This window comes from Peromyscus leucopus, chromosome 14 (genome assembly GCF_004664715.2).
Source record: "Peromyscus leucopus breed LL Stock chromosome 14, UCI_PerLeu_2.1, whole genome shotgun sequence".
NCBI lineage: Eukaryota > Metazoa > Chordata > Mammalia > Rodentia > Cricetidae > Peromyscus > Peromyscus leucopus.
The window spans coordinates 81,637,563-81,709,651 of record NC_051075.1 but is presented as its reverse complement, the minus strand read 5'-3'; the positions used below and the strand labels follow the sequence as shown (position 1 = coordinate 81,709,651).

The 72,089-nt window shown below is 39.2% G+C and overlaps 3 pseudogenes and 3 gene segments (V, D, J or C); all 6 read left to right on the top strand.

Annotated features, from left to right (window-relative positions):
• Positions 1–3,410: 3,410 nt before the first annotated feature.
• LOC119089077 lies at positions 3,411–4,462 on the top strand. The segment is given in 3 exon segments: positions 3,411–3,515; positions 3,622–3,972; positions 4,419–4,462. Coding segments are annotated over 3 exon segments (441 nt in total).
• A 6,372-nt stretch (positions 4,463–10,834) lies between these two features.
• Positions 10,835–11,422, top strand: LOC114685225. The segment is given in 2 exon segments: positions 10,835–10,942; positions 11,049–11,422. Coding segments are annotated over 2 exon segments (420 nt in total).
• A 4,588-nt stretch (positions 11,423–16,010) lies between these two features.
• LOC114685224 lies at positions 16,011–16,543 on the top strand (annotated as a pseudogene).
• A 21,090-nt stretch (positions 16,544–37,633) lies between these two features.
• LOC114685223 lies at positions 37,634–38,075 on the top strand (annotated as a pseudogene).
• Positions 38,076–55,395: 17,320 nt separating this feature from the next.
• Positions 55,396–55,887, top strand: LOC114685222 (annotated as a pseudogene).
• A 3,384-nt stretch (positions 55,888–59,271) lies between these two features.
• LOC114685221 lies at positions 59,272–59,916 on the top strand. The segment is given in 2 exon segments: positions 59,272–59,375; positions 59,480–59,916. Coding segments are annotated over 2 exon segments (483 nt in total).
• Positions 59,917–72,089: the final 12,173 nt, after the last annotated feature.

The window sequence follows — 72,089 nt, the reverse complement described above, 5'->3', positions numbered from 1 at the left end:
TTCTTTCTCTTCTCCTCTCTCTTCGTCCCGCCTATACTTCCTGCCTAGCCACTGGCCAATCAGTGTTTTATTTATTGACCAATCAGAGTAATTTGACATACAGACCATCCCACGGCAAACTATGACTACTATAAGGTAGGTTTCCAGTACCAGACATCCAGGCAGGTTTTCCCTCTTATTGATAGGGCTTTAAGGCAAATAATTATTTCAATAACATTTCCTAATATAAGTATTACTAACATTGTTTCCAATATCTTTTCTAGATTTTGGTTTCATGATATTTCCTTGTTGTATTATTAATCTCTTCTACTATAAAGTATTTATTTTGAATAATTTTATTTTTAAAGAAGTGTGTGAGAGCCAAGGGGTGATGGCAAACACCTTTAATCCCAGCATACTGGAGGCATAGGCAGGCAGATCTCTATGAGTTTGAGGCCAGCCTGGTCTACAGAGTGAGATCCAGGAAAGGCACAAAGTTGCACAGAGAAACCCTATGTCAAAAACAAACAAACAAACAAAAACAACAAAAAAGTGTGAGAGAAACATCTGGTCACACAAATCTCCAAGTGTGCCCTGTGCTCCCTTCTCAATAAATGCACATGGCGTATGCCATGTACATTTGGTTCACTGCCTCTATCTTTAATATACTGCAGACTTTATTTAAATTTACCAGTTCCTTTTACATTCTGTCTCCTACAGACAGTGGGCTTATTGCCCCCATGTCCTATTGCATTAGATGAGAGTCCTACCCCTAGTACACCTTCCTGTTTTGTGGCCATATTCTAATTCATGGCCTCCTAATTGATCTCTGCCTGACTGTCTGTTACCTCTGCATGGTGCAGATACCCCGAGGTCTGAGGGTGTTTGACTCATTTCCTGCCTGAGAACCATTGTAAGATGTTTTGCTCTTTGGCACAGCAGATGTCTGTATAATATGAAATAATCCATGTAGCTTGCTAATGATTTTCCCTAATGATATTATCTTTAACTGAAATCAGTATGGACACTAAAATCTCTTTTTTGCTTTGCATTTTCACTATAATATTTATCTTCCTAATATTTTATTCTTACTTTTTATTACTTAAATAAAATTTTCTTTGGAAAAATACATACTTGAGTTTTTATATTTTTCATACAATCAATTTGATAACTTTTTACCTGTTGTCCAATCCAGAAAATTAGATGGATGTAACCTTGCAAGAAAATAAAGCCTCTAGCTGTTTATTTCCATTTTCTTTCTTCTTTTTACACTTTTTTCCACCAACACTTGTTATAGTTTAGATTGCTACAATGCATGTCCTTTAATCAATTGTTTAATGATTCCTTATTTAGCAATTTCACTGTGTCCTGATGTTTACAGAGTTATATTAAGCTATCTGATTTTATCTTAAGTCCTCTCACCTCTCCTAAGATATTGCTTACATTACAGATGTAACAGTACTTCCTCCTAATTAAATTTTATCTATTTACTTTTGATAGTATAAAATATAAGATATATAAGATGTGGTTATTGATAATGTTTTCTCTTTTCTACATTAATGTGTTTGTGTGTGTGCTTGTGTGTGTGTGTGTGTGTGTGTGTGTGTGTGTGTGTGTGTGTGTGTGTGTGACCTGTTTGTGTCCTTCTTCGATTCCTGTATTTGATATTAGGTACTTATTATCAAGTTGACTTCTTTTCAGATACTTAGGCCTGAAATTTTCATATGCACCTGTTTTTTTCATTTACATAATGGTTTTCAAATGCATCAACTTTGACACCTAGTCTTCCCTCTCTGCCCTCAAATCTCTCCTCTTTGTTTCTTTCACTCTTTTTCTATTTGTATTATAAAGATGTGGAATTACATATTGAACGATCTTGAGTTTATATCCCAGATTAGCATGGACTAATGCTGATGAATGGTGCCCATTGTGGATGAAATCTTCCTGAACCTTCTCTTTGACTCTGTCTTCCAGCTGGATTTCCTTCCATAGGGTTCAGTTGCTCCATGATACAAAGTTTCATGATGCTGCGTACAGAAATTTTCTAAACTAAAATTCCCCCTCAGTCCCTGCCCTGTGCAGAATTAGATGAGCTGACCTGCAGTCTGGTCTATTTTGCTCTTCTTTTTTAAGAGTGAGACCAACACTGTTTGCAATGATATCCCAAAGCTCAGCTGGTTTATCTACAATGCTGGAAACTGAAGTACATTCAAATGGAATAAGTAAACTAAGAGATAAAACCTATTGTTCAATTGTCCGGTCCTCATATCAGTAAACATTAAAAAGTGAAGAATGGACACAAAGCAACCTGGTATTGGTGTCATTCATGGTTGTGTTATGTGAGAAACCAAACAGAAGTCCATCCCATGTGTCTAAATTCCATGGCCTCTAAATAGTGACAATCAAGCTGAGGGACTACAAGAAAGATCAAGAATGATAAGTGCCTGAGTTAGGACATGAAATAAGATGAATCATAATGACCAAGATCAGGGGTGGTGGGAGTGAGGCCACCTTTCTGGGATGCTTGTGTGGACACATGTGGGGGACATGTAGAAATCAAATGCTGAACTATACACTGAAGTTCAGTTTATAAGTCACTCCGTTTCTAGTGAACAAATAGGTATATGTGCAGGGAGAAGAGAACTTACATAGGTAATAACACAAGAATTTCACACTCCTAGACACACACAAATCTGGACAAGCCCCTTAAATTTCTTAGATGAACAATGGAATTTAGTCATGTCACATGATTTCAACACAGAAAGGGAGTTCTCACATCCCCCATGCTGGGATTACTTGCCCAGCTTTGATGCAGGGAGAGGAGACTAGCCCTGCCTCAACTGTTTAGGACAGAAATTGTTGACTCTCATGGGTAGCCAGCACCTTTCTGTATGGAGAAGTGGATGATGGTAGAAGGGAGTCTGTGGAAGAAAAGGGAAGAGAGGAGAGAGGGGAGACTGTGGTTGGTTTGTATAATAAATGAAAAAAAATAAATCAAAAGAAGGGAGTTCCCAAAATTAATGACACTTAGCACTGGAGCTGACTAAGGCAGTGCTAAGTACATCAGTGTTGAAGTCCAGACAGTAAACAGAAGAGCTCCAGAGCATGTCACAAAGCAATGTCTATTACCATTTATAAATGGACTTGAAGAATTGGGATAAAATTAACCATAAAATGCATCTTTTGTTTGTGAGTATTAAATGAAATATATGATACTATTTGTGTGTCACAAAAAATAGCTTGGTATCATATACAACATTTTCCTACCATTATCTTTATTATCAGACTTCCCCAGGACATTTAGAAAAAAAAATGCCATCTCTCAGCGCTAGCTACAAAACTTGTTATATAGCAAGAAGACATGCAAATAAGGCCTCTCTCTTCTCTTGAAAACCAGGCCAACACTGACCCTAAAACTCAGGCAAAAGCAATCAGCCCTGGATTCCCAGGTCTCCCGACTCTGTGAGCAGCACTGAACACAGATCACACCATGGATTTGGGGCTGATGTGGGTTTTCCTTGTTGCTCTTTTAAAAGGTAATTTATGGAGAAACAGTGATACTGAGTGTGTTAGTGCACATAATCAGAAATTACAGTGAATCTTTATGGCAGTTTACTGACAGGATTCTCTGTTTTTTTGCAGGAGTGCAGTGCGAAGTGCAGCTGGTGGAGTCTGGGGGTGGCCTGATACAGCCTGGGGGATCCCTGAGACTCTCCTGTGCAGCCTCTGGATTCACATTCAGTAACTCCTGGATGAGCTGGATCAGACAAGCTCCTGGGAAGGGGCTGGAGTGGGTTGGAGACATTAGTCCAAGTAGTGGTACAATCAACTATTCACCATCCCTGAAGGACCGATTCATCATCTCCAGAGACAATGCCAAGAACACATTGTACCTGCAAATGAGCAGTGTGAGATCTGAGGACACTGCCACTTATTACTGTGCTAGATACACAGTGAAGGAACTTCAGTATAACCCCAGACTTAAACCTCACTGTGAGGCTGCTCAGGGCCACCAGGGGGCGCACAACACACAGAAAAGAAGGTTCACACCAGGAGTTTATGCAGACAAGATTAGATTGAGCAATCCTCTCAGGTGGCTGGGCTGCACTTTTCTTACAGTTTCCCTGAAATTTTCTCTACATACATGTTCTGAAGGGATCCAATGTCCTCAAAACATTACATGTTCTCCTTGTATTATTTTAAAAATTTGAGGCACAAATCCCATGAACAAAATGCCAACTGACAGCTTTGAGAACATAAAATACCCTACTTTTCTCACTAGAATTCCATGGAAAGGAAATCCATAGACATTCTGAGTCTTTTCATATTCCACGCAGAACATTGGTCACATTTTTTATTAGAATAGAAGGTAGATTTAAGTAAAAAACAAGAGAAAGATAGGGTGAACATTATGATCCTTAGATCATAAATCCTTGCAGGTCTAGAACCTCCCCCTCTTCTTCCTGACGACTGTGCACTTTAAGGTCAGATGAGACACAGCTGTGCTTCTAGCTAATTCAGCTTTTTATTCCACAGATTTCATCTCTGTTGATCATAGAAATTTGTAGAAACTGATGCTTTCCATCAAACATCATGAGAACTGAGATCTCCTGACACAGCCATATCTGGTGGGAAAGGCAGAATTCATACATCCACCAAAGCTGCTTGACAAAGATCCAGCAAAGTGAGCTTCATGATGCCCTCTGTGCCTCCTGTGGTTTTCATCACCACCTTTTGCAAACTTGGGAAACTTTTAATATTTGTACAGTTTGGGGATATTGGATTGATGGAAAATTTCTTATGAATCATTTATGCCTTCTCCCATGAGTACTGCTTCTATGCTTCCCCAGGACAGTCCTGAACATACTACCCTCCTGCTTTAGGGGAGATACCCTTATCTACTTTAAGGTCTTCCTCATGCATTGGAGGTCGTGACACATGAAGACATTTGTCCCTATTTTTACTCATGAACACAATATTCAAAACAAATAAAATTTGAAAAGGAAACAAGATTCAGTGGGCTAGAGAACTTGGCAAGAGATCAGATTGCAAATCTCTTCCTGCATGCACTCAGACAATCATGTGGCATACACAGCAACAGGTCAGATTAGCTGGAGTTACCTCAACTCTACACAGAGAAGTATGTTGATGAGTAAAGAATCAAGTGGAACAACAATAAAAAATGAAATATCAGGACCTCATTTTTTTAGAAAAGTTAGCACATACAGAGCCACTGTGGTGAGATATGACCAACGAATTACAGAATGCTAGGAATAACATTGTATTATGTCAGAATTTGGGAAACAACTGCAACAGCTTTAGCCTGCGCATTTTTCTTGGGCACTCTTACCATTAAGAATTAATAATGCACTGACTGGGACTTGGCATTATGCCTAGGTTGGCTAGAAAATTTTGTTTTGTTCTAGTGTCCTTGTAGTTACAAAAGGTATCAACTTGAAAACAGACGATCATTTTCTTCTTGAGTCTTAAAACTTGGATTATATGGCTGATGAGTAAAAATGATAAGTCTTTATCGATGTTAAATCTTGAGGGAAATGATTTGAAATGATAACTCTGTTCTGTCATAGCTTATTAATGATGACTAAAAGATGAGCAAAATGAAGTGAAATAGAGGTCCCAAAAGAAAAATGATATGATCTATATTTTGGAACATCACGAATGTGTCTTTGCTTACTAAATTCTGTATGAATAAGGAAGTACTCTGACTGTTGGTCAGTGAGGATGAACAATTCTCAGGTCCACAGTGGTATGACTTACCTCCTTCACTCACCAACTCCTTACATCCTCTGCTAAAGCTGGTCCCACCAAGGATGGCTCCTGTCAGAGTAGGACAGCCATGCGAGATGCACTTTCTTTCTGTCCATCTCTCCTAAAAATGAAACTAAGAAGTGACATATGTCTGATTTCTCTTGTTGGAACTCTTGCATCCACCCATCTTCAGACCCTACCCTCATCCAGACCTGGACTATTGTAATCACCCTACCTAGAAAATCAAAATCAAACAATTATCCACTGTTATCTGAATCCATCATGGATCACATTGGGTCTATGAGTGAAATCTCATCACTGACAGAGCAAGCTCATTTCTCTAAGAGCCAAATACATTCCAACATTATATTTTGCAGAGTTCCCCTTACCCTGAAATATAATAAGCATATCTGTCTTATTTACTCTTCTATTTCTCTGTTAAAACACTATGATCACAGCAAATTAAAGAGAAATAATTTAATTAGGCTTGTAGCCTCAGAGCTTTAAAGTAGATGATGGCTGAATAAAGACAGGTGGCAGGAGAAGTTGCTGAGGGCTTACATCTTGATTGATAATCAGCAAGCAGAAGTCCCTAAAATAGCATGAGTCTTCAGAACAACATGTCCACAGGACCTCACGCTGTTATTGAGCATAGCTCTGCTTATAGCTCTCATGGCTACCACATCCCTCTTAATCTATGAGTTGTATGAAAACTCAAAGTGGGTTTCTAGGACCTCATTGTGCAGTGTGACTTGTACTTAGAATGACAGTGATTGACTTTTTCCAACCATTGCTACTGGAGCAGATTAATGATTTAACTACCACCCTTAGAAAGTATGTAGACATGTGGATTGCTTGTAAAGTTAGGTTAAGATGTTTTTGTTAATGGCTTTCTTGTAGAAAATCTTGGCTTTACAGGTTAGAAAGTCAGACTTTTAAGAGTTGAGTGAGATAATTGCTGAGGACAAGAAACAAGAACAAAGGCAGTCGATTATTAATATCTGATATGCCTTTTTTGCTAGGATAGGTTGGGGATCAAAGGAGATTTTTAATTCCTTGTACCCATTTATTCCCTAAGCATTCTAATAGGATTTAATAACAAAAACTGTTGATTAGTGGGTATACACTAGGAGGATTTAAAGTAGAAATGAATGATTGTCTTCATATGTAAGATTTTTATTTGTGATTCTAAGATTATTATGTAAGATTCCCTTTTGTAATGAAAAATAAAATGATCAATCCATTCTTGTAATTTCAAAGTGTAGAGTGGAGGTAAAAGAACTAGCTGAAAAACATATCTTGCTGACTTAAGCGTTATTAATATATAACAAGTTGCTTGGATGTGGATGTATGTGGATTCTTTAGGAAAATTTGATTTTCACCTGTTATATATGAAAGGTTAAATCATATAAGGAAAATGAGAAATATATTGCTTTTTACCTGTATTCATTATAATCATTCACTTAAAAAATATAAAGAAGTCATGTTGTAATATTTATAAGCTCTGATAGATTGTGCTGAGGCATATAAGCAGGAAAGGAAAAAATAAAGACAGAATAATATAGAGGGGCCCTGAAGATGTGTCCCTCTGTGTGTTTTTCCCTCTTTCATTGGCCCAGAGAGTTAAGTTTTAGTCCTTTATTTAAAAATTCAAAACAGCTCTGAGATACCATCTTAGGCTTGTCAGAATGGCTAAGTTAAAAAACTCTGCAGATAGCTTAAGTTGGAGAGGATGTTGAGCAAGGGGAGCACTCCTCAAATGTTGGTGGGAGAGCAAACTTATACAGCCACTTTGGAAATCAGTGTGGAGGTTTCCCAGAAAATTGGGAATCAGTATTCTGTAAGACACAGCTATATCACTCTTGGGCAGATACCAGATGAATGCTCAATCATACCACAGGGACACATGCTCATCTATGTTCATAGCAGCATTATTCATAATAGCCAGAACCTGGAAAAAAACCTAGATGCCATTCAACTGAAGAACTGATTAAGAAAATGTGATATGTATACACAATGGAGTACTACTCAGCAGACAAAACTATGTCATCATGAAATTCTCAGGTAAATGAATGGAAAGAAGAAATATCATCTTGAGAGAAGTAAAACAGACACAGAAGTACAAACAGGGTATGTACCCACTCATAAGTGGGTATTAGATGTATAGCAAAGGATAACCAGATAACAATTCACAACGCCAGAGGAGCTAGCTACCAAGGAAGACCCAAAGAGGGATGCATGGATTGCATTGGGAGAGGGAAATAGATGAGATCTACATGAGTAAACTTGGAATGAGGGGTGGACAGTGGAGTGTAGAGGATGCAAGTTGAGAACATAGGAAAATGGGATTTGCAACCTGGAACAGGGATAGAGTTGGAGGGCAATGAAAGAGATACCATGATAGAGGGAGATATCATGGGGATAGAGTGAAATCCGGTGCTAGGGAGGTTGCAAGGAATCACCAAGGATGGCCCCAGGTTGAACTAATAGAAATAGTGGAGAGGTTGCTCGAACTGAACTCTCTTACCCCAGTGGTCAGATCAGTGAATACATGAACTGTCATCACAGAGCCTCTTTCAAATGACTGATGAAAACAGATGAAGAGATCTACAGCCAAGCACCAGGCAGAGCTTCAGGAGTACAGTCAAAGAGAGAGAAGAGGAATTCTATGAGCTGGTGCATCAAGATCATGATGACAAAACCTGTACAGACAACCAAACCAAACTAGTAGGAACTCATGAAATTTGGATCAATGGCTGTAGAGCCAGCATGGGACTATACTAGGCCCTCTGCATGGTGAGACAATTGTATAGCTTGATCTTCTAGGGAGGCTCCCTGGCATTAGGATCAGAATCTATCCCTGGTGCATGAGCGGGATTATTGGACACTATACCTATGATGGGACTCCTTGTGCAGACATGAGGCAGGTGGAAGTGCATAGACTTGCCTCTACTGGATGTGCCTTCCCATGAGAGGCCTTGCCTTTTTGTGGAGGTGAGTGGGGGTTGGGTTGGGAGGGGAAAGCTGGGGGAGAAGGATGAGGAAACAGGGGGACTCTTTGATTAGTGCGTAAAATGAAAGAAAAAAATTCTTAATTAAGAAAATTAAAAAGTTGGGCTGGAGAGATGGCTCAGTGGTTAAGAGCCCCAACTGCTCTTCCAGAGGTCCTGAGTTCAATTCCCAGCAACCACATGGCAGCTCACAACCACTTGTAATGAGATCTAATGCCCTCTTCTGGCCTGCATGGACATATACAGGCGGAATACTGTATACATAATAAATAAATAAATCTTTAAAAAAATTAAAAAGTCAATTGAGTAATTAGTTTGCCAATTCCACTCCTCTTCTTTACTTCCTGAACTTTTGAAAGATGGTCTTCACAGCAGCAATAACAAGACCTATAGATGTGAAAGCGAGACCAAACCCAAACATGGAGGAGGGGAAGTGGGCACAAGCCTCACTGTAAGCAAGGAAGCCATACACTATTGACAGCACTGGGAGAAAGTCAGTTTTCTATAGTGGAGTGACACCAGGTATGTCAACCGCACTACAGGCAAAGCCCCACAATCAGGAGTTTGACAAAACATCATGGACTGCATTGGATGATTTTGTGGTTTTTCCTATTTCTGTTTTTACTGCTAAGTGAGAGAAAGAACATGAAAGTGGAAAGATGGAGAAGTAGTGAAAATCGGTAAAGTGTTAAGAGAGAAAAACTTTAACAAATTAATTTAAACTAACAAAACAAGAAAACCAACATGGTCATGTGCTCAGGACACATGTACTATCAATTCAGTAGTCATATTCATGTATTCTGTTCAAGTATAATCATGAGAAGATACAGTAGATATCAACAAGGACTTTCCACACTATCACTTTTTTAAAATATTTGATTTTAAAAGTCATTAACTAGCAAATAATTATTTCATATATCAATTAGTTATCTTCTGTTTAATTTATGAACACAGTGTGGAAACAGAAATGCAACCAATTAACATGTAGTCTCACCACTATTTCTGGTTCAAAAATGTAGTATGTACAATTAAACATGTTTGACATACTAATCCCACCTTTATCATCAGTACTGCAAAACTGGGACCTGTGCTCTTCCATATCACCTCCCTTCCCCTCCTCAGCCTCTGTGAAACAGAACAATGCTCTCCATTGAGGGATGTCCAGCTTTTCAAACTCCATGGTACTCAAGACAGGCAGCATTTGTCTACCTGTGCCTGAGTTATCTCACTTGGTGTAACTTACTGAGGTTCAATCTGTTCTCTCACATGTGGAGGGCATGTGGAAATCAAAGGCTGAGCTATACACAGAAGTTCAGTGTATCGGTCTCTCCATTACTAGTGAACACATTGGTAAATGTGCAGGGAGACAGGAACTTACAAAGCTAATAACACAAGAATTTCTCACACCTACACACACACAAATCTGGACAAGCATCTCAAGTTTCCTAGATGAACACAGAAATTAAGTCCTGTCGTATGAATTCAACACTGAAAGGGAGTTCTCCCACCCTCCATGCTGGGATTACTTGCCCAGCCTTGATGTGGGGAGAAGAGACTAGCCCTGCCTCAACGTGATATGTCAGGCATTGTTGACTCCCATGGGTAGCCAGACCCTTCTGTATGGTGAAGTGGATGATAGTAGACACGAGGCTGGGGAGGGAAAGGGAAGAGAGGAGTGAAGAGAGACTGTGGTGGGTTTGTATAATATGTGGAAAAATAATAAATTAATAAATAAAATGAAAGGGAATTCCCTAAATCATGAGGCATTGACACTTAGCACTGGAGCTGACTAAGGCAGTGCTAAGTACATCAGTGTTGAAGTCAACACAGTAAACAGAAGAGCTCCAGAGCATGTCCCAAAGCAGTGTCTACTAACATTTATAACTTAGTATCATATAAAAAATTTTCCTACCATTATCTTTATTATCAGACTTCCCCAGGACATTTAGAAAATAGAGCATGCCATCTCTCAGGTCCAGCTACAAAATTTGTTATATAGCAAGAAGACATGCAAATAAGGCCTCTCTCTTCTCTTGAAAACCAGGCCAGCACTGAACCTGAAACTCAGGCAAAAGCAATCAGCCCTGGATTCCCAGGTCTCCCCAATCATTGATCAGCACTGAACACAGATCACACCATGGATTTGGGGCTGATGTGGCTTTTCCTTGTTGCTCTTTTAAAGGGTAATTTATGGAGAAGCAGTTATACTGAGTGTTTTAGTGTACATGAGCAGAAATCACAGTGAATCTTTATGGCAGTTTACTGACAGGATTCTCTGTTTTTTTGCAGGTGTCCAGTGTGAAGTGCAGCTGGTGGAGTCTGGGGGTGACCTGATGCAGCCTGGGGGATCCCTGAGACTCTCCTGTGCAGCCTCTGGATTCACATTCAGTGAATCCTGGATGGGCTGGACCAGACAATCTCCTGGGAAGGGGCTGGAGTGGATTGGAGAAATTAAAAAAGATAGCAGTACAATCAACTATGCACCATCCCTGAAGGACCGATTCACCATCTCCAGAGACAATGCCAAGAGCACACTGTACCTGCAAATGAGCAGTGTGAGATCTGAGGACACTGCCATTTATTACTGTGGTAGATACACAGTGAAAGAACTTCAGTATAAACCCAGACATAAACCTCACTGTGAGGCTGCTCAGGGCCACTAGGGGGTGCACAGCACACAGAAAACAGGTTCACCTCAGGAGTTTATGCATACAAGTTAGATTAGGCACTCTTCTCAGGTATCTGGCTGCAATTTTTATTACAGTTTCCCTGAAATTCTCTCTACATACATGTTCTGAAGGGATCGAATGTCCTCACACATTACATATTCTCCTTCTATTATTTTAAAAAAAAAATTTAAGCATAATATCCCATGAACAAAATGCCAACTGACAGCTTTGAGAAGATGAAGTGCCCTAATTTGCTCACTAGAATTCCATAGAAAGGGAATCCATGGCCATTCTGGAGTCTTTAGGTATTGCAGGCATAGCATTTGTCAGATTTTTTGATTAGAAAAGAATGTAGGTTTAGAGAAAACCAAGAGGAAATTGAGGTGAACATTATGATCCTTAGATCATAAATCCTAGCAGGTCTGGAACCTCCCCTCTTCTTCCTGAGGACTGTGCACTTCAAGTTCAGAAGAGACACAGCTGTGCTTTTAGCTAATTTAGTTTATTATTCCACAGATTTCATCTCTGCTCATCATTGAAATTTGTAGAAACTGATCCTCTCAATCAAACATCATGAGAAGTGAAATCTCCTGACACAGCCATATCTGGTGTGAAAGGCAGAAGTCATACAGCCATCACAGCTGCTTGACAAAGATCTGGCAAAGTTGAGCCACATGATGCCCTTTGTGCCTCCTGTGGTTTTCATCATCACCTTTTGCAAACATTGCAATCATTTAATATTTGTACATTTTGGGGATATTGGATTGATGGAAATTTTCTTATGAATCATTTATGCCTTCTCTCAAAAGTACTCCTTCTTACCTTCCCCAGGACAGTCCTGAACATACTACCCATCCTACTTTTTGGGAGATACCTTTATCTACTTGAAGGTCTTCCTCATGCAAGGGAGTTTGTGACACATAAGACCCCTGTCCATATTTTTACTCATGAACAAAATATTCAAAACAAAGTAAACTTTAGAAAGTTAACCAGATTCAGTGGACTGGAGACTTGGCCAGACATCAGATTGCAAGTCTCTTCCTATATAAACTCAGACAATAATGTGGCATATACATTAACAAGTTAGAATATCTGAAGTTACCTCAGCCTACACAGAGAGTTACAATGATGAATAAAGAATGAAGTCAAACAAGATAAAAAATGAAATGTCAGGACCTCCCTCTCTTAGAAAATTTAGCACATACAGAGCTACTGTGGTGTCATATGACCAAGAAACAACAGAATGTTAGGAATAACATTGTATTATGGCAGAATTTGAAAAACAACTGCTGCAACTTTAACCTGAGGGCTTGTCTTGGGTACTCTTACCATTAACAGTTAATAATACACTGACTGGGACATGGCACTATGCCTGAGTTGGCTAGAATATTTTGTTTTGGTCTAGTGTCCTTGCAGCTACAAAAGATATCAGCTTGAAAGTAGACTGTCATTTGCCTCTAGATTCTTAAAACTTGGGTTATATGGCTAATGAGTAAAAATGATAACTCTTTATCAATAATGTCAAAACTTGAGGGACAATGATTGGAAATGTTAACTCTGTTCTGTCATAGTTTATTAATGATGACTAGAAGAGCAAAATCAAGTGAAACACATGTCCCAAAACAAATTTATATGATCTATATATTGGAACATCATGAATGTATCCCTGCTTACTAAATTCTGTATGAATAAAGAAGTACTTTGGCTGTTAGTCAGTCAGGCTGAATGATTCTCAGGACCACCGTGGTCTGGCTCACTTCCTTTCCTCACCAACTAGCCTACATCCTCTGCTAAGACTGGTCCCATCATGGATGGCTCCTGTCAGAGTAGGACAGCCATGCGGAGATGCACTTCCTCTCTGTTGTTCTCTCCTAAAAGGAAACTAAGAAGTGGCCTGTGTCTGAATTCTCTTGCCACCACTGTTGCATCCACCCATCTTCAGACCCTGTCCCCATCTAGAGGTGGACTATTGGAATCACCCTACCTAGAAAATCAAAAATCACACTCTATTCCATTTTTATCTGAATCCATCATGGACCACACTGGATCAATGAGGTGAAATCTCATAACTGACAGAGGAAGCTCATTTCTCTAAGAGCCAATGAAATCCCAACATTATTTTTTTGCAGAGTTCCCCTTCCCCTGCATAATAATATGCACATCTGTCTTATTTACTTTTTATTGCCGTGATAAAACACAATGATCACAGCAAATTAAAGAAAAATCATTTAGTTAGGTTTACAGCCTCAGAGCCTCAGAGTGCATGAAGGCTGAATAAAGACAAGTCGCTAGAGCAGCTGCTGAGGTCTTACAGCTTTATTTATAATAAGGAAGCAGAAGTCCCTAAAATAGCATGAGTCTTTAGAATCCTCAAAAAATTCCCAAATGACAAACTTTCTCCAACATGGCCACACTTTCTAATCCTTCCTAAACAGTTCTACCAAGTGTGAACCAAGTATTCAAACATATGAGCCTATGTGTGTGTGTGTGTGTGGGGGGGTTCATTCTCATTCAAAGTAACACAGCCACATTCCCTGAAGATACTTCAATTTGGGCAATTACTAAGCTATGAGCAATATGTTGGCTGGAAGAGAAGGTGACAGTTCTTCTCAGCTACAGGAGGACATGAGCCACAATGAAGGAGGAGGGTCTCGGCAGGTGAACCAAGATCTGTTCATAAAAAGTGTTTTTTTTTTTTTTTTTTTTTTTTATAAGATTTGATAGTCCACAGTGTGTATAGATTCAACTTATGGGAGTTGAAAGAAGATATTTCATCTTGATATCATATTACAGGGGCAAAACCTTGTTACAGAACTTGAAGTTGACAGTAAAGGTTAGCTAGCCCTCCAAAAGGTCTGTGTTAGTATCTTGCTATGTTTAAGGATAACATCATGAAACCCACAACTCAATGACCATTGGCATGTTCATTCCTAAATGGGCTGTCTTTGTCACACCCCTCCCTTCAATGCTCATGGACCTATGCAGAGGAGGGGGTATAATGATTGTCAGAACCACAATTTGTAGACACCATCATGGAAACCATATTTTTCAAACATAGCATGGCAGATGCACACATGATCTCACAGAGGCTGTGACAGCATGAACTGTCAACTGCCAGGCAAGAGGAATAACAGGAAGCATTGAACCTCATGGAACATGGCTTGGTGGCCAGTAAAGCTTCCTCACGTGAGCCTTGGAGAGGCGGAGCCCCAAGGACTACATGACCACAGGACCTCATGCTGTTATTGAGCAAAGCTCTGCTTATTCCTCTCATGGCCTCCACATCCCTCCTAATCTATGAGTTGTATGAAAACTCAAAGGGGTTTTCCAGCACCTCACTGTGCAGTGTGACTTGTACTTACAATAATAGTGATAGACTTTTTCTAAGCATTGCTACTAGAGCAGATTAATGATTCAACTGCCATCCTTAGAAAGTCTTTAGACATGTAGATTGCTTGTAAAGTTAAGATGATTTTGTTAAAGACTTCCATGTAGAAAATCCTGGCTTTAAAGTGAAGAAACTGAGACTTTTAAGAGGTGAGTGAGGGAATTGTTGAGGTCAAGAAACAAGAACAAAGATAGTTGATCATTACTATCTGACATGCCTTTCTTACTAGGATAAGATGGGGATCACAGGAGATTTTTTAATTCCTTGCACCCATTTCTTCCCTCAGCTTACTGATAAGATTAATTTAAAAAAAACCTGTTGATGAGTGGGTATATACCAGGGGGATTTAAAGTAAAAATGAATTATTGTTTTCACATATAAAATTTTCATTTGTGATTCTTTTAAGTTTTTTTGTAAGATTGCCTTACATCTGGACAAGGCTTCTCAAGTATTCTAGATGAACACAGGAATTAAGTCATGTCACATGATCTCAACAGAGAAAGGGAGTTCTCCCATCCCCCATACTGGGATTCCTTGCCCAGCCTTGATGCAGGGAGAGTAGATTAGCCCTGCCTCAAATTGATATGCCAGGCATTGTTGACTCCCATGGGTAGCCAGCACCTCTCTGTATGGAGTAGTGGATGGTGGTAGAAGGGAGGCTGGGGAGGGAAAGGCAAGAGAGGAGGTAGGGGAGACTCTGGTTGGTTTGTAAAATAAATGAAAAATGAACTAATAAATAAAAAGAAAGGGAGTTCCCATAATCATGAGTCAGTGACACATAGCACAGGAGCTGACTAAGGCAGTGCTATGTACATCAGTGTTGAAGTCCACACAGTAACACATAAGAGCTCCAGAGCGTGTAACAAAGCAATGTCTACTACCATTTATAAGAGGACATGAAGAATTGGGCTGAAATTAACTGTAAAATGCATCTTTTGTTTGTGAAATAGATGACACTAATTGTGTGCCAAGAAAAAATAGTTTAGTATCATATATAAAATTTTCCTATCATTATCTTTATTACCAGACTCCCCCAGGACATTAAGAAAATAGAACATTCCATCTCTCAGGACCAGCTACAACACTTGTTATATAGCAAGAAGATATGCAAATAAGGTCTCTCTCTTCTCTTGAAAACCAGACCAGCACTGACCCTGAAACTCAGGCAAAAGCAATCAGCCCTTGATTCCCAAGTCCCCCCATTCAGTGATCAGCACTGAACACAGACCACACCATGGACTTGGGGCTGATGTGGCTTTTCCTTATTGCTCTTTTAAAAGGTAATTTGTGGAGTAACAGAGATACTGAGTGTGTTAGTGGACATGAGAAGGAATCATAGTGAGTCTTTATGGCAGTTGCCTGACAGTATTCTCTGTTTTTGCAGGTGTTCAGTGTGAAGTGCAGCTGGTGGAGTCTGGGGGTGGCCTGATACAGTCTGCGGGATCCCTGAGACTCTCCTGTGCAGCCTCTGGATTCACATTCAGTGGCTACTGGATGAGTTGGATCAGACAAGCTCCTGGGAAGGGGCTGGAGTGGGTTGGAGTAATTAATCAAGATAGCAGTACCATCAGGTATGCACCATCCCTGAAGGACAGATTCACCATCTTCAGAGACAACGGCAAGAATACACTGTATCTGCAAATGAGCAGTGTGAGATCTGAGGACACTGTCACTTATTACTGTGCCAAAGACACAATGAGGGGACCTCGTATTATACCCAGACATAAACCTCACTGTGAGGCTGCTCAGGGCCACCAGGGGGCACACAGAACACAGAAAACAGGTTCACCCCAGGAGTTTATGCAGACAAGATTAGATTAGGCACTTCTCTAGGGTGGTTGGGCTGCTCTTTTCTTACAGTTTCCCTGAAATTCTCACTACATACATGTTCTGAAGGGACTCAATGTCCTCAAAACATTATATCTTCTTTTTGTATTAGTTTAAAATTTGAGGCAAAATATCCCATGTAGAAAATGACAACTGACAGCTTTGAGAACATGAAGTGCCCTAATTTGGTCACTGAAATTCCATGGAAAGGAAATCCATGGACATTCCATGTCATTTCATATGCCAGGCAGAGCTTTGGTCATATTTTTTTGATTAGAATGGAACATAGGTTTAAGGGAATACCAAGAGAAACTGATCCTTTCAATAAAACATTATGAGAAGTTAGATCTTCTGGCACAGCTTTATATGGTGGGAAAGGCAGAAGTCATAAAAACATCACAGCTGCTTGACAAAGACTGACAAAGCTGAGCATCATGATGCCCTCTGTGCCTCCTATGGTTTTTTCATCACCACCTTTTGCATACTTGGGAAACTTAATATTTGTACAGTTTGGGGATATTGGATTGATAGAAGATTTCTTATGAATAATTTATTCTTTCTCCCACAAATACTCCTTCTCAGCTTCCCCATGACTGTCCTGAACATACTACTCCTCCTGCTTTTTGGGAGATACTCTTATCTACTTGAAGGTCTTCCTCATATTTTGGATGTTGTGACACATAAAGACACTGATCCCTCTATGTGCTCATGGACACAATATTCAAAAGAAAGTAAACTTAAAAAATTTAACAAGATTCAATAGGCTAGAAGACTTGGCCACAAATTAGAATGCAAGTCTCTTCCTATATACACTTGGACAAATATGTGGCATATACAGAAAGGGTTAGAGTAGCTGAAGTTACCTCAGCCCTACACAGAGACTTATATTGATGAGCAAAGCATGGAGACGAACAATGATAAAAAATGAAATGTGAGGGCCTCCCTTTCTTAGAAAAATTAGCACATACAGAGCTAATGTGGTGACATATAACAAAAGTGCAAGAGAATGCTGGGATTAACATTGTATTATGCCAGAATTTTAAAAACAATTGCAGCAGCTTTAGCCTGAGCATTTGTATTGGGCACTCTTACCATTAAGAGTTAATAATACAATGATTGGGACATGGTATTATGCCTGGGTTGACTGGAAGATTTTGTTTTCCTCTAGTGTCCTTGCAGCTACGAAAGCTATCAGCTTGAAAACAGACTGTCATTTGACTCTTGATTGTTAAAACTTGGGTTATATAGCTAATGAGTAAAAAGGATAACTCTTTATCATTGATGTCAAATCTTGAGGGAAAATGATTTGAAATGATAATTCTGTTCTGTCATAGTTTATTAATGATGACTAGAAGATGAGCAAAATGAAGTGAAACACATGTCCCAAAACAAATTTATATGATCTATATTTTGGAACCTCATGAATATATCCCTGCTTAGTAAATTCTGTATAAATAAAGAAGTACTCTGGCTGTTAGTCAGGACCACCATGTTCTGGCTTACCTTCTCCCCTCACCTACTCCCTATATCCTCTGTTAAGACTGGTTTCACCAAGGGTGGCTCCTGCCAGAGTAGGATAGCCATGCCGAGATGCACTTCCTCTCTGTCCATCTCTCCTAAAAATGAAAGTAAGAAGCATCCTATGTCTGATTTCTCTTGTTGGAACTCTTGCATCCTCTCATCTTCAGACCCTGCCCTCATCCAGAGCTTGAATATTTGAATCGCTTTACCTAGAAATTCAAAAATCACACAGTATTCCATTGTTATACGAATCCACCATGGATCACACTGGGTCTATAAGGTGAAATCTCATCACTGTCAGAGCAAGCTCATTTCTCTAACAGCCAAAAAAATTCCAAACTTATTTTTTGCAGAGTTCCCCTTAACCTGCAAAATAATAAGACTATCTGTCTTATATACTTTTATTGCTGGGATAAAACACTGTGATCACAGCATTAAAGAGAAATCATTTAATTAGGCTTATAGCCTCAGAGCCTCAGAGTGGATACAGGCTGAATAAAGACAGGTGGATGGAGCAGATGATGAGGTCTCACAACTTGATTTATAGTCCAGAATCATAAGTCTCTAAAATAGCATGAGTCTGTAGTGGGTAGCCATTCCAGTTTTGATCTGGAAGTTCCAACTCACATTGAGGCTTAGGTAACTGTCATGCCTACAAGGCAGGGCCAAGAGAGGACCCTGTAGACCTGAGATCCAAATGTGCTGTCTAGCTTGGTTTCCTGGACCCTGGATGCCAGAGGTAGACTGAGTAGAGTGCTCCAGAGAACACCCCCAGACTGCACCATAACTTTTGCAGACCCTGTAAACTATTTCTTCATTTGTAAGTTACCCCACAAAAAAAAAAAACCTCCCTTTTAACTACGTGGAGTGGCCTAAATAATTTCACCATATGAGTCTTTAGAAACCTCAATAAATTTCCCAAATGACAAACTTTATCCAACAAGGCCACACATTCTCATCCTTCTTAAACAGTTCCACCAATTATGAACCAAGCATTGAAAACTATGCATCTATGTGTATGTGTGGGGGCATTCTCATTCAAAGTAACCTAGCAATATCCCCTGAAGGGACTTTAGTTTGGGCACTTAGTAAGCTATGACCAATATGTTGGTTGGAAGAGAAGGTGCCAGTTCTTCTCAGGAACAGCAGGACATGAGCCAAAATGTTTGCTGCATATAGGAGGGTTGAGGCAGGTAGGCCGAGATCTGTTCATCAAAAGTGATTCTGTATCAGATTTGATGGTCCACAGTGTGTATTGGAGCAGGTCCCACAAGAGACAACTTATTGGAGCTGAAAGATGCTATTTCATGATGAGATCATATTACAGAACTTGAAGTTGACAGCAGAGGTTAGCCAGCTCTCCAAAGTTCTGTTTCAGTATCCTTGCTATGTTTAAGAATAACAACATGAAACACACAACTGAATGACCTTTGGCATGTTCATTTCTAAATGGGCTGTCTTTGTCACACCCCTCCCTTCAGTGCTCATGGATCTATGCAGAGGAGGTAATATAATGATTGTCAGAACCACAATTTGTGGACAACATCAAGGAAACCGTGTTTTTAGAACACAACATGGCAGATGCACACATGAACTCACAAAGACTGTGATAACATGAACTGTCAAGAGCCAGGGAAGAGGAACAACACGCAGCATTGGACATTATAGAACATGGCATGGTAGCCAGGAAAGCTTCCTCAAGTGAGCCTTGGAGAGGTGGAGACCCAAGAAATAAATGTCCACAGGACCTCATGATGTTATTGAGCATTGCTCTGCTTACTGCTCCCATGGCTCCCATATCCCTCCTAATCTGAGTTGTATGAAATCTCAAAGGGGGTTTCTACCACCCCACTGAGCAGCGTGACTTGTAATTAGAATAACAGTGATTCACTGTTTCCAACCATTGCTACTAGAGCAGTTAATGATTCAACCACCACCCTTAGAAAGTATTTAGACATGTAGATTGCTTGTAAAGCTAGGTTAAGATGGTTTTGTTAATGGCTTTCATGTAGAAATTTTTGTCTTTAAAATTTAGAAAATCAGACTTTTAATAGTTGAGTGAGGGAATTGTTGAGGTCAAGAAATAAGAAAAAACGTAAGTCTATTATTACTATCTGGCATGGCTTTCTTGCTAGAATAGATTGTGGATCAAAGGAGATTTTTAATTCCTTGTACCTATTTCTTCCCTCAGCATTCTGATAAGATTTAATAAAAAATCCTGTTGATTATTGGGTATATACTCATGTGTGGGATCTAAAGTAGAAATGAATGAATTTTTCAAGATTCAAGAATTTTGATTTGTGATTCTTTTAAGATTTTCTTTGTAAGATTACTTTTTGTAATAAATAATGAAATAATTGATCCCTTCTTTTTAATTGTAAAATGTAGCCTTCAGGTAAAAGAATGGGCTGAAAAACATATCTTGTTTATTTAAACATTATTTACCTATAACAACTTGCTTGCATGTGGATGTATGTGGATTCTTGGGGAACTTTGAGTTTCACCTGTTATACATAAAATGTTAAATTATGAAAGGGAAATGAGAAACACATTGTTTCTTACCTGTATTCATTATCATCATTCACTTGAAAAATAGAAAGAATTCATACTGTAATTTTTATACCCTCTTAAAAATTTTGCTGAGGTATATAAGCAGGAAAGGAAAAAATAAAGACAGAAGAATGTAGAAAGACTCTGACGAAGTGTTTCTGTGTGTGGTTTTCCCTCGTCCACTGGCCCAGAGAGTTAAGTTTTACTCCTTTTCTTAAAAAGTCAAAACAGCTCTGAGATACCATCTTAGACTTGTCAGAATGCCTAAGATCAAAAACACTGCAGAGAGCTGAAGTTGTAGAGGATGTTGAGCAAGGGGAACACACCTCTACTGTTGGTGGGAGTGCAAACTGATATAGCCATTTTAGAAATCAGTGTGGAGTTTTCTCAGAAAATTGGGAATCGTTCTTCCTTAAGACCCAGCTATGCCACTCTAGAGGAATGCTCAATCATACCACAGGGACACATGCTCAACTATGTTCATAGCAGCATTATTCATAATAGCCAGAACCTGGAAAAAAGTGGATGCCCTTCAACCGAAGAATTGACTAAGAAAATGTGGCATGTATACACAATGGAGTTCTACTAAGCAGAGAAAACATATAACATCATGAAATTTGCAGGCAAATGAAAGGAACTAGAAAATATCGACCAGAGTGAGCTAACAGAGACTGAGAGGGACAAACAGGGTATGTACCCACTCATAAGTGGATACGAGATGTAAAGCAAAGGATAATCAGACAACAACCCACAAGTCCAGAGGAGCTAGCTTCCAAGCATGACTCAAAGAGAGATGCATGAATTGCCTTTGGAAAGGGAAATAGAAGATATCTCCATGAATAAACTGGGAATGAGGGGTGGACAGTGGAGGATAGGGGATGGGGGATGAGAACATAGGGAAATGGGATTGGCAAACTGAACCTGGGATAGAGTGGGAAAGCAATGAAAGAGATACCATGATAGAGGGGGATATCATAAGGATAGAGAGAAATCCAGTGCTAGGGAGGTTTCAAACAGTCCCCAAGGATGACCCCAGGTTGAACTACTAGAAATAGTGGTGAGGGTATGTATTGGGTAGCCATTCCAGCTTTGATCTGGAAGTTCCAACCCCCATTGAGACTCTGGCAACTGTCACACCTAAGAGGCGGGGCCAAGGGGAGGCGCCTGGAGATCCAAGATGTGGATGGGTGAGCACTCTCTGTGCCGGGACCTGGAACAGTGGAGGTGGACTGAGCAGAGCTCCAGAGAACACCGCTGGACTGCAATACACCTTCCCCAGGCCCTGCAACCTACCTATCCCTTAATTTGTGAGTTACCCACTAAATAAATCTTCATTTTAACTATGTGGAGTGGCCTTAATAACTTCACCAATATCTGGCGCTCACATGGGGCAAATTCCAAAGGCCTGGGTGGCTCTCGCCCTCTCCTCCCTAGCTGGTGGGTACCTAAACCTGCCTGCAAAGTTCCATATAACCAGGGAACTCCTACGCGGTTCCATTCCCGAAAAAGGGAGCAGCTAGTCCGAGCCCTGAGACCAGTGAAAGAGGCAGGGGAGTGCTGGCTCCAGTTTCTACCATCTCTGACTCCAGCCAAGATCACCAGCAGTCCCTGTTTTGAAGCTGTACCAACGCCACCTGCTGGCTAAAATGTGCTACTACATGCCCCCAAACCATGAAAGGTAAGCATATTGTTTCAAGTAGAGGTACTTGATAATTTTACACCTTAAAATCGACTCACAAATTTTGAGTAATTCTTGTAATAGGGCCGACAACATAACCTCACAAGAATTTAAAAGCATTTTCCCTGTATGGTGAATGACATCTTCCTGGAAATAAATGACATTCCTAAGGCATATCTGGCCTGTACCATTTTGGCATTCACCATAATAATTCACACAGTGTTCAAACACTGGTTTAAGAACAAAGATGAGTCATTATTGGGACTGATACAGGCTTTAAAAGATAGCAATGAAGGCCTACCGAAAAAGATTCTCTCTCTGGAATCTACTAACCAGGATTTACAGGCCTTCAAAGACAGCAATGAAGGCTTACAGAAAAAGATTCTTTCTCTAGAATCTGCTAATCAGGATTTACAAAACAGGCTTGTACCCAAAATTGATTTTATTTATAATAAATATGAATATTTAATGGATAGAACACTAACTCTCCAAAGTGAAGTTATGGCTACTCAAACAGTATATAAGGAAGAAAGATTATCGTTAATTGATAAGATAAGGTCCATGGAATCATGTGTTTCTGAGTAACATAAAAGCTTCTATGATTCCATGAGATATCTGGAGTCCCTTGTGAGAGAGGAGGTTCACTCCCTAGAACAGACCCTAGGTGCTCGTTTGCAAGCCCTAGAAGAAACTCTCAGTAAACATGACAAAAGAATTAATAAGCAGAAGATCAAGACCATAGAGGTTGTAACATCTCCAAATGGCTCTCATACAATGGCATATCCTGTTATTGTCCATGAGAAGCCAGCAGATGACACACACCCTGAGCCATATATGATATATACATTACAACCAATTTCAACAAGGGACTTTAGAAATATAAAGGAAACAGTAGTTACATATGTGATACACTCCACATACATAAGACAGATGTTAAATTCGTCTTCTACCTCACATAGAATCATTCCAGATGACTGGCATCAGTTAATTTCAGCTGTTCTAGAATATAGCCAGCAGTTACAGTGGAAAAGCTGCTTGAGAGAAGAGGCAAAAAATTTAGAAAAAGTTAAAATCAGAGGTTTTGTGATCTCCCAAGATCAAATACTTGGTGAGGGATGTTTTGCTGACAGGAATGTACAAGCCACTTATGATGAGCATGCATCATCCCTATGCCATACAGCAGCTCTAAATGCTTGGGGAAAAATTCCAGAATCTGGAAAACCAACTGAGATATACACAAAGATATTTCAGGAACTTCATGAACCCTTCATTTATTTTTTACAAAGACTGAACACAGCTATAACAAGAGCTGTGTCAGACAAAGAATTAAGAAAAGAATTAACTGAGTCCTTGGCATTCAACAATGCTAATGCAGAATGCAGAAGAATACTTACACCATTAAAGATGAGATCAGCTCCTTTAGAAGAATGGATTCAATATACTAATGGTGTTCAGTCTCTTAACTACAGTAATGAGGCTTGGATAGGAGAGACAAATCCCAGAGGTGAAAGAAGGCCCCATAGTACCAAATGTTTAAATGTGGTACACCAGGTCATATAAGTAAAAACTGTACATGGGGTACTCCTAGAAGTAATACTCCTAGGAATAGCCTGAACAGGAGACCCCAACCACCTCCTGGATTATGTAGAAGATGTGGCAAAGGCCAACATTGGACCAGTGAGTGCAGATCAAAAGTAGATATACAAGGCAACCCTTTACTGGCGGGAAATGCCTCAGGGGGCCTCTTGCAGGCCCCCAAATCAAATATAGTATGAACATTCCCAGCTATTGTGGAAGAAATTCCTCTCCAGGACAACTGAATAAACCAATGCCTAATGTAAAAACCGATACTGCAATGGAAGATAAAATAGCTTTGATAGATGCATCACAGTTTACAAAGAACACTATAAAACAAATATTTTGGCAGACTTCCATAAATGAACAAAGACCAAAGCTTAGAATTTGAATTGATGGCCTGGTTCTGGAGGGCCTGGTAGCCACAGGTGCAGATGTGACTATAATTACACCAAAATCATGGCATCCGAATTGGTCTCTTCAAGAGGTATATACCCAACTTTTAGGGATTGGCACCCTATCTCAGATAAGACAGAGTTTGAGATGGGTTGAATGCATAGGGCCAGAAGGACAGAGAGGAAGGCTGAAGTCATATGTAGCAAATGTAGCAGTAAATTTTTGGGGCCGAGATCTGTTACAACAGTTGAATACCCAGATTAAAATTCCTACACTTTCAGAAAAGGAATACAGACCAATGCATGTTTCTAGGAATAATATCATGACATGCTATAAAAATCAATCACCAAACATTCCGGCTGTTCACAAACAGAGCACAACTGTTGTTGAACTCTCAGAAGTACCAACTGCCTTACCTTTAAAATGGCTAACTAATAAACCTGTCTGGGTTGGACAATGGCCTTTGACAAAAGAGAAGCTACAAGCTTTAGAACAGCTGGTTCAAGAGCAATTAAATGCTCAAAACATTGAAGAATCTACCAGCCCTTGGAATTCTCCTGTATTTGTTATTAAAAAAAAGTCTGGTAATTGGAGAATGCTGACAGATCTGAGAGCTATTAATAAAAGTAATTCAGCGGACAGACTCCCTATAGACTGGGATGCCCTTGCTCTCTCTGCTACCCAAAGAATGGCATATAATTGTTATTGACTTAAAAGACTGTTTCTTTGCCATAGCCTTACAAGAAAATGATAAGAGAAAAAATTCCTTTCACAGTATCTAATTATAATAATTCTCAGCCAGTCAAGAGATGAAAGGTCTCCCATAGGGAATGTTAAACAGCCCTACTTTGTGCCAATACTTTGTGCAGAAACCATTGGAGATAATTTGTGTAAAGTTTCCACAATCCATAATTTATCACTATACGGATGATATCCTATTAGCTGATCCAAAGTTAGACACATTAGAAAGCATGTTTGAAGAAGTAAAAAAAGTTTTGCCTCATTGGGGACTGCAAATTGCTCCTGAAAAATTACAAAGAAGAGATTCCATTAATTACTTAGGATATAAGATAGAGCTACAAAAAATTAGACCCCAAAAGGTACAACTATGGAGAGATTGATTGAAGACTCTTGATTTTCAAAAGTTATTAGGAAGCATTTCCAACTTACTGGGTATCATGGGAATACCCAAAGTTGGACTACAAAATTTGGCTAATTCTCTAGAATGGGACAAAGAATTAAATAGTCCAAGAGAATTATCAGCCGAAGCTGAGAAGGAATTGTCTCTAGTAGAAAAGACTATTCGAGAAGCACATGTGGATCATGTGGATCCAGAACTTAAATGAATTCTTGTCATTTTCCTCTCCAGACATTCCCCAACAGGTATTTTAATGCAGAGGGAAGATATTATATTGGAATGGATATTCCTACCACATAAACCAAATAAGAAATTAAAGACTTATATAGAAAAGATCTCTGATTTGATTCAAAAGGGCAAATTAAGACTTCGCCAGTTGACAGGAATGGACCCAGCAGGAAATTTCATCACTATGGAAAGATAATGAATACTGGCAGAGAGCCTGCAGTAACTTTTTGGGAGAGATTAACAACCACTATCCCAAAAGCAAGAGAATAAAATTCATAAAGAAGACTGAATGGGTCCTTCCTCACATTGTACGACAAAAGCCAATTTCTGGAGTCCTCACATTCTATACTGATGTAAATAAATCAGGGAAAGCAGGATATAAATCAGAAGACTTAAGTAAAGTGGTACAAAGTCCATACAGCTGTGTTCAAAAGGCAGAACTGTATGCCATTCTTATGGTACTGATGGAATTCACAGTACCCCTCAATATAGTCACTGATTCTAAATATGCAGAGAGTTGTTTTACATATTGAAACTGCTGAATTTATTCCTGATAATACAGAATTACCTTCATTATTCATACAGCTGCAGGAAATCATCAGAAAAAGAGAACATCCTATATATAAAACACATATCAGATCCCATACAGGTCTGCCAGGTCCTCTAGCACAAGGTAATGATGAGATTGATTAGTTACTAATAGGTAATGTGCTAGAAGCCTCAGAATGTCATAAGAAATACCATGTAAATAGCAATGGTTTGAAGAAGGATTTCTCCATCACTTGGCAACAGGCGAGGGATATTGTGAAAAATGTCCTACTTGTTCCATCTATAACCAAACTCCATTACCTGCAGGGAGCAATCCAAAAGGTATACAAAAAATGAAATTTGGCAGATGTATGTGTTTCATTTTGCAGAATTTGGAAGATTAAAGTATGTACATCATACCATTGACACCTATTCAGGATTTCAATGGGCAACTCCTATGAATTCTGAAAAGGCTGATTCTGTGATTACACACCTATTAGAAGTTATGGCCTTCATGGGAATAACTGTACAAATTAAGACAGACAATGACCCAGCATATGTCTCCAATAAAATGAGACAGTTCTTTGCTTATTATAATATAAAGCATGTTACAGGTATACCACACAATCCCATAGGCCAAGCAGTCATAGAAAGATCCTATTGAACTTTAAATGGTATGCTAAATAAACAGCAACAGGTAACAATGACTCCTAGAAATATATTGCATAGTGCTTTATTAACCTTGAATTTTCCCAATGCTGATGAAAAAGGAACAACAGCTGTGGAGAGACATTGGACGACAGACAAAACTCCTGAGCTAAACCAACTGGTTTATTTCAAGGATGCACTGACCTCAGAATGTAAACCTAGATATGTTCTACGTTGGGAAGGGGGTTTTGCCTTTGTTTCTGCAGGAGAAGAAAATCCATGGATACCAACAAAATTAATAAAAATTATATTTGAACAGGAAAAACTCCTTGATGAAGAGAAGGAAAAGATCATCCACCAATGTGACATCTCTACATGTTGTAAGAAAAATTTAACAATCAAATGTTGGGGTAGGGTTCTATTTTTGTCTTTCCAGGATAATGGAAATACAGATCTTCCAAAAATCATAAGGCCTTGGATATCCAGATGTTTACAGCAGAAAGAATCTATTGTTCCTGATCTACACACGGTAAAATCTCACTGTCTAACATCTATCTCTCTATCAATCTAGAAAAGTTGTGGTTCCAATTCAATTATAAGCCAAGCTTGCTTTGGAGATGGAATTGGCTCATTCCTTCTCTAAACCCAAGCATATTGCTAGAAGAAAAGTTTGAGAGATGCTTCAGTTCCGTATCAGAAGAGACCTTTGGTGTGGGACATAAGGAAACCAATAAAAAGGGACCATTGTCTTCTAAATTCTAATTCTCTCCATGCTTACTCTTGATTTCTCAGAATCCTTTCTTACATGCTATGTCCTCTTTAAATCCAAACCTCCCATTTTTGATAACAAATAAGTTTTCCCAATAGCATTCTCAGAAGTCTCCAGAAGGGAGATGGGGCCCCAACAACAACTCTACCCAATTCAGAATGATGCCATGGTAATCATCACCATACTACACTTTTTGCCAGAATTTCAGACAATCTTACCCATTACTCTAAAACTTGCTGCAGAACCTACAGTTAGTCTAACTGAGATTTAATTATCTGAGCTTTCTCATGGTACCCAACAGAGATAACATCACCCCCTAAATGGCAGGAAGAAATTCTAAGAAAACGATGCCCCTTCTCCCTTAGGTTTCATATTTCTTAGGGTTATGGATGATGGTAATAGGGTTGGGGTGGAAGAAAATATTAGACTCAGTATTCTAAAAAAAGGGGGCAGGGAGAAGAAGTGGAATGGATAGGTATAAGATATTATGGTAGATCATTGTATATACTAGTAAACAAATTTAGTAAAATAGCAACCTTAGATAATTTGCACTGTAATTTGTACTGTTATGGATTCTTATATGTTGATACAAATGTAAACTATTTTTATATTCCTGTTTAAGATAATTTGTATATTGATACAAATACAGAACTATAATTGTTATAATGTACATATATTTCTACTCTTATTTGAAATATTTTTATATTGATACAAATGTAAATTTATATTTGCCATACTTTATGTATGTTCTACTTCTGTTTAGGATATTTGGTATACTGATATATATTTAAGATTATTGTCATATTGCATATCGCACTATATATCCCTACATCTGTTATAAATATCTTGTGTATCGTCACAATTTTGAAGTCATCGTTCTTTACCATACATTTGTTCATAGACTGTTTACCTTGCTGACATGAAGCCTTAGTCCTTAGGTTATTTTGGTAGATAAGACTTATAGATTTATATTCACCTATGCCTGTCATCTTGATAGATATGTTAGTTAGGTTATCTTCATAGATATGTTAGTTAGGTTATCCAGATTTACAGATACATAGGTCAGATGGACAGGTAATCTTCAAACACTTCATAGGCCTAGAAAATATGGCCTAGAGTGTATGGTCTTCTTGGCACAAAATGGCCTACTGGGCAAAGAACTGCCCTTGCCTTGACAGCTGACAATTCAAATGCAATGCTGTTCTTTCTGGACAAGCAGGACACAAGGAAAGCGACCATTGTAATCTGCCAAGACAGGGTAAGATGGTCTTTCAGAATTCCTGCTTCTGAAAATGGTCTGCCAGATACTCTAGGCCTGTAGCCAATTTGAATGCACCAACAATGCTGAGAAACATTAGGTGACTGTCCAGGCTGTCAGCTGTCTTGGTCTATTCTTGCAAGGTTCCCGAAATTTGGTTGAATCCATCTTCCATTTCTCAGGTACCATTATGTTCCTTCTCAGGTCTTTGGTGGGATTGAAGACTAGCAGTTATAGTTACAACTTAGTATATATAATATCTTAGATAGAACATATTAAGTATTAGATTCAGTTTCTTTAGGATAGGACACCTTTTGGAATGATCTTTATAACATGCCATTTACCTATGCTCTATACTTCTCTGGATTTTAGTATGTGTTTCTTGCTTGATATTGTTTGCATTGGTTGTAGTTCCTTCCTATTCAGGTCATTATCCCTCATTATTCCTGGAAAATATTTGATAACCATTCATTTGTATATAATATTGTATTAGTTTAGAACCTTCTTATTTAGACAAGAAGGGGGAGATGCAGTGGGTAGCCATTCCAGCTTTGATCTGGAAGTTCCAACCCACATTGAGACTCTGTCAACTGTCACACCTACAAGGCAGGGCCAGGGGAGGCACCTGGTGAACCGAGATCTGGATGGGTGAGTGCTCTCTCTGATTCAGGACCCTGAACAATGGAGATGGACTGAGCAGAGTTCCAGAGAACACCGCTGGAATGTGATACACCTTCCCCAGACTCTGCGACCTACCTATCCCTTAATTTGTAAGTTATACCATTAAATAAATATCCTTTTAACTACGTGGAATGGCTTTAATTATTTCAACAATAAGGGTGCCTGAACTGAATTGACTTATCCCAGTGATCAGATCAATGAATACCTTAACTGTCATAACATAGTTTCTTAATGACTGATGGAAGCAGATGCAGAGATCCACAGCCAAGCACAAGGCAAAGCTTCAGGAGTACAATCAAAGTGAGAGAAGAGGAATTCTATGACCAAGTTTATCAGGATCATGTTTAGGAAACCTGTAGAGATGACCAAACCATACTAGTAGAAACTCATGAAAGTTGGATTAATGGCTGTGGTGCCAGCATGGGACTGGACTAGGCTCTCTGCATGGTGAGACAACTGTGTAGCTTGATCAGTGTAGGAAGTCCCCTGGCAGGAAGAACATAACTATCCCTAGTTCATGAGCAGGGCTTTTGAGTCCACGACCTGCGATGGGACACCTTGTGCAGACTTGAGGCAGGCAGAAGGTCTTACACTTGCCTTTACTGGATGTACATTCCCATGGGAGGCCTTGCCTTTGTGTGGAGGGCAGTGGGGTAGTGGGTTGGGTGGGGGAGGCTGGCCAGGAGGGAGGAGGGAAGAGGGTGTTCTTCGATTGGTGAGTAAAATGAGTGAAAAATTCATATTAAAAATAAATATATAAAATGTCAATTGAGTAATTAGTTTGCCAATTCCACTCCTCTTCTTTACTTCCTGAAATTTTGAAAGATGGTCTTCACAGCAACAATAACAAGACCTATAGATGTGAAAGCCAGATGAAAACCAAACATGGAGGATGGGAAGTGGGCACAAGTCTCACTGTAAGCAAGGAAGCCATACACTATTGATAGCAGTGGGAGAAAGTCAGTTTTCTATAGTGGAGTGACACCAGGTATGTATGTCAATGCACTACAGGCAAGGCCCCACAATCAGGAGTTTGACAACACATTGTGGATTCTTTGGATGTTTTTTGTGCTTTTTCTATTTTTCTTTATACTGCTAAATGAGAGACAGAACATGAAAGTGAAAGACAGAGAAGTAGTAAAAAAAATCTGTAAAGTTTTAAGAGAGAAATACTTTAAAAAATTCAATTAAACTAAAAAAACAAGACAACCCACATGCTCTAATGCTCAGGACACATCTGCTACCAATTCAGTAATCATATTCATATATTTTGTTCAAGTATAATCATGAGAAGATACAGTAGATATCAACAATGAAATTCCACACTATCATTTTTGTTAAACATTTTTGTTTTTTAAAATCATTAATTAGCAAATAATTATTTCATATATCAATTAGTTATCTATTTTTGAAATTATTAAGGCCACTACTCCACGATGTTTAATGGGAGATTTATTTTGTGGGGTAACTTACAAATGAAGGGATAATTTACAGGGTCTGGAAATGGTGTGGCACAGTCTGGCCGTGTTCCTTGAAGAACTCTGCTTGGTCTACCTCCAGCATCATGGTTCCAGGAACCAAGTGAGCCAGTGCATCTGGATCTCGGGTCTTCAGGGTCCTCCCTTGGCCCCATCTTATAGGAGTGACACTTACTTAAGCCTCAATGTGCTTTGGAACTTCAAGATCAAAGGTAGAAAGGCTACCCACTATAGTTATCTTCTGTTTAATTAATGAGCAAAATGTGGAAACAGAAGCACAACCAATTAACATTGTGTCTCACCATTATTTCTGGTTCAAATATGTACTATGTGCAATTAAACATATTTGAAATACTAATCCCACCTTTATCATCTGTATTGCAAAACTGGGACCTGTGCTCTTCCATATCAACCCCCCTTCCCACCTCAGCCTCTATGAAACAGAACAATGCGCTCCATTTTGGGATGTCCACCTTTTCATACTCCATGTAACTCCAGTCAGGCAGCATTTGTCTTCCTGTGCCTGGGTTATCTCACTTGGTGTAACTTACTGAGGTAAAATCTCTTCCCTCACAGGATAACATATTCTTTATCTCAAGGCAACATAGCAGTATTTCTTTATTCCATTCCTTCTACCATATTCTGTGATTAATTTCTTACTAATCACTTTATTGCATTTCTGTTCATTTTATAGCATGTATTTTGATCATTTTCTTCAGCCACTCCTCTAGCCATCTCCTGGATTCCCACACCCCAGAAACCTCTACCTACTTCATAATGAGGTTCATTTCTTATCTTGGCTTCTGAAAATAATCATGCAATGATTGTGCCAGCTGGAATTTACATCTCATTGCCACAAGTTCTTGTCTTTTATATATAACACACTGGTAATTAGGGAAGTTATGGTGATGCTATTTTTGTTGTTGTTGTTCTTGTTGTTGCTGAAGAGTACATCTGAATGTGACCATTTTCATCTACAGTAAAGCCAATGAAATGTCATTATCTTATCCTAAGTTATATGATGGACATTCCCTTCTGTATTTAATTTGTGTTTCAGTGATAATTCAAATTTTGGGTCATTCTTTTTTTATTTTTGAACATATATAAGTAATGTTTAAAAAATTTCTATCTAATAAGTTTAACTATTTATTTGAATTTTCTTTTCTTACGGCAATTTGAGTTCCCTGCATACTTGTATAGAGACATAATCATATTTATGCTGCATAAAATTTTAAATAACCAATACCCAGTGGTCATTCCTGAAATCATGTGCAGGCAGCTCTGAACAGACTTAGTATGTTGTATGTCATTATTTATGCATATTTATACATTATATTATGCCTATATCTACATGAGTGATAATAGAAATTATCACTATTAGTGAGTGGGAGGGCAGGAGTTTTTAAATGAGAGATGACTGATGCTTTGGGTTTTTCTGAGGAAGAAAAATATATATAATTGTATTTTAATAAAAGAATTAATTAAATTTTTCCCAAGGCTGTACATTTTCTTCACTTTGTTAATGACCTTTCTGCTATGCAGAAACTTGCTTTCTGCAACAATCTCAGTTGTAGATTGTGACTTCTGTTTTTGTACAATTGTCTCTCAATAAAATAATTTCCAAAAAAAACATGAGACTTCCACCTCTCAATTTTGATAAATATTACTATTTTCTTTGTTATGTCTCAGTCATTAACAAGCTTTGAGTTTGTGTTCATTAATACTAGATCATTTTATGTGATTTTTCCCCTGTAGATATCACATACACAATTATGCCTATGATGAAATAAATTCTGTTCATTTTAATGTTTTTCAGTGGCTTTGTACAAAATCAGTTGCTCATTGCTATTGTTTAAACCGGAAAATTTTTGATGTTAATAGCGACCATTTGAACATGTGAACTTGTGAGGGTTGCTATTCCTTGTTAGCTTGACTTCATTTGAAATCATGTAACAGTCTTACTCAGAGGATATAGGGTGCTTCCACAGTGGTATAACCAAGGAGGGAAGACTCACAGTTTACACAGATGGCACCTTTATGGTCTGCAGGTCATCACGGATTAGAATAATTAAAATGAGAATGCAGCATATCCCCAACAAATTAGTCTGTCTGCTTCCTGATCTATGCAGATGAGAGAAAAAATAAAAAGATAAGAGAGTGCTATTAAAGTTTCCTCGCCACCTCATGACCACCTAAGATACACAGCTATGGCTACATACCAAATTTTCCCTGCTATGAATTCTGTTGCACCACATTTGAAGGGAATGTTTACTCTGTGACAATGTATATAAGAAGATATATCCGTTTTTATTTAACTGTTTGCTATGATCCATGACATGTTACCGCAGATGGCAATTAATAATTCAGAAAATGACTCACCAGCTAAATAATTCTCCAATGAGGAACTTTGTCAAGCAAGATTAGGAGACCACAGACGCTGAAATCTTGTTGCTTCTGTTTGTAATTTCTCATGTGCAAACGCAGGTGTGTGATGTCTCCATTACCATGTTTTTTGATGTAATGTGTACATTTAATCTTATGATTACATCTCAATTTTATGGTCATTAACTTGTGGACTGTCTACAGATGATTTCTTCTTAAGCTGTATAATTTTGATGAATACAAAAAATACTAGGATATTTTTCATAGCTCAGGGTGAGATCAGAAAATAACAGTATTCTCAGCAAGAAAGACAGCTTTTTACACATTTGGTTAATTTAAGACCTCAGAGTAAATTCAAAATAAACTAGTTGCTCCTGTAAATGACTTGCACAAGGACAGATTCCCAGGTGTCTGTTTTTTGAACCAAGATCAGGCATAAGGCAGCTTTAGTGTCAGTTCTTCACTTGCTAAACTCTGGCTGATAACATTAAAGACCTAACTCCCTGCACAAATTCTCTCATCAACTGACTCTGCATGAACTCCTAAACCTCAGCTTTATGATACAAGACCCAAGGTTCAGCCAATTAACTCTTTATTGTTTATGTCCTAGAACACTTTTTTTTTAAAAAAAGGAATTAAGTAAAATTTATTAATATCAAGGGGAACCTCACAGCCTGGTTTGTCAACTCCAACTGCCATCCCTATATGTACATATATATTAAAATACATTTATTGCATGGATCATGCTATATTTATATCAGATTATAAGTCTATAGATTGTCAGATAGATCTACAGGATATACTGGCACCTTCTTAAGCCTGACTAACAATTACAAATTTAATCCCTATGAAATCTCACCCTTGAGGCCTACATCCTTATGATTTAAAATAAATACACCATTAATTCCACTGCTTTTCAATTTTAGTAATACCTTGAGCTCATGTATTGACAGAGGCCTTACATATATGGATTGGCTGAAGGAAAGGAGGCAGGAGGATCAAAAGTTCGAGGCCAGCCTGGGACACTTTGGAGGTCATGTCCCTCAAGAAAGTTTGGAACACTCAAATGCTACATGCCTCAGGCGAGCTTGCCAAGGAGCTTGGCTGACAGCCAAGTGTTGCCCCAGTTTTGATCACTATAACATTCGAAATCTGAGGGAAACCATGAGATTTTACATGTGTTATTCAAATGACAGAGTTGAAATTTTTGAAGTAATTGAGGGTACACTGTTTGGTAAATTTTAAACTGAGAGAATAATGGTAAATTTGTTGTTGAGTAATATATATTAAACAAGTAAGATTATTATAAAAATAATATCCTAAATATGGTGATTGATTTTGTATGTTATCTGTAGCCCTGTTTAAATTTTCTTCTTTTTGTTTATTTACCAAGAAGGTTAAGCACTTATTTAAGTATTTATTAGACAAGCAGGAGAGGAGAATGTCATTCATATAACAAATGATTAATACCTCAGGAAATTTAATCAATACTTATTTAAGAGATTACTACATAAAATATTGATAGACAGTGGGGCTATTTTTCATACTCTTTGGTAAAATTTCCATTGACATTGTATCACTGCCTGAGTCTACAGTACGTCACGTGAACAATGGAAAAACATACTCCAATTCTGGATTTGAGGTTCTGGGAATATGGGATGTAATATAATGGATGCATAGTTTTCTTTGAGTCTCAAGTAATGTTAGGAAGTAGAGAACTGGGGTGTACCCAGTATTACAAGTGCTGTAATTGTCTGTTTACTTAAATGGTTACTCATATGAATGTCACACAATACTTGAGAGTGATGAACAGATAGAATTAAATGACAATGAGTTGAATGGAGATTAATAAACAGATAAATGGTATAGTGAATATATCTGCACACACCCATGGAGAAAACAGACTTGTGATTCTCAATGAGGCTCTAGGATGATGCCACAGTGAGATAGACAGAAGCATAGAGGACACCAGAGACACAAATGTCCTGTCCCTTGTCCTATGTGAGACATAGAGAGACTCATCCAAGACAAACATTCTAAGCTATGACACTGATTGTGACATGTCTGTGTCCACTCAGAACAAAAATAAATTGATAACACAAAATAAATTTTATCACCTATCATAGGAGAGTCTTGTCCCACACAGAACCATGTCTGCCTTACTACATCAGTATCTCATAAGGGCTACACATAAATGCTCCTGGTAGACCAACTCTATCAGTTGCCACAAAAAGTCACCTATATGTATGTGATCCACATGCCAATAAAAGAGGAAAACAAAGACATGATTTCAAGTCATAATCTGAATTATCCACAAATTATGTAATTTTGCAATCTTACCTTCCGCAAATCCAAATCATGGAGTGGGTTTGGGATAGGACTTTATCACTGACAAAGAGTGAACAGGGAACTATAATGATGCTCTGACCAACAGAGTGGGACCATCATACTGTTAGAAACCAGTGATAAATTAGGGGACACCAAACCTCCCTGGTTCCAACTGTATCTGTGAGCCAGGTGCACATAAGGCCAGAAAGCACTTCCTATGAGCTGTGACTTCCTTTTCCTGCCCAGTATGCACAACAAGCAGCAAGACTTTGAAGCTGGCAAATGTTGACTTCCTTTGACAAATAGCATTTGTGCTACCAAATCATGGATGGTACAGCACAAAAGTCTGGTCTGTGTGCACAGCACCCTTGTATTCATTTCTTTCATTTCCTGTGATACTCTCACATTTTTTGTTTTGCAACTTGTTATAATTGCTTGTCTTTATTACACAATATCAGCACAAGCTACCATCCACATTCACACAACACTGCTCCACTTTAATTCAGATGCAAGACATCCCTAGTATTTGCCCCTCCAGCTGTTTATCACTCTGCTTCTGATGACTACAGTCTCTGTATGTCTCAATAAGTCAATGTGTTGTTACTCTTTGCATCTAATTACAGGCATCAAATATGGAAAGTAAGTAGACTCAAATTCCTGTAATGATGTTCAGTCTTGTTAAGTTTGGATTATAAAAGAACAAAAAAAAATGAGATAAACATGAGGAAAACTTTTTCATGAAAATTCAAATTATTCAGAATGGATGGGCTATGCTGAAATGTCTTCACATTTGAACACAGATTTATTGTCAGTTACAATACTACAAGAAATAAATCTAGAAATTATATTGTAGTATGATATTTTTCACATAAGTTGATTTAATATTAAACTATTCTTTGTTTTCAAATTATTATTCTAATTATGGGTCCATGTCTTTTTGTGGGTACATGAACATAAGTGAAGGGGCCCAAGGAGGCTGAAGGAGTTGCCCCCCCAGCCAAAATTATATATTGTTTTCAACTACATGCTGTGGATGCTAGAAATTCAACTCAGGTCTTTTAGAAAGCAGTATATGCATATAACAATACATCCATCTCACCAGATCTATATATTATTATTTATTGCAAACTCTGCTTCACCATTTTATAGTAATTTTTATTTCTTATGTTCATATAAGTACATAATTTCCTCCATGTACTCCCTTATACTTTTTCAAATCTGTAACTTTTACTAAATGACTTGTGTAAAGAACACATACTTCATTATTTTAAATAGAAATGTGCTTTATGTCTACCTGCCTCATCAAGAACAGTTAGACACTGATATGGGAGTGCAGAGGACCCTAAGAGTTCAAGAACAGCACCCAGTTAGAAGCAATAGGCAAAGAAGGACAGCTGCAGAGGTCTCAGTGTGCAGAGGGCAGCTCCAGTGGAAAGGATAAAGTCACTGCGTCTGAGCACAGAATAGGATAGGCACAGGATGAATGCAATGCATAGGCCACAGTTTCCATGTTAGACACGATCAAGCAGTGAGACTGTAAAGTGCATGGGTGAGGACATCAGTGTGTAGACCCAGCTCAAGCTGAGGCCTTGGGATACAACAAATCCAGTGTGAAGACATGAGCACCAGACACAGAATGGGACTAGTTTACCAAACTGGAGTCATGGATCCTTGTATATTAGATTATATATCCAGTTTTGTTCAGTACCTGGTCATATGCAAATCTGCCCTATGCAAAGCCTTTAGAGTAGAAATCTGAGGAACTCCTCCCTCAACAGCAAGGGAGAGCCAGATTTGTCTCCAGAAACTACTGTGCCTTAATCTCATACTTCATGGACTGGGTGTGGAGGTTCCTTTTCCTGCTGGCAGCTGCCCAAAGTAAGACATCAGAGCTCAAAGCTGGAAAGTAAACTGAGGCAGTTCCATAACCCCTCACTACCTTGTGTTCTTTCCACAGGTGTTCAAACACAGGTTCAGCTGGTACAGTCTGGACCTGAACTGAAGCAGCCTGGACAGTCAATGAAGATCTCCTGCAAGGCTTCAGGGTACACCTTCAGAAGCTATGTAATGCACTGGGTGAAGTAGGCACCAGGACAGGGCCTGACGTGGATGGGCTTGATCAACACCAACACTGTGAATCCAACATATGCTGAGGACTTCTACGGTTGGTTTGTCTTCTATTTGGACACCTTTGTCAGCACTGCATACCTGCAGATCAGTAACCTCAAGAATGAAGACATGGCCATGTATTGCTGTGCAAAAGACACAGTGTGACAACCACATCCTGAGGGTGTCAGAAACCCTGAGGGAAGGTGGTTCTTCTCTGCCCAGACAGCAGTAGAGAAAATATCATGCCCTTGGCATTTGACTAGGATTATGAGTTTAGTGGTTGGACACATAGAAAATTCATCTCCGTTTTTCAATAGAATATTTTATAGGCTTAGAACAGAGAATGGAGAGATGGAGAAGACAACTGTGCTGGGAAGTGCTGGCCTGCAGAGCATCCACTGTAGACAACAATCACCCACAGACATCTGTGCCTGCCTTAGGTCTGCTTGTGTGTGACAAATGAATGTGAGTATTTGAAGGTAAAACACACATATACCCAAATAAGTGAATATTTACAAGTGCTCAAAGGTATGGTACAGTGAATGTAAAACACACACACACACACACACACACACACACACACACACACACACATACACACACTTAGGTTTGTACTACTCTTCACATTGGTCAGAGAAGTTTTTCTTCAAATGGTCAGGGATACTGTGTTGACTCATAACTGGTCAAGGTTCTAAGAAATTGTGGCCCTGAGCACTCAGCAGTGATACAGGGAAAATTATTGAAGTAATAAAATTCATGCTATGTAGGATTCAATATCAACCTACTTAGGAAATATTTTTACACAAAGTATAATTTAGCAAAAGGAAGGCTGCCACTAATCTGAATGTATGATAAGTACTATAGTGACCTGGCTTGTTACAAACGTTTGTAGCAGTATCTCTCCTGCCTCTCAATTATTGGATTCTCAGAGTTCAGCCTGGTGCCTGGCTGTGGATCTCTGTATCTGCCTCCATCAGTCACTGGACAAAAACTCTATGATGACAGGTAGGTTATTTGCTAGGCTGGTCACCAGAGTAGACTCAGTCCAGATGCCCTCTGGAACACTGCAATCAGATCAAGGTGGGGTCAACCTTGTAGATTCCTGAGAGCCTCCCCAGTGCCCTGCCACTTCCTATTCTCATGATGTCCTCATCTATCATGGTATCTTCCTCTCTGTCCTCCCACTCTGTCCCTGTTCTAGCTTGACCCTCCCATTTCCCTATGTTATCATCCCCCACTCCTCACCCTCTGCCACCTCCCCACACCCAGTCCACTCATGTAGATGTCATCCATTTGTCCTTCACAGGGCCATCCATGTGTCCCTACTAGGGTCTTTCCCTGTTACCTAGCCTCTCTGGAGTTGTGGGTTGCAGTCAGGCCATCCCTTCCCTCATATTTAGTATCTACTTATGAGTGAACACATACTATGTTTGTCCTTCTGAGTCTGGGTTACCTCACTCAAGATGACATTTTCTAGTTCCATCCATTTGCCTGCAAATTTCATGACATCATTGTTTTTTATTGCTGAGTAGTACTCCATTGTGTATGTGTGCCATATTTTCTTTATCCATTCTTCAGTTGAGGAGCAGGGAGGTTGATGCCAGGTTCTTGCTATTATGAATAATGCTGATACGAACATAGCTAAGCATATGTCCTTGTGGTAAGATTGAACATTCCTTGGGTATATGCCCAAGAGTGGTATAACTGGGTCTTGAGCAAGACTTATTCCCAATTTTCTGAGAAACCACCATATTGATTTCCAGAGTGGTTGTACAAGTTTGCATTCCCACCAACAGTGGAGGAGTGTTCTCCTTGCTCTACATCCTCTCCAACATAAGCTGTCTTCAGTGTTTTTGATGTTAGCCATTCTGACAGGTGTGAGATGGTATCTCAGAGTTGTTTTGATTTGCATTTCCCTGATGACTAAGGATGTTGAGCAATTCCTTAAATACCTTTCAGCCATTTGAGATTCTTCTGTTGAGAATTCTCTTTACTGCAGATGAGGAACATCGAGTTCATGATGGGAGGACATGCAGAGATGACTGGCCACACTAGTGGAAGCCCATGAACTGTGGACTGGTGGCTGTGGAGCCCCCATGGGAATGGACTAAGCCCTCTGGATATGGACGATGGTTGTTTGGCTGGACTGTTTGGGGGGTCCCTGTAGGAGCCCTTTCTCAGGTTCCTCGTGGCTTTACCCAGCAGGTCCACATAGAGGATGATTAGGACCATGGGCCTGAGTGCAGGTGTCTGAGATGGTCTGCACTTGGCTGTGCTGGGGGAAGAGGTCTTTTGCTCCACCCCTTGGCATCTCTATAAAAACCCTGGGGTAGAGACAGTCAGGGCCCATTGGAATAGGTCCCAGGCCCTCTTGAGGTTATCCTTTATTTTCTGTTTATCTCCGCAAGATTCTCTGCTATAAATCCTTTTATCTAATATTTCCTACTGCTCGAACTCAAGAAAACTCTGGGGAGCTGTGGGGTTTGTGGGTAAATGTCCCACAGGCCCCTAGGAAGGGGGATCGGGATTGGTCCCTGGTCTATGGGCAGGCTTCTGGAAGCCGGTGCCTGTGGTGTGACAACTTGTACAGCCTTGGTGCAGTGGGAAGGGGCTTGGACCTTCCTAGGATCAGTGTGCTGGGCTCTGCTGACTCCCCATGGGAGACTTCAATTAGGGGAATGTGGGGATGTGGGGTGGCTTGGGAGAGAGGACTGGGGGTGGGAAGAGGGAGGAGAGGGAATCTGTAGATAGTATGTGGAGTGAGTAGAAAATTTCTTAATAAAGAAAAAAATAAACCTCAAAAACCAAACAAACAAAATTTTGTAGTATATTTGAAGTTTAGAGATGCTGGGAACCAACTTCTGTAAATGTTTGTTTGTTAGGACTGAACTCCAAGGAAGCTCCATTTTCATAACAAAAGAAGACAATCTTGATTTATAAACAGCCATGGGACTATACCCATACCAATGAACTTGCCTTTGTAGGGAAGCTCAAGAAGACACCATCATTAATTTTGGTTGGTAGTTAGGTCTTCTTTAGTAAAAAATAATTGATCCAGGTAGGAAAGCTGAATATTTTAACAGAACAATGCAGTGTACTTGAAAATGATTCTGGCAATATCTTCCCTCTGTAAGTCTTTAATCTTCCCACGTGGCCAGACTGCAGGCTACTGTCTGTTTAAATTGTTCAAAGTGTAACCTGAGACCTGAGAGAGACTCAAGGATGGCTGAATGTGTGGACTGTATAATGCTAAGGTCCATATAAGGTGGTAAACGTTGCTGTCTAAGATGTTGGATCTCCTTTGTGAATTAGCCAGAAATATCTATGTGCTGTTAATAAAGAGTTTTCCTTCATTATTCTTGAAATGTCAGTGTTGTATTGTATTCCCCCAAATATTGTGCATGCTAATAAACTTATCTGGGATCAGAAACAGAGCAGCCACAATATTAAACATAAAGGATAGGCAGTAGTAGCACATGCCTTTAATCCTAGCATTCCAGAGGCAGAAATCCATGTGTTCAAGGTTACAGACAGGCATGGTGACTCATCATACCTTTAATCCCAGAAAGCAAGCCTTTAATCCCAGGGAGTGGTGGTAGAAAGCAGAAAGATATATAAGGCGTGAGGACCAGAAACTAGAAGCATTTGGCTGGTTAAGCTTTCAGGCTTCTAGCAGCAGTTCAGCCGAGACCCATTCTGGATGAGGACTTAGAGGCCTCCAGTCTGAGAAGACAAGACCAGCTGAGGATCTGGCAAGGTGAGGTAGCTGTGGCTTGTTCTGTCTCTCTGATCTACCGGCATTGACCCCAATAACTGCCCTCGTGTTTGATTATATTCATAAGAACTTTTAAGGTTCATGTTACATGTCAGGAGTCATTTCTCACAGGGAAGACATATTAACAGTATAATGTAAGTACATAGGTCATCTTTATTATGTTTCCAACCAAAGGCTTAGTTAATATCACAGAAGAGGGAATGGAAGGAATTTAAGAGCCACAGGATGGGAAAGAGTGTTGGGGAATGATGACATGCTGGATGTGACACAACCAATAAACACTTGGTTTCAGAGGAACAGTGGCTTTTTACAAACAATCTACACAAAAGCAAGTTGGCCAGAATTCCAGTATGGATGGGAGAAAGTTTTCTGAGGCCCTACCCATGGCTGAGGGCCTCTTATTGATAGCTCATTTCTGTGGAGGGCAAGTCACTCTATTCTGTGGGTATGGCATCTGATAAATTTTCCATGCCCTAATGGATGGTCCCATACACATCAATGTATGTATATATGCATACATATACATGTATATATATGTACATAAATATATATAATGTAAATATATATATAGCATTAACTGGATTCTTACTTGGATTATTTAATCGAAGAGGACATGTAAATAGCAAATGCATTTGCAGTGTATTATATTTACCATATTTCTATTTTCTATTCATTAATTCATTGGCAGATTCAATTTCATAAAAATTTTAAATAATTATTACATTTCCTATTTTCAATTTCAGTTCTTTTGTAAGTCATCACACTGATTTTTATTATACTTGCACTAATTAACCCTCCCACCAACTGTAATTAAATATTCCCCTCTACACACATCGGTAGAAATTTAGGTTATTTATTTTCTAAATATTATCCATTCTTACTGTGTTCTGATGAAATCTCAAACTAGAATTTGGCTTTTCTTGATTACTAATGGTATTGAATATTTTTAAATGTTTAGTAAAACCAGGAGAAAATCTTTCCCCAGTATATATTTGATGGATATTAGTAGCTAGAATTCATAATAAACAATAATATTAACCCACAAATTGCAAATAATAAAATCAACAGATAGAAAAATTGACCTCAGACAGACAGTCCTTAGACAAATAAATGTGAGTGGTCAATGCATATTTAGGTATCAGAAAGTAGAAAATGAAGTGTTTTTAATCCATTTCACTCCAGTCAGGATGTTTATCATCAAGAAAATAAATGTCAATCTGGTGAAGATACAAAGAAAAGGAACCCTTATGTGTTGGTGGTAAAAAGGTGAACTGGTACAGCAATGTCAGAAGTCAGTTTATAAGTACTTAAAATGTAGAAATAAAATTCTAATATATTCAATTATGCAACTCCTGGGCAACCCCTCTGAGGGGCTGTGCAAGTCACCAGCTATAACTCATGGCAGGAATCAGAGCAGCAGGTTAAGAGAGAGGCCAGCAAGGGTATTATTCCACTTCCTAATGGAATCCTTCCTCTTGCTCAATGTTTTATCTTTTTAATTAAAGGAAACCTTCAGGAAACACTAAGGACTTGTACTGTTTTCCCCAAAGATTCTAAAGCAAGACAGATACAGATCTCTAGAGATTTCTGTAAAACTTATTTACTTTCCTGGGAAAACTATGTAAGCAGTAGTAGTGCCACTCTTCACGGGGTCCTAAAATAACCATGAAGATGTGTTCTTTGATAGAGAACAAATTCATCAAGAGAAAAATTGTAATTATTCAACATTTTCTTCTTTTTAAGAATCTCATTATTTCAAGATTTTTCATCCTGTGACTTATTGCCCAAACAATATGGAAGTCCTGTATCACCAAAGCATGCAGATAGATGGAAGGACACCTCAGCACAGCTTAGGATCCTGGAAGTAGACTTCTTGATAATCACAGACATGGAACCTGTGTTTTCTTTAAGGATATTAAAATTAAAGGTGAGTTGATGTTTAAGGATGATAAACACACCCCAACAAAATGTGGACTTGTTCCAACAAATGTGTAAACTTGGGATATGAATAAACTTTGTCACTTAACAAAGGCTAATTCTGGAGAAAAATCTTATTTTTCAATATATATTCATCAGAAAATAGGGCCAAATCTAGGCACTTGTGCATGCTACACTACTCAACTAACTCCTCAAGGGAGATTTAGATATTAATATTTTATTGAATACTAATTCAGCTTTATATCAGTTCTCCTTAAATTTTAAAATAATATTTTATGATATTTATGAAGCAGACAGAGTTGTAGACATGGCCAAATCCAATAAAACATTGAAGTATTATTATGCATACATAATAAACATGTTATGTTATAAACCCTGCTTCTGCTACCATACTCATCCATTTAATCTCTACATTCTGTACTAACAACTGTCTCCTCTAGTGCGTCAACCCTAGTGCAGATGCTATAGCCAGAAGAAATGCAACTTTATCCTCCCTCTTCTCATGAAAACCAGGCCTGACCTGGCCTTATAGCTCTAGCAGAGGAGCCTAGTCCTGACTTCTCTGATCTTATCATTCATAGATGAGGACTGAACACAGACCTCTCACCATGAAGTTGTGGCTGAACTGCATTTTCCTTATAACTCTTTTAAAAGTCTTTAATGCGAAACAGAGATGCTGAGTATGTAGAGGAGGGGTGTAAATAATTGCAATGGTAGATGTCTATGACAGTTTTCTGACCAGGATTGCTCTATTATTGCAGGTGTCTTGTGTGAGGTGCAGTTGGTAAGAATCTGGAAGAGGCTTGGTACAGCCTGGGGGTTCCTTGAGACTCTCCTGTGTAGCCTCTGGATTCACCTCTAGTAATTTCCACATAAACTGTGTCGACCAGCCTCCAGGGAAGGGACTGAAATGGATTGAAATGAGTAGAACCAAAAATAGTGGATACACAACAGATTATAGCACATCTGTGAAGAGCGGGTACACCATCTCCAGTTATGATTCCAAAAACATCCTCTTCCTTCAAATGAACAGTCTGAAAGTTGAGGACACAGCCACTTACTACTATGTAAGAGACAGGCACAGTGAAAGGACTTCAGTGTGAGCCCAGACATAAACATCCATGCAAATGTGATCATCAGCAACAGGGGGTGCTCAGGGACAGAGAAAAATGGCAGGATGCATTGCTTCTCCATATATTAATTATCATCGGGCTGGAGAGATGGCTTAGAGGTTAAGAGCACGGACTGCTCTTCCCGAGGTTCTGAGTTCAATTCCCAGCAACCACATGATGGCTGTAAACCATCTATAATGAGATCTGGCACCCTATTCTGTATACCTAATAAATAAATAAATCTTTAAAAAAAATTATCATCAGGAAAGTTCTCTGGACTTTGTAATGCGGTATCTACCACAGAGCCTCTGCATTGGAAGGTGGCAACTGTACAGAATGTCTGAACTATAAGTGGATCTCCGTTAGTTCAAGGCCAGCCTGGTCTACAGAGTGGGATCCATTACAGGCACCAAAACTACACAGAGAAACCCTGTCATGAAGAACCAAAAAATCAAGAAAAGGAAAACCAAACAAGCACTCTGTTGTCTTCTGTTGTTTGCATGGGTTACTTACTGGGTTTGTAGGTTGACAACAAGGGTCCTTTTCTTCAATAGGCTGAAATTAACAACCCTGAGACTCGTACTGGAAAATTGTCAAGGGAATGCCTAGCTAATATCAGAGATGTCCTATGTTCCCTGTTGGTTACTGATCTGAGTTCAACAACCGTCTCCATTGTTATCTATGGTTGCCCCATGGGACAAGAGTGGGCTCAATGAACTTTCTCAAAACCACAGACAATTCTTTACTCTGAGGAGGATCATGGACTATTCAATGTGACTTGTGTTGAACCACCTGGATTTGAGGACATGTCTCTGTATGAAGAAATATCTGAAATCATGGAAGGATTATGGAATCCATTTAGGATTAAGGATTAAGGATAGGGTGAAGTCTTATTCCTCTTTGTCTTCCTGTCTGACCCAGGTGTCTTTATCTTTGTCTTACACTGCATCACATCTTGATAAGAACAACTCTCTGTCTCATGAATATGCAAATGACCCAAACATGTGCTGTTAAAACACAGAGTTATCCATATCATACAGCATCATATGACAATGCTCATCTCCATAGTCCCTAATTTGACAGGTCCCTACCATGGGCTGGAACTGGAACATCTCCTTCCTGATGGCAATGGCTACAGGTAAGGGGCTCCCCACCCAGGTTTTGAGAATGGGCTAAATATTCAGGTGCCATTGTCTTCAGTTTGCCTTCTGTCCACGTGTGTCCACTTCCAAGTCTGGCTCCAGTATATGACTGAGATGAGGAGACCTGGGGGCTTAATAATGCTGTCCTGCAAGGTCTCTGGCTATACTTTTACCGGCTATGAGATTAACTGGGTGATTCAGTGGCCTGGACAGGGCCTGGAGTGGACAGGATAGAAGAACCCTAGAAGTGGCAGGACAGGTTGTACACAGAAGTGCCAAGAACATGTCTTCATGATCTGGGACATAACCTACATGGAGCTCAGTAGTCTGACATCTGAGGACTCAGCCACCTATTACTGCAAAAGACACAGTGAGACAACCCACATAGGGTGTTAGTCAAAAATTCTGAAGGGACAGTAAGCTTCCATGGGTCTGAGATGAGAATGAGAATTAGTTTGAGAGCTTGCTGACAAAATGAAATGAAGTATTCCAGGACAGAAACAAAATACTTTGAATTCTTTATCAATTTATAGGTAATATTATTAGTCATTCTTCAGGCAAGGTTCAGATTGTAGTATTCCCATTTAAAGCTCACCAGTACATTCCCTCTTGATGCTGATGTGAACATGTATATCTAACATCATTTGATGAATGTTTTTAGAAGTAGTTAGATTACATATCAATTCAAAATGTAATTCATATGATATGGACAAGATTACTGTTGAAATGTAATGTAAATGAAATCCAGAGTAAAAAAAAAAAAACATTTCTAAAAGTTGGACTAGATTCAGACATTCACTGTATTCTCTGGCCCTGTATTGATAGCCTTCCTGACTTTCAATATTCTTCCCAGGAGTCAGTAGCCTGTTAATGTATATAATATCCCTAATTATCAACCTGAATCATAATGAGGAATACTCTATATCAGGTTGGCCTGGGAGGGATTGTATTGATTACCTTAATTGATGTACAAAGTCCCACCCCAAACTGAGTAGACCATTTACTGAGCTTGGGGTCCTGGGTTGTATAAGCATAGAAAGAGGCTGATCACACATACGCATGTATGTATTCATTATCTCTCTTTCTCTACTCTTGACTGAGGATGTGACTAGGCACTTTATGTTATTACCCCAAATTCCCAATTGTACAACTAGGAATCACATGTCAAATCTACTCAGTTTTATTTGTCAGCATATTCTGTCACAGCAACAAGAATGAAACCAGAACACAGAGTCTCTACCTGCACTGACACATGATTGTGTCCCACAGTCCATGAGTTACATGCTTGCATCCCACTTAGGATTTCAAAAGAGGAGCATCTGTTGTTTCAAGTATGGAAGTAACACCTATACCCTAGATGTTCTACAGCAATCAAATAAATACAAGTGACCAGAAACCAGGACTGGAGGCTCCACACGAGCCATGGGGTTTATTGAAATTTGCTCACCAGCCCATGTCTTGTTTTTATTCACAAACGCTCACACAAAACCCTGATACATCTTGAGAGATATTTTTACCTGACTTGCTGTCTGTTTTCTTGACCACAATGTTTAAGCAACACAATGAACTAAAGGCAAACTCCAAGATCTGAAATCCAGTGTTGTCAAGTAGAGAGCCTACATCTCATGGGATGTATCCAAAAAACCCAGGTTTCATCAGGAGCATTGCCTTTCAGGTGCTCCAACAGACATCTGGTAAATTACTTTTCCTTTGCAAAAAAGTGCTAGGTGGCAGTGATGGCTGGTTAGACCTGTACTGTCCACAAACCTAGAAGCACTGCTACCACACAGCAAGACTTCATTAATGAGACTCCATGACCAATGATATCATAGCTCATCTTACTATGCCTTTAATGACAGAAATTATCAGGATGAGGGGGCAGTATATATATATATATATATATATATATATATATATATATATATATGTGCCATTTTTTTCTCCTATATGTTATGATTCACCTAGGTCTCAGTATGTTTATAACTTAATCTAACATTTCCTTTGCCATGATTTCATTGTTTGCTTCACTGAAGGAGTCTCATAAATGGTGAGAGTTTCAGACACATGGTATATAAAGTTCCCATGTTTTTCAATGAAGTTTAATTGAATTGAAGTGAATATTCACTCTATAATTTTCTGATTGTTTGATATTTTCATTTTTGGCTAAGTTACAGAAAAGTGTGCGTGATTAATTTAGATTCCAAAAAATTACCTTCTCCAAGAAATCACTAAATTGATATATTTTCAGAATATCTCATTCCTAAAAAATGAAATTGAAACAACAATTAAAATCCATATACAGTTTTAAGCAAATATATTCTCAGCCTAGTCTAATATATATCTGAGGAAATTATTACTGAGTGAGAAGGTCAGAGTACGTGCAAGTTCGTAACAAATTGTCTTCATCCATTTCTATGAAGAGATGACACTCTAATGACCTCATCTCAATGTATTCAGGGATCTAGAGCTCAAGGGAAGGCACACAGAGGAAGTTCAATGTCTATGTCCTTGAGCTGGATTAGCACTATTCAGTGACAAAACTCTGGAGTTGCATATTAGAAGCAAAGCAGAGCCCCAGACAATAATAACCCTGCAGGAGGATGTGGGTCAGCAAGTGGTGCTCATAATATGCACCAGACAGAGAGGAGCAGGTATACAGAGGGTCCAGCAAGTGAATTTCTGTACTTTGCCAGGATTTCCTCCACTCACTGAACCACATACAATCCAGTTAACCAAATGAAACCCTCTACAGACTCTTCTCTAATGAGTTATAATGTTTTCCCTGAAATACCCAAGTCAGAGTTAACTACAGATCACTATCATTATATTTGTGAGTCTGTGTCACTCTGCTAGGAATATTAAAATTAACAGAAATGCCACAGTTCACATGACCATTTTATCACCACAAACACAATTGCTCTCACAGTAGAATAAATTCCACAACTGAAAAACTGGGAAGCAACAATCTTTCTCTTAAGGAGATGTGAGCAGACATTTTAATGTATTAATCTTAAAATTCAGCCCACAGCCTCTGTGGAAATCTCAAATCCTCAGGTAGACTGGAGAATGCGGGAGCATGATAATGAGGCCCTAGATTCATCTGAAGACTCCACTCCAAACTGCTGTAGTTACATACATACCTCCTTTGCTTACTTGGAGGACATTAGTGACTTGATTCCTAAGGTTGTTATTCAAATATACCCTACAAAAGGACATCCTAATATGCATATGCACACACATATATTTTTCTAAGTGAATTAATTTTATAATATATTTATAAAATTAATTTTTCCATTACTCAGTTTTTTTTTTGGTTTTTCAAGACAGGGATTCTCTATGTAGCTTTGTGCCTTTCCTGGAACTCACTCTGTAGTTCAGGTTGGCCTGGAACTCACAGAGATTTGCCTGGCTCTGCCTCCCGAGTTCTGGGATTAAAGGCGTGTGCCACCACCGCCTGGCCGTGTGAATCAATATTTTCTTAATTCATTTTCACATCTCTATAATATTTTTGTTCAGCAAGAAAATGCAACTCCTTTCTTCTTGTCTGAACCTAGCACTTGGCCACTTGATGCTCAGCTGTGGAACACTCAGCTCACACTACTTCTTTTGCTACGTTCTTAAATTCCAATTGCCCAGGATTCTGTGGCTCTCATTTGTGAAAGGACTCTTGTGAGGAATGAAAATGTACATGGTTATATTGAGAACAGTAATGAGAGTCACGGTACACTGGGCATTGAGGAATAATTATTTTCTGATCAGTTTCTTGGAGTCATTTCAACAATGTGTCTTTTGGGGGAGACACTGGGTAGGACAAGCTGCTCTTCTGTGAGCTCTAGGGAACAAAGATGGCTCACTTTGAGTCCTGTGCTTATTATGCCACATGATCATTTTCCTCTTAGATCTGATTCCTGAGGCACAAAACTCCTGACCAGGAGATTTTCTCTGACAGATGTGCCTTTTTCCATGGCTCCACTCTTAAATGTTGTTGGCACAAAGCCTCTACCCTTCTTGTGAAGAAGAAATTAATTCTGTTTTTTTCTTTTCTCACTTCAGTACCAGGAAAGAACAAATATTTTCAGAGATTAATGACTTGAATATCAGCCCCATTACTACTCAAACTACATATAAAATGTTTGCAACATTTTGGGTGATTCTAGGGCAAACATATTAATGCCATTAGCCTATCTATGTCCCTTCTTGAGTGACTGCCTACTTGATAGTGACAGCTGTGTCCATATTGCAACACAAAAATTTCAGCCAGGTATGGTGTTCTGCTCCTTTCTCTGAGTCATTCTGACAGATTTGTTTAGAGTCACCTGCTCAAGAGGGATCCACATTGTTCTTCGTGGTCTATGGACCAAAGAGATCGTATCATTGTAGACAGTTTCCCTGGTTATTCGGGGTTTTGTGCTAATGTTTGGTTGTTTACAAGCTTTTTAATTAAAAATCTCCTGCAAGAATGAAGCAAGTGCGATTTATATAAAACAAAGACTTAAGTGGTGAACAGTTCAAATTTGTTCATATGGTAATTGTGAGTATAAGGCTCTTACAAGGCAATAACTGTTGCACTCTAGAGCTCTTGAATGTGTTTCTGCCTAATTGAACTCCTATAAAAGGGTGTTGTTCTTCCAGTGTTTCACCTAGATAAATAGTATCATATCATCCTGTTTCAAGCATGTCTCCAAGGACAGACGTGAATGTGCATTTCTTTTCTGTTTACTCTGGGACCAACTTACACTTCCTACATTTCCGTGCGTGGCTGCTCTGGGATGTGGCTGCCCAAGTCACTGCTACTGACAACAGTGCTGCAGTGGTCATGGGTGTTCACCCATCTCTAGACCAAGGATTTCTCAAGGTTGTCAGACACATCCAATCGTGAGACAAGTCCTTACGGTATTTCTGTCGTGTACATCTGCAGTCTCCCATTCTGTCTCTACTAATGGTTGGAGGAATTTACATTCAAGGAATGAGGATCCATGTCCTTCACATCTGTACCACTTATTTTTTTCATTCAGTTTTTTCATATGCATATAAAATTTGAGATGATATCTCAGCAAGAGTTTTCTTTCTTATTTCTATCATGTGTGATGGGGAACACTTCTCATACCCCAGCGGAGTCTTTCTGCCTTCTCCTAACACACACATACTTCCACATCTACTTCTTTGGTCTATGGCATGATTATTCCCTAGCTACTGACTACTACCTACTTGTATATCCCTGAGTCTAACTCATTATCAGGTTTTTCATTCTAGATTTATTCTCTCAATTTCAGGTTATCTCTTTCCTCTGTTAATTTAATTTTCTGTACAGAAAAGTTTGGGGGTTGATATAATACTGTTAATTTTTTTCTGATTTCTTTGTTTTAGGAGTTTTATTCCATGAAAAATGTGACCCCAAATGCCATAATTCAGTCTTCAAATATTACTTTTAAAAGCTTCACAGATTTTGATCTTAGTTTCCAGGGATACATTTATGTTTGTTGTTAACAATGAAACACCATACAATAAAGTATGATAAGCTTGTAACAAAAACAATGACATTAAAATTGGACAAAGCAAATTCTCAAAAGGAATAGTCCCAAGAGAAGGCACAGAAATCAGAATCCCACTTGTTCCCTAACTCAGATATCTCCTATATTGAGAAACAATAATTTGGATTTCTTCAGTTTGTGATATTACTATATTTTTCTATGACAACTTTTCTTTCCATGTTGAATATTTTACACTCTATTCTGTTCCATATACTCTATTCTTCTCCTGCTCTCTTAGAAATTTAATGCCTCATTTTTACATTTATACAACTAATATATAAATACAAGCATCTTAGTCCAGATAATATTACTAACAAATGTGTTTTCATGAATCATTGGTATTGGTATCCTTTTCTCTCTAGAAGACAGTTTCTGCCATATACAACTCCTTAGTTCCCCTTAATCCTTTGACTAGAAATTAGAACAGGTGAACTTCCATCCTTCTGTGATAGAATGTCTATTGATGTCATTATTGTTTAGGCCAAACTTCAGCAACCACATTGGTTAGATTTAATGGGTATATTGTCTCTCAGATATTTTGTTTGCTTGTGTTTTTTCAAGACAGGATTTCTCTGTGTATTTTTGGTGACTGTTCTGGATCATGTTCTGTAGACCAGGCTGGCCTCCAATTTAGAGAGATCTGCCTGGCTCTGCCTCCCCAGTGCCCAGATTAAAGGTGTGTGCCACTACCACCTGGCTGTCTCTAATATTTCTAGGAGACAGTATCTCACAGCAAAATTCTTGTTCTTCTGAATCATAGATTTTTTTTCCTCCCTCTTTTGCTGTGATCTCTGAGCCTTACATATAGCAATTCTGTTGTAAATCTACCAGTTGTGGCTTGGCTTCCCAACTCTACATTTTTCTCTGTTATGGTTTTCTCTAATGGTCTCCAGGTGTTGCAAAGAGTAGTTTGCTTAATGAGTGGAAATAACTGCAGGTGTCTGTGGGAGTAAGGATAAATATTTAGAATGTAGTTAGAGAGCATGCTGTTTATTAATGTAGCAGTTATAGATTCTCCTCCAAGACCTAACTATGTGTTGGTTAGGTTTTTAGTGCCAGGTATGATGTATTTCTTACTGAGAGGAATTTAATTCAAGTAGTTATTTCATAACTACTCCAAATAAAAGTATTCCTAACATGGTTTCCATTACTTTTTCCAGAAATCAGTTTCATGATGTCTTCTGGTTTTATTGCTGATCTAGTCTTCTACAGTGTATTTATTTTTGAATAAATTTGTTTTTCAAGAACGTGTAAGAGAAACATGTGGTCACACAAATATCCAAGTTTATCCCGTGCTCCCACTTGAATAAATGCACATGGTATATGTTATGTTTATATGGTTCACTGTGTCTATCTTTAATATACTATAGGCTTTATTTAAATTTACTACATCCTTCCACATTCTGTCTCCTAGCCAAGACCCAGTAGTCACATTCTAATTGTTGACCTCCTGAATGATCTGTGCCAAACTGTCTGTTTACCTGTGCACACTGAAGATGCTGTAAGATCTTAGGGTGGTTGGATAGTTTCCTTTGTGAGAATTGTTGTAAGAAGTTTTACTCTTTGGCATAGCAGATTTCCTTACAATATGAAGTCGTCCATGTAGCATGATAATGGTCTTTCCTTATGATATTATTTTCAACTGAAATCAGTATGGACACTAGAATCTCTTTTTGCCTTGCATTTCACTGTTTTATTGATATTTCTAACATTTTATTCTTCACATTTATACTTAAAGAAAGTTTTCTTTGGAAAAATACTTTCTTGACCTTTTATAACTTTTCAGTTACTTTAACAACCTCTTTCTACCTGTTGCTCGGTGGCACATTCAGAAAATTTAACTGTGGCAAATCTGCATTCAAATAAAGCATCTGGCTACTCATTTATATTTTCTTTCTTCGTTTTCCTCTTTTTTCTACCAACACTTGTTTATATTAAATTGCAGCAATGCATGTCCTTTAATGAATTATTTAATGATTCCTTATTAATCAATTTCACTGTGTGTCTTGATGTTTATGGAATGATATTAAGCTAATTCCTCTCACACCTCCTAAGATATTGTTTACACTACCAAACTCCTTATTCATCTATTTCCTTAGAGAGTATAAATTATAAGATATATGAGATGTGGTTATTGTTAATATTTCTCTTTTCTACATTAGTTACAGTTTCAATATTTTTACTAATGTGTGTGCAGGACCTGCATGTCCTTCTTAGACTCCTGGGTTTGAGGTTAAGTACTTATTAGCACATTGATTCCTTTTCAGATATTTATGCCTGAAATTTTCATATGCACCTTTTTTTCATTTACATGTGGTTTTCAAATGCTTCAACTTTGACATCCAGTCTTCCCTCTCAGCCCTCACATCTCTCCTCTTTATTTTTCTTTGTTTATTTTTATCATAAAGATGTGGAATGATATGTTGAACCATCTCGGGTGCATCACAAATGACCTTGGGCTGACGGTGATCAGTGGTGCCCTCTGTGGATGAAATCTTCCTGACTCTTCTTGTTGACTTTCTTGCAGCAGACTTTGATTCCACAAGGTTCAGACACCCCATGATGCACAGTTTCTACCATGATCCTGTGTATCTGAATTTTCTAAACAAAAGATTTCTGATACCATCATTCCTCCACAGTTTGTGTTCTGTGAAGAATTAGATGAGCTGACCTTCCATCTGTTCTGTTTTAATCTTGTTGCTAAAGATTAAGACCAACTCCCAATGGTATTCCAAAGCTCACCTGGTTTATCTACAGTGCTGGAACTGGAGTCCATTCAAATTGAATCAGTAAACTAAGGGATAAAACCTATTGTTCAATTGTCCTGTCCACATATCAATCAACATTAAAAAGTGAAGGATGGACACAAAGCAACCTGGTGTTGGTTGGTGTCATTCATGATTGTGTTGTATGAGAAACCAAACAGTTGTCCATCACATGCGTCTAATTCCATGGCCTCTAAATAGTGACAATCAAGCTGAGGGACTACAAGTAAGATCAAGACTGGTAAGTGCCTGAGTTAGGACATGAAATAAGATGATTCAGAATGACCAAGCCCAGGGGTGTTGGGAGCGAGGTCACCCTTCTGGGAGGCTTGTGTGCGCACAAGTGGAGGACATGTAGAAATCAAATGCTGAGCTATACCAGAAAGTTCAGCTTATCAGTTACTCCATTTCTAGTGAACAAATAGGTGGGTGGGCAGGGAGATGAGAACTTACATAGGTAATAACATAAGAATTTCACACTCCTAGACACACACACACACACAAATCTGGACCAGGCCTCTCTAGTTTCCTAGATGAACACTGGAATTCAGTCATGTCACCTGATCTCAACAGAGAAAGGGAGTTCTCCCATCCCCCATGCTGGGATTACTTGCCCAGCCTTGATGCAGGGAGAGGAGTTTAACCCTGCCTCAACTTGATATGCCAGGCATTGTTGACTCTCTTGGGTAGCCAGCACCTTTCTGTATGGAGAATTGGATGGTTGTAGAAGGGAGGCTGGGGAGGGAAAGGCAAGAGATGAGGGAGGGGAGACTCTGGTTCGTTTGTAAAATAAATGAAAAATAAATTAATAAATAAAAGGAAAGGGAGTTCCCAAAATCATGAGGCAGTGACACTAGGCACTGGAGCTGACTAAGGCAGTGCTAAGTATATCAGTGTTGAAGTCCACACAGTAAAATACAAGAGCTCCAGAGCATGTCACAAAGCACTGTCTAATACCATTTACAAGAAGACATGAAGAATTGGGCTGAAATTAACCATAAAATGCATCTTATTTTGAATATAAAATGAAATAGATGATACTAACATGCCATCTCTCAGTGTCAGCTACAAAACTTGTTATATAGCAAGAAGACATGCAAATAATGCTTCTCTCTTCTCTTGAAAACCAGGCCAGCAATGACCCTGAATCTCAGGCAATAGCGATCAGCGCTGGATTCCCAGGTCTCCCACTCAGTGATCAGCACTGAACGCAGACCACACCATGGATTTTGGGATGATGTGGGTTTTCCTTGTTGCCCTTTTAAAATTTAATTTATGGAGTAACAGAGATACTGAGTGTGTTAGTAGACATGAGCAGAAATCACAGTGAGTCTTTGTGACTGTTACTGACAGGATTCTCTGTTTTTGCAGGTGTGCAGTGTGAAGCACAGCTGGTGGAGTCTGGGGGTGGCCTGATACAGCCTGGGGGATCCCTGAAACTCTCCTGTGTAGCCTCTGGATTCACATTCAGTGACTCCGGGGAAGGACTGGATCCGGCAACCTCCAGGGAAGGGGGCTGGACTGGGTTGGAGATATTAATAAAGATAGCAGTAAAATCAACTATGCACCATCCCTGAAGGACAGATTCACCATCTCCAAAGACAATGCCAAGAACACACTCTACCTGCAAATGAACAGTGTGAGATCTGAGGACACTGCCACTTATTACTGTGCTACAGGCACAATGAGGGGACTTCAGTGTAAACCCAGATAAAAACCTCACTGTGAGGCTGCTCAGGACCACCAGGGGGCGCACAGCACACAGAAAACAGGCTCCCTCCAGGAGTTTATGCAGACAAGATTAGATTAGGCACTCCTCTCAGGTGACTGGGCTGTACTTTTCTTACAGTTTCCCTGAAATTCTCCCTACGTACATGATTTGATGAAATCCAATGTCCTCAAAACATTACATATTCTCCTTGTATTATTTAAAAAATTTGAGTCACCATATCACATGAACAAAATTCCAACTGACAGCTTTGAGAACATAAAGTACCCTACTTTGCTCACTAGAATTCCATGGAAAGGAAATCCATGGACATTCTGAGTTTTTTCATATTCCAGGCTGAGCCTTGTTCAGGTTTTTTTTATTAGAATAGTACTTAGGTTTAAGGGAAACTAAGTGGAAGATGGGGTAAACATTTATCATTCTTAGATCATAAATCCTAGAAGGTGTAGGACCTCCCCTCTTCTTCCTGAGGTCTGTGCACTTCAAGTTCAGAAGAGACACAGCCATGCTTTTAGCTAATTCAGTTTATTACTCCATGACTTTCATCTCTGTCCATCATGGGAATTTGTAGAAACTGATCATTTCAATCAAACATCATGAGAATTAGATCTCCTGTCACAGCCATATGCGGTGTGAAAGGTAGAAGTCATAAAGCCTTCACAGCTACTTGATAAAGATCCAGCAAAGCTGAGCTTCATGATGCCTTCTTTGCCTCCTGTGGTTTTCATCACCACCTTTTGCATACTTGGGAAAATTTAATATTTGTACAGTTTGGGGGTATTGTATTGATGGAAGATTTCTTATGAATCATTCATGCCTTCTCGGAGAAGTACTACTCCTAAGCTTCCCCAGAACAGTCCTGAACATACTACTCCTCCTGCTTTTTGAGAGATACCCTTATCTACTTGAAAGTCTTCCTCATGTGTTAGAGGTTGTGACACACAAAGACACTTGTCCCTATTTTTACTCATGAACACAATATTCAAAACAAAGTAAACTTTGAAAAGTTAACATGAATCAATGCGATAGAGGTCTTGGCCACGGATGAGATTGCAAGTCTCTTCCTATATAAACTCAGACAATTATGTGGCATATACAGCAACAATTTAGAGTAGCTGAAGTTACCTCAGCCCTACACAGAGACTTACATTCAAGAGCAAAGAATGGAGTCAAACAATGATAAAAAATTAAATGTCAGGACCTCCCTTTCTTAGAAAAGTTTACCACATACAAAGCCACTGTGGTGAGATATGACCAAGGAAAAACAGAATGTTAGGAATAACATTGTATCATGGCAGAATTTGAAAAACAACTGCTGCAGCTTTAGCCTGAGGGCTTGTCCTGGGTACTCTTACCATTAACAGTTAATAATTCACTGACAGGGATGTGGCATTATACCCAGGTTGGCATAAAAATGATAACTTTTTCAATGATGTCAGAAATTGAGGGAAAATGATTTGAAATGATAACTCTGTTCTGCCATAGTTTATTAATGATGACTAGAAGATGAGCAAAATGAAGAGAAACACATGTCCCAAAACAAATTTATATGATCTATATTTTGGAACATCACGAATGTATTCCTGCTTACTAAATTCTGTATGAATAAAGAAGTACTCTGGCTGTTACTCATTCAGGCTGAACGATTCTCAGGCCACAATGTTCAGGCTCACCTCTTTCCCTCACCAAATCCTTACATCCTTTGCTAAGACTGGTCCCACCAAGTATGGCTCCATCAGAGTAGGACAGCTCTCTGTCCATTTCTCCTAAAGAGGAAACTAAGAAGTATCCTGTGTCTGATTTCTCTTGCTGCAACTGTTGCATCCACCCATCTTCAGATCCTGCCCTCATCCAGAGCCTGAATCTGGCAATCTCCCTTACCTAGAAAATCAAAATCACCCAATTTTCCATTGTTATCTGAGGTGAAATCTCATCGCTGACAGAGCAAGCTCTTTCTCTAAGAGCCAAAATAAAAAAAAAATCCAACTTTATTATTTGCAGAGTTCCCCTTACTCTGCATAATAATAAGCATATCTGTCTTATTTAATTTTCTATTGCTGTGATAAAACACTATGATCACAGCATTAAAGAGAAATCATTTAATTAGGTTTATAGCCTCAGAGCCTCAGAGTTGATGAAGGCTGAATAAAGACAGGTGGATGGAGCAGGTGCTGAGGTCTCACGACTTGATTTATAATCAGGAAGCAGAAGTCCCTAAAATTGCATGAGTCTTTAGAATCCTCAAAATTTTTCCCAAATGACAATCTTCCTCCAACAAGACCATACTTTCTAAACCTTCCTAACCAGTTCCACCAAGTGTGAACCAAGTATTCAAACCTATGAGCCTATGTGCATGTGTGGAAGCTTTGCAGGCCACCAAGTCATGCACCATGAGTTTCAATGCTTCCTGTTGTTCCTCTTTCCTGACAGTTGACAGTTCATGCTGTCAAAGTGTCTGTGAGATCATGTGTGCATCTGCCATGTTGTGTTCTTAAAAATACAGTTTCCTTGATGTTGTCCATAAATTGTGGTTCTGACAATCATTATACCCCCTCCTCTGTATAGATTCATGACCACTGACTGGAGGGGTGTTAAAAAGACAGCCCATTTAGGAATGAACATTCCAAAGGTCATTGAGTTGTTGGTTTCATGTTTTTATTCGTAAACATAGCAGGATACTGAAACAGAATTTTTGGAGATCTGGTTAACCTCTACTGTCAACTTCAAGTTCTGTAACTTGATCCTGTCCCTGTAATATGATCTCATCCTAAAATATCTTCTTCCAGCTCCCATAAGTTGACTCTTGTGGGACTTTCTCCTATATACACTGTGGACCATAAAATCTGATACAAAACCACTTTTTTATGTACAGATCTTGGTCCACCTATCTCAAGCCTCCTATATTCAGCTAACATTGTGGCTCGTGTCCTGCTGTCCCTGAGAAGAACTGTCACATTCTCCTCCAGCCCACATATTGCTCATAGCTTATTAAGTGCCCAAACTGTAGTTCCTTCAGGAACTGTGGCTGTGTTACTTTTAATGTCACAAAGCACTGTCTACTACCATTTATAGGAGGACATGAAGAATGGGGCTGAAATTAACCGTAAAATCCATCTTTTGTTTTTGAGTAGTAAATGAAATAGATAATATTAAGTGTGTGCCAAGAAAAAATAGCTTAGTATCATATACAAAATTTTCCTACCATCATCTTTATTACCAGAATCCCCCAGTACATTTAGAAAATAGAACAGGCCATCTTTCAGCACCAGCTACAAAACTTATTATATAGCAAGAAGATATGCAAATAAGGCCTGTCTCTTCTCTTGAAAACCAGGCCAGTACCGACCCTGAAGCTCAGGCAAAGGTGATCAGTCCTGGATTCCCAAGTCTCCCCACTCAGTGATCAGACCTGAACATAGATCACACCATGGACTTGGGGCTGATGTGGCTTTTCCTTGTTGCTCTTTTAAAAGGTAATTTATGGAGAATCAGTGATACTGAGTGTGTTAGTGGACATGAGCAGAAATCACAATGAAGCTTTATGGCAGTTTACTGACAGGATTCACTGTTTTTGCAGGTGTGCATTGTGAAGTGCAGCTGGTGGATTCTGGGGTTGGCCTGATACAGCCTGGAGGATCCCTGAAACTCTCCTGTGCAGCCTCTGGATTCACATTCAGTGACTACTGGATGGAATGGGTCCGGCAGGCTCCAGGGAAGGGGCTGGAATGGGTTGGAGAAATTAATAAAGATAGCAGTACCATCAGCTATGCACCATCCCTGAAGGACCGATTCACCATCTCCAGAGACAATGCCAAGAACACTCTGTACCTGCAAATGAGCAGTGTGAGATCTGAGGACACTGCCACTTATTACTGTGCTAGATACACAGTGAAGGGACTTCAGTATAAACCCAGACATAAACCCCACTGTGAGGCTGCCCAGGACCACCAGGGGGCGCACAACACACAAAAAACAGGTTCACCCCAGGAGTTTTTGCAGACAAGTTTAGATTAGGCACTCTTCTCAGGTATCTGGCTACACTTTTTATTACCATATCCCTGAAATTCTTTGTACATACATGTTCTGAAGGGATCAAATGTCTTCACACATTTCATGTTCTGCTTCTATTATTTAAAAAAATTTAGTCATAATATCCCATGAACAAAATGCCAACTGACAGCTTTGAGAAGATGAAGTGCCCTAATTTGCTCACTAGAAATCCATGGAAAGGAAATCCATGGACATTCCCGAGTCTTTACATATTGCAGGCAGAGCCTTGGTCAGATTTTTTGATTAGAACAGAATGTAGGTTTAGATAAATCCAAGAGGAAGTTGGGGTGAACATTATGATCCTTAGATCATAAATCCTAGCAGGTCTGGAACCTCCCCTCTTCTTCCTGAGGACTGTGCACTTCAAGTTCAGAAGAGACACAGCTGTGCTTTTAGCTAATTCAGTTTATTATTCCACAGATTTCATCTCTGCTCATCATTGAAATTTGTAGAAACTGATCCTTTCAATCAAACATCATGAGAAGTGAAATCTCCTGTCACAGCCATATCTGGTGTGAAAGGCTGAAGTCATAAAGCCATCACAGCTGCTTGACAAAGATCTGGCAAAGTTGAGCCACATGATGCCCTCTGTGTCTCCTGTGGTTTTCATCACCACCTTTTGCAAACTTTGCAATCACTTAATATTCGTACATTTTGGGGATATTGGATTGATGGAAATTTTCTTATGAATCATTTATGCCTTCTCCCAAAAGTACACCTTCTTAGCTTCCCCAGGGCAGTCCTGAACATACTACCCCTCCTACTTTTTGGGAGATACCCTTATCTACTTGAAGGTCTTCCTCATGCAATGGAGTTTGTGACACATAAGACCCCTGTCCATAGTTTTACTCATGAACAAAATATTCAAAACAAAGTAAACTTTAGAAAGTTAACCAGATTCAGTGGACTGGAGGACTTGGCCATGGATCAGATTGCAAGTCTCTTCCTACATAAACTCAGACAATAATGTGGCATATACAGCAACACGTTAGAATATCTGAAGTTACCTCAGCCTACACAGAGAGTTACAATGATGAATAAAGAATGGAGTCAAACAAGATAAAAAAAATGAAATGTCAGGACCTCCCTCTCTTAGAAAATTTAGCACATACAGAGCTACTGTGGTGTCATATGACCAAGAAACAACAGAATGTTAGGGATAATATTGTATAATGGCAGAATTTGAAAAACAACTGATGCAGCTTTACCTGATGGCTTGTCTTGGGTACTCTTACCATTAACAGTTAATAATACACTGACTGAGACATGGCATTATGCGTAGGTTGGCTGGAATATTTTGTTTTGGTCTAGTATCCTTGCAGCTACAAAAGCTATCAGCTTGAAAACAGACTGTCATTTGCCTCTAGATTCTTAAAATTTGGGTTATATGGCTAATGAGTAAAAATGATAACTCTTTATCAATGATGTCAAAACTTGAGTGAAAATGATTGGAAATGATAACTCTGTTCTGTCATAGAAGATGAGCAAAATGAAGCGAAACACGTGTCCCAAAACAAATTCATATGATCTATATATTGGAATATCATGAATGTATCCCTGCTTACTAAATTCTGTATGAATAAAGAAGTACTTTTTCTGTTAGTCAGTCAGGCTGAACGATTCTCAGGACCACCGAGGTCTGGCTCTCTTCCTTCCCTTACCAACTCCCTACATCCTCTGCTAAGAATGGTCCCACCATGGATGGCTCCTGTCAGAGTAGGACAGCCATGCAGAGATGCACTTCCTCTCTGTCCTTCTCTCCTAATAAGGAAACTAAGAAGTGTCCTGTGTCTGAATTCTCTTGCTGCCACTGTTGCATCCACCCATCTTCAGACCCTGTCCCCATCCAGAGGTGGACTATTGGAATCACCCTACCTAGAAAATCAAAAATCACACAGTATTCAATTTTTATGTGAATCCATCATGGACCACACTGGGTCTATGAGGTGATATCTCATCACTGACAGAGGAAGCTCATTTCTCTAAGAGCCAATGAAGTGTTCACCTTCCCCTGCATAATTATATGCACATCTGTCTTATTTACTTTTCTATTGCCATGATAAAACACAATGATCACAGCAAATTAAAGGAAAATCATTTAAATAGGCTTACAGTCTCAGAGCCTCAGAGTGCATGAAGGCTGAATAAAGAGAGGTCGCTAGAGCAGCTGCTGAGGTCTTACAACTTTATTTATAATAAGGAAGTAGAAGTCCCTAAAATAGCATGAGTCTTTAGAATCCTCAAAAACTTCCCAAATGACAAACTTTCTCCAACATGGCCACACTTTCTAATCCTTCCTAAACAGTTCTACCAAGTGTGAACCAAGTATTCAAACCTATGAGCCTATGTGAGTGTGGGGGGCGGGTTCATTATCATTCAAAGAAACACAGCCACATTCCCTGAAGATACTTTAGTTTGGGCAATTACGAAGCTATGAGCAATATGTTGGCTGGAAGAGAAGGTGACAGTTCTCAGCGACAGCAGGACATGAGCCACAAAAAAGGAGGAGGGTCTCGGCAGGTGGACCAAGATCTGTTCATAAAAAGTGTTTTTTTTTTTTTTTTTTTTTTTTTTTTTTAATCAGATTTGATAGTCCACAGTGTGTATAGATTCAACTTATGGGAGCTGAAAGAAGATATTTCATCTTGATATAATATTACAGGGGCAAAACCTTGTTACAGAACTTGAAGTTGACAGCAGAGGTTAGCCAGCCCTCCAAAAGGTCTGTGTTAGTATCCTGCTATGTTTATGAATAAAAACATGAAACCCACAACTTAATGACCTTTGTCATGTCCATTCCTAAATGGGCTGTCTTTGTCACACCCCTCCCTTCAGTGCTCATGGACCTATGCAGAGGAGGGGGTATAATGATTGTCAGAACCACAATTTGTAGACAGCATCAAGGAAACCATATTTTTCGACCACAGCATGGCAGATGCACACATGATATCACAGAGTCTGTGACATCATGAACAGTTAACAGCCAGGCAAGAAGGACCAACAGGAAGCATTGAAACTCATAGAACATGGCTTGGTGGCCAGTAAAGCTTCCTCAGGTGAGCCTTGGAGAGGCAGAGCCCCAAGGATTACATGTCCACAGGACCTCATGCTGTTAGTGAGCATAGCTCTGCTTATTCCTCTCATGGCCTCCACATCCCTCCTAATCTATGAGTTGTATGAAAACTCAAAGGGATTTCTAGCACCACACTGTGCAGTGTGACTTGTACTTGCAATAATAGTGATAGACTTTTCCAACCATTGCTACTGGAGCAGATTAATGATTCAACTGCCACCCTTAGAAAGTCTTTAGACATGTAGATTGCTTGTAAAGTTAAGATGTTTTTGTTAAAGACTTCTGTAGCATGAATCTTAAAAGTTCTTATTGATAAAATCAAACCTGAGGCGAGTTATTGGGGTGAATACTGCAAGGTCAGAGAGACAGAACAAGCCACAGCTATCTCACCTCGCCGGATCCTCAGCTGGTCTTGTCTCCTCAGACTGGAGGCCTCTGAGTCCTCATACGGAATGAGTCTCAGCTGAATTACTGCTCAAAAGCCTGAATGTTTAACCAGGCCAAATGCTTAACCAGTCAAAAGCTTCTAGTTTCTGGTCCTCACGCCTTATATATTTTTCTGCTTTCTACCACCACTCCCTGGGATTAAAGGCTGGCTTTCTGGATTAAAGGCGTGTGTCACTGTTCTTGGTTATTTCCAATGTGGCCTTGAACTCACAGAGATCCAGAGGGATTTCTATCTCTGGAATGCTAGGATTAAAGGTGTGAGTGCCACCATTTTCTAGTCTTTGTATTTAGTGGCTGTCTGTTCTCTGACCCCAGATAAATTTATTAGAGTACACAATATTTTGGGGAACACAATACCACCACATTTCCTCTCTTTTTGTCTAAAATTAAAAAAGCTTATAACTAATACAAGAAAAACTATCCAATAAGTATATACAATATATACAGCCAAAACTTACATTAATAATGTCTAGTCCATTAACATTTGACAGATTCAGATGAAAACTCTATTATATATATTAAAAATGTCCAGTCCAGTAACATCTGATAAACTCAGACCAAAAAATTTTCATTACTTATCTTATTTAAAACAAGTAGTTCCTTTTTAAAAGTAGATTCCATAGTCTCCCTTTTTATCTTATCATATCCATATTCTTTCTCTTTTCTTTTCATAATAGATTCATTAGTCTACCTTTTGTCATTTTTATATCTTCCCCTTTTTCTTCAGTGTAGATTCAGTGATCTACCTATTTATCCTATTATTTCTTTATCATTTTTCTCAGAGTAGATTCGATGATCTACCTCATATCTATATTCTCTTTTTCTTTTTGCTTTCTAGGGGTGAAGATATCTTTAGGGAATCTTGAAAAGAAAATTTTGGGGTTAATTGTCAAGTCCTGTATCATTTGTCCAGTCTTTGCATAAAAGGAAAGTTCAGGGCTTGTTTCAAGTCTTTGTTCAAGTAGTCTGTCAGGCTGGATCATCTCAGTTAGCCATCTCAAAATTGTCCTAAGCAGTTTGTAGTCCAATGCATATCTTTCCGTGGTGTTAATCAGCTTAATGGCTTTACCATAGTCCTTTTGAAGATTTCAAAGTTGCTGTTAGGTGTGGTCATGGTTCCATGCAGACTTTTTTTTTTGTGCCTCCCCTGTGGTTTGGAGCAATCACAGTCTGATAAATGTCTGTCTCTCGGAACCATGAACATTCTTCCCTAGAACAGAAAATCTTCACAGCAAATTTTCCCCACCATTTGTCTTGCCAAACTTTTCCAAACTGACCTTTGCCGGTTCTTTCTTGTAACACGATGGTCCTGGCAATTCTTCTCTGAAACAGCATCGGTAAACCCTTCGTCCCAGATAGCATCATCACTGTAGTCACCAACACAATGAGAAGGAGCTGGCAATGTGGAGCAGTAGCCACTGCTTCCATGGTCCCACCACTGTTTGTGGCTAAGTCTGGGCCAAAGCTTCTCCCAAGCCTCCTAGGCCAGCCTCAAACTCGGGATCCTCCTGCCTCTGCCTCCTTCACCAAATCCTACAAGCGAGTGCCACCACAACTGGCTGAGTGTAGCTTGGGCCTGAGCTGGGGCTCACAAGGCCACAGGCAAACAGATTTTTCATGAATTCATAACACGAACGTTGGGCACCAGATGTAGCATGAATCTTCAAAGTTCTTATTAATAAAATCAAACCCAAGGCCAGTTATTGGGGTCAATGCTGGTAGATCAGAGAGACAGAACAAGCCACAGCTATCTCACCTCGCCGGATCCTCAGCTGGTCTTGTCTCCTCAGACTGGAGGCCTCTGAGTCCTCATCCGGAATGGGTCTCAGCTGAATTACTGCTCAAAAGCCTTAATGCTTAACCAGGCCAAATGCTTAACCAGTCAAAAGCTTCTAGTTTCTGGTCCTCACGCCTTATATATTTTTCTGCTTTCTACCACCACTCCCTGGGATTAAAGGCTGGCTTTCTGGGATTAAAGGCATGTGTCAGCATGCTTGGCTATTTCCAATGTGGCCTTGAACTCACAGAGATCCAGAGGGATTTCTATCTCTGGAATGCTAGGATTAAAGGTGTGAGTGCCACCATTTTCTAGTCTTTGTATTTAGTGGCTGTCTGTTCTCTGACCCCAGATAAATTTATTAGAGTACACAATATTTTGGGGAACACAATACCACCACAGACTTCCATGTAGAAAATCCTGGCTTTAAAGTGAAGAAAGTGAGACTTTTAAGAGATGAGTGAGGGAATTGTTGAGGTCAAGAAACAAGAACAAAGATAGTTGATTATTACTATCTGACATGCCTTTCTTACTAGGATAAGATGGGGATCATAGGAAATTTTTTACTTCCTTGTACCCATTTCTTCCCTCAGCTTTCTGATAAGATTTAATTTAAAAAAACTGTTGATGCGTGGGTATATACAAGGGGGATTTAAAGTAAAAATGAATTATCTTTTTCACATATAAAATTTTCATTTGTGATTCTTTTAAGTTTTTTTTGTAAGATTGTCTTTTGCAATAAATAATAAAATAATTGATCATTTCTTTGTGATTGCAAAGTGTAGCCTTCAAGCAAAAGAACTGGCAGAAAAACATACCTTGCTTACTTAAACATTATTAATCTATAACAAGTTGCTTGGATATGGATATATGTGGATTATTGGGGACAATTTTTTCACCTGTCATAAATAAAATGTTAAATAATATAAAGGCAATGATAAAAATATTTCTTTTTAAAAACCTGTATTCATTATAATCATTCACTTGAAAAATAGAAAAAAAGTCATGTTGTAATTTTTATACTCTCTGAAAGAGTTTGCTTAGGTATATAAGCAGGAAAGGAAAAAAAATGACAGAAGAATATAGAGAGAAGTGTCTCTCTGTGTATTTTTCCCTCTTTCACTGGCCCAGAGGGTTATGTTTTACTCCTTTACTTAAAAAGTCAAAACAACTCTGAGATACAATTTAAACTTCTCAGAATGGCTAAGATCAAAAGAACTGCTTATGTTGGAGAGGATGTTGAACAAGGGGAACATTCCTCCACTCTTGGTGAGAGTGCAAACTTATACAGCCACTTTGGAAATCAATATGGAGGTTTCTCAGAAAATTGGGATTGAATCATCCATAAGACCCAGCTATGCCATCTTAGGCATATACCGAAGGAATGCTCAATAATACCACAGGGACACATGATCAAGTATGTTCATAGCATCATTATTTATAATAGCCACAACCTGGAAAAAACCTTGATGCCTGTCAACTGAAGAATTTATTAAAAAATGTGGTATGAATAAATAATGGAATAATACTAAGCAGAGAAAAAAATATGACATCATGAATTTTGCAGATAAATGAATGGAACTAGAAAATATCATCCTGAGTAACGTAACACAAACTCAGAAGGACAAACAGAATGTGTACCCACACATATGTGGATACTAGATGTAAAGCAAAGGATAACCAGACAACAATGCACAAGTCTAGAGGAGCTAGCTACCAAAGAAGACACAAGGAGGGATGCATCGATTGCCTTGAAAAAGGGAAATAGATAAGATTTCCATGAGTAAACTGGGAATGAGGTGTGGAGAGTGGAGGTTCAGGGATGGGGTATGAGAACATAGGGAAATGGGATTGGCAAGTTGGACCTGGGATAGAGTGGGAAAGCAATAAAAGAGGTAACGTGATAGAGGGAGATCTCATGGGAATAGAGAGAAATCTTGTGCTGGAGAAGTTGCAAGGAATCCCAAGGATGACCCCAGGTTGGAATTGTAGAAATAGTAGAAATAGTGGACAGGGTACCTGAACTGAACTGGCTTACCCCAGTGATCAGATCAGTGAATACCCTAACTGTCATCACAGAGCTTCTCTCTAATGACTGATGGGAGCAGATGCAGAGATCCACAGCCAAGCACCAGGCAAACTCCAGAGCTTCAGGAGTCCAGTCAAAGAGAGATGAGGGATTCTATGAGCAAGTTCATCAGGATCATGATGAGACAACCTAACCAAACTTGTAGGAACTCATGAGAGGTGGATCAATAACTGTGGAGTCAGCATGGTACTGGACTAGGCCCTCTGCATGGTGAGACAATTGTGTAGCTTGATCAGCTTAGGGGGCCCCCTGGCAGTAACATCAGAATCTATCCCTGGTGCATGAGCAGGCTTTTGGAGTCCACTACCTGTGGTGGGACACCTTGAGGCAGGGAGGAAGGGCTTGGACTTGTCTCTACTGGATGTGCCTTCCCATGGGAGGCCTTGCCGTTGTGTGGAGGGGAGTGGGGGCTAGCTTGGGTGGGGGAGGCTAATGGGGAAGGAAGAAGGAAGAGGGGGAATCTTTGATTGGCGTGCAAAATGATTAAAATGATTGGAAAAATTCTTAATTAAAAATAAATATATAAAAATTCAATTGAGCAATTAGTTTACCAATTCCACTCCTCTTGTTCACTTCCTGAACTTTTGAAAGATGGTCTTCACAGCAGCAATAACAAGACCTATAGATGTGAAAGTGAGACCAAATCCATACATGGAGGATGGGAAGTGTGCACAAGTCTGACTGTAAGCAAGAAAGCATACACTATTGACAGCACTGGGAGAAAGTCAGTTTTCTATAGTGGAGTGACACCAGGTATGTATGTCAATGCACTACAGGAAAGGCCCCACAATCAGGAGTTTGACAACACAACGTGGACTTAATTGGAATTTGGATTTTTTTTCTATTTTTGTTTTTACTGCTAAGTGAGAGAAAGAAAATGAAAGTGGAAAGGTGGAGAAGTATTGAAAAATCTGTAAAGTGTTAAGCAAGAAATACTTTAAAAAATAAAATTAAACCAAAAAGCAGGAAAAACTACATGCTCATATGCTCACGACACATGTACCATCAATTCAGTAATCATATTCATGTATCTGTTCAAGTATAATCATGAGAAGATACAGTAGATATTAATAATGAATTTCCACATTATCACATTTGTTAAACATTTGGTTTTTAAAAGTCACTAATTCGCAAATAATTATTTCATATATCAATTACTTATCTTCTGTTTAATTTATGAGCAAAGTTAAAATAGAAACGAAACCAATTAACATGCTGTCTCACCATTATTTCAGGGTCAAAAGTGTAGTATGTGCAATTAAACATATTTGAAATACAAATCCCACCTTTATGATCTGTACTGCAAAACTGGGACCTGTGCTCTTCCATATCACCTCCTCTTCCCACCTCAGCCTCTGTGAAGCAGAACAAGGTTTGAATTCCTGGATGTCCACCTTTTTATACTCCATGGTACTCAGCTGAGGTAGCATTTGTCTTCCTGTGCCTGGATTATCTCATTTGGTGTAACTTACTGAGGTTCAGTCTGTTCTCTCACATGTGTAGAACATTTGAAAAGCAAATGCTGAGCTATACATGAAAGTTTAGCTTATCAGTCTCTCCATTTCTAGTGAACAAACAGGTAGATGTGCAGGGATACGAGAACTTACATAGGTAATAACACAGAATTTCACAATCCTAGACACACACAAATCTGGTCAAGGCCTCTCAAGTTTCCTAGATGAACACTGGAAGTCAGTCATGTCACATGATCTCAACAGAGAAAGGGACTTCTCCCATCCCCCATGCTGGGATTACTTGTCCTGCCTTGATGCAGGGAGACATTAGCCCTACCTCAACTTGTTATATCAGATAGTGTTGACTTCAATGGGTAGCCAGCACCTTTCTGTATGGAGTAGTGGATGATGGGAGGCTCAGGAGGGAAAGGCAAGAGAGGAGGGAGGGGAGACTCTGGTTGGTTTGTAAAATAAATGAAAAATGAATTAATAAATAAAATGAAAGGGAATTCCCAAATCATGAGGCAGTGACACTTAGCACAGGAGCTGACTAATGCGGTGTTATGCACCACAGTGTTGAAATCCACACAGTAAAACAGAAGAGCTCCAGAGCGTGTAACAAAGCAGTGTCTACTACCCTTTATAAGAGGACATAAAGAATTGGGCTGAAATTAACCGTAAAATACATCATTGTTTGTGAAATAGATGACACTAATTGTGTGCCAAGAAAAAAATAGTTTAGTATCATATATAAAATTTTTCTACCATCATCTTTATTACCAGAATCCCCCAGCACATTTAGAAAATAGAACATGCCATCTCTCAGCGCCAGCTACAAAACTTGTTATATAATAAGAAGACATGCAAATAAGGCCTGTCTATTCTCTTGAAAACCAGGCCAGCACTGACCCTGAAGCTCAGGCAAAAACAATCAGCCCTGAATTCCCAGGTCTCCCCACTCAGTGATCAGCACTGAACACAGACCACACCATGGACTTGGGGCTGATGTGGATTGTCTTTATTGCTCTTTTAAAAGGTAATTTGTGGAGTAACAGAAGTACTGAGCGTGTTAGTGGACACGAGAAGGAATAATAGTGAGTCTTTATGGCAGTTGCCTGACAGTATTCTGTTTTTGCAAGTGTCCAGTGTGAAGTGCAGTTGGTGGAGTCTGGGGGTGGCCTGATACAGCCTGCGGGATCCCTGAGACTCTCCTGTGCAGCCTCTGGATTCACATTCAGTGACTGCTGTATGAACTGGATCAGTCAGACTCCAGCGACAGGGCTGGAATGTGTTGCACAAATTAATCAAGGTGGTGGTACCACAAATTATGTACCATCCCTGAAGAATTGATTCACCATCTCCAGAGACAATGCCAAGAACACACTGTACCTGCAAATGAGCAGTGTGAGATCTGAGGACACTGCCACTTATTACTGTGCTAGAGACACAATGAGGGGACTTCAGTATAAACCCAGACATAAACCTCACTGTAGGCTGCTCAGGAAAACCAGGGGCACACAGCACACAGAAAACAGGTTCACCCCAGGAGTTTATGCAGACAAGATTATATTAGGCACTTGTCTCAGGTGACTGGGCTGCACTTTTCTTCCAGTTTCCCTGAAATTATCTCTACATACATGTTCTGAAGGGATCCAATGTCCTCAAAACATTACATGTTCTCCTTGTATTATTTAAAAAAATTGAGACATAATATCCCATGATCAAAATGCCAACTGACAGCTTTGAGAAGATGAAGTGCCCTACTTTAGTCATTGGAATTACATGATAAGGAAACTCATGGACATTCTTGAGTCTCTTCACATTTCAGGCAGAGTTTTGGTCAGAATTCTTGAATATAATAGCACAGAGGTTTAGAAGGAAAACCAAGATGAGGATGTGGCCAAGATCATTAGGTCATAAACCCTAGTAGGTCGGAAACCTCGAGTTCTCTCCTGAGGACTGTACACTTCAGGTACAAATTCACCCCAGCTGTGATTTTAGCTAATTCAGTTTATTACTCCATGACTTTCATCTCTGTTAATCATGGCAATTTGTAGAAACTGATCATTTTTAAAAAACATTATGACAGGTGAGATATCCTTACCTATACAATCAAAAATACTCAATTTTCCATTGTCATCAGGATCCATCATAGACACCCCTCCCTTCACTGCCCATGGATCTCTGCAAAAGAGGGATATAATGATTGTCCAAATCACAATTTCTGGACCACATCATGAAAACCATGTTTTTAGAACACAACATGTACATATGCACTCATAGAGACTGTTGTTAGAATTCTGCTATCACTCCAGCTTCATGACTTCACATGCGTAGTTCAGGAGTTAAGCAACGGGTTTTGTGCCTTATTCATCAGTGTGTGCTGGTGATCATGTATGCATGGTCACACAATCTGTGCATGTGTGGTGTGGCTCTGTAAGCCCATCTGAGTCTTAAAGAGCCGTGACTCAGACCCCATGCCCTCTCTCTCTCTATTCTGTTCCCCCGACCACCATCTTTCTCTCTGTCCTCTGCATTTGCTCTTTCCCAGGCCTGGTTCTTCTCCCTCACTTCCTCCTAATAGAGCTCTGTGCTGCCAGGTAGCATGGCCATAGCTTGTGACCTTTTCACCATGCTGTAACCAGTGCCATTAATCATTCATTTCAACTGTGACAACATGAACTGTCAAGAGCCAGGCAAGAGGACCAACAGTCAGCATTGGAACTCATAGGCATGGCTTGATGGCAGCAAAGCTTCCTCAAGTGAGGCTTGGAGAGGCAGAGCCCCAAGATCTACATGTCCACAGGACCTCATGCTGTTATTGAGCATAGCTCTGCTTATTACCTTCATGGCCACCACGTCCCTCCTCATCTATGAGTTGTATGAAAACTCAAAGGGGGTTTCTAGCACCTCACTGTGCAGTATGACTTGTACTTACAATAATAGTGGATTTTTTCCAACCATTGCTACTGGAGCAGATTAATGATTCAGCAACCACCCTTCTAAAGTATGTAGACATGTAGATTATTAGTAAGGTTATGTTAATAGGTTTTTGTTAATTGTTTGGATATAGAAAATTTTGGGAAATTTTTAAAGTTTGAAAAGTCACACTTTTAATAGTTGAGTGAAAGACTTGTTGAGGTCAAGAAACAAAAAGAAAAAGGTAGCCTGTTTTTACTAGATAACATGCCTTTCTTGCTAGGACAAGTTGGGGATAGAAGGTGATTTTAATTCCTTTTACCCATTTCTTCCCTCAGCTTCCTGATATGATTTAACATACAAATGACTGATCATTTT